The sequence below is a fragment of the Balearica regulorum genome, chromosome 2 (genome assembly GCF_011004875.1).
Source record: "Balearica regulorum gibbericeps isolate bBalReg1 chromosome 2, bBalReg1.pri, whole genome shotgun sequence".
In the NCBI taxonomy this organism is placed as follows: Eukaryota; Metazoa; Chordata; class Aves; order Gruiformes; family Gruidae; genus Balearica; species Balearica regulorum.
In genome coordinates this window covers 76,182,498-76,254,586 of record NC_046185.1, presented here as the reverse complement: position 1 = coordinate 76,254,586, position 72,089 = coordinate 76,182,498, and the positions used below count along the sequence as shown (strand labels likewise).

The 72,089-nt window shown below is 39.9% G+C and overlaps 1 long non-coding RNA gene across 1 annotated transcript; it reads right to left on the bottom strand.

Moving 5' to 3' along the window:
- Window positions 1–22,307: 22,307 nt before the first annotated feature.
- On the bottom strand, window positions 22,308–27,353 carry LOC142600744 (uncharacterized). The gene is made up of 3 exons (XR_012834306.1): window positions 27,257–27,353; window positions 25,983–26,042; window positions 22,308–22,388 (listed from the first exon to the last, which is right to left on the bottom strand). It is a non-coding gene; the product is annotated as an uncharacterized LOC142600744 (long non-coding RNA).
- Window positions 27,354–72,089: the final 44,736 nt, after the last annotated feature.

The window sequence follows — 72,089 nt, the reverse complement described above, 5'->3', positions numbered from 1 at the left end:
AAAAGGAGACAGAAAAAGTGTTTCTTGAGACACTGTTGTGGGTATTGTACCTTCAGCAAAGTCCCAAGCAACAACTCTTTAATGGCTTCAGTTTCTAAATTATTTTTTTTAAAGTTTGATAGACAAACTATGAACAGAGTTCAAGAATGTTTATATTATAGCCCAACATAGAAAATTCTTCCATAGTTTCCGTTAGAGCACTTGAACTTTTGCAAAGTTGGTTTTCCACAGAGTGCCATAGTCTCCCTCCTTGCTTATCCCAGGGAAATTCTAAATTGGACTTCAGAGAAAAAAACTGGATGATAGCTACTGAAACTCTTGCAAGGGGGGAGATACCAACACACCCTTCCTCACCCCCGCCCCTCTAAGAACTAAAACCCCCCCAGGTAAGCCTGAACCATGAGCTATCTTAATGACATGGCTGGGAAAGCACCCCTTTCTTTATCTAATAAACTATTTTTTTTAGACTAGATTGTATGACTGAAAGTATATTTGCAACCATCTAACTCTTACTGTAAATTAGAGTGCATCCATGTTTGTAAATTCAAATAGCCTTTGGAACCTAGGTGAGTACCTGCGAACATCTGATATTTTCACGAACATGAAATACAATGAGCTTGCAAACTGTGTGAAAGGTAAGAGTTTAATGGTACTCATCCATTTGTGAGACTGTGGCTCAGGCTGTTTATTGGTGACAGCTGTGCCCATAGTACAGCTCAGCAGCGCAACAACCCACAACAAAGCACTGAGGCATAAAACCAGGTTTCCTTCATATAGATGGGAAAAAAACCAAACCATGTTTTCTGATCTGTATCTGGGGAATTTTGCCTTTGTAGCACTCTAGCATTTCCAGTGCGAGCTCAAACAGACCTTTTTGATTTATTTCCTACTTGTCTTGGAGACTTCTTCACTCTGTACAGATAGCCAAACCCAGGAAATTAGTTAGAATTTCTGAGCTGAGCTAAGTTAATTTAATCTTTATCTTTCTTCCTAAGTGAGTAGAAGGATAAGCCACTGTCTCTTAGTCCCTGCTCAACACTTCTGAATAATGGGATGGGTAAGTAAACACCTGTTTCTAGAAGAACAGTGTGGGTATTCTTCCACAGAGAAGCACTGGAGAAAAGAGTTGCCACTGAGCAGTTACAAGGAAGCCTTCTGCCCAGTTATCTACCACAATAACTGTATCTGCCTGTCACCTACTTGAACAGAGCTTAGTTGCTCCATTGAGTTCTATCGTTAAATTATTGCATTTACTCAATTTTGTTCTGAAGAAAACACACAAGTCCCTGCCCAGGTAAACTACAGTTCATCCACCTGATCTATGGCATGTTATCTTGCTGCTTTGGTTTAGTGTTCCAATTACATGACAGTACTGCCTTTACCAGTACTGACTCCTATGCTGAATTAAGTGCTTTCTAGCTAGCAAACTCATACTGAATTAAAAACTTTCATCATATACCAATTATATGCCCCAGCATAGGAGTTGGTTGCCATCATTCCCAAGCAGGCACATGTAGGCATCACCAAACTCAGGGCTGACACTTGGGTCTCAGATTTGCCAGCATCTTTGTACCTGTTTCTAAATATTCTGTCCACTGGGCCTCCAGACACTTTTCCAGATGCCACGCAAGCTAGAAGGCTACTAAGAGCCCATCTTCCATTAGTCTCTTTTCTTCCCGTCTCCTCTAAGCACCTTCTTTCTGCTACTGTTAGAACATGGAGACTTGGCTATCTTTGTTAGATGGCCACACATTCCTGGTTTTGTCAGCCCTCAGACCATCTATCATAAGCAAATCCACGACCTCATACATAGGATCCTTGTCCAAACATTCTGCTGTCCTTATTGCTAGTTGCCTACTCTCTACCATGCAATCACCACACTCATTCACAACATTTTATTTATTTCTTATAAGCCCACCCTCCGGGTGCAGCCTCACTGCCTTTTTTTTAAAAAAAAAAAAGTTTTAAAAGGATTGATTGGGTAAGTGGGAAGCTCAGATATATTCCTCTCATTTCTACTTCTGTTTTCAGAACTGATTAAAGAAAAAGCTGAATATGACTGGTTAGTTCTCTTAAGTTACAAGGTTTTCCCCAAAATGGATCCACTTTTTAGATTTGCTCTTATGTATACATGTCCTTGCATTATACAATCCTGGTTCAGATGGGGTTCTTGCTCTGCGATGTACAAATTCAAACTACCTGAGTAGTTTAAATCTTTAAAAGGTCTTTAGCTGTGAGAAAGGATTGTCATGTCTTAAGTATTTTAAGTGTTCTAATAAATTAAAATCATCCTACTTCACCCAGTCCTACTGTGGATGCCTTCCCGCATCAAGGGAAGATGTACAGTTTTCAACACTTTCAGTAGTTTTACATTCCTCAGAGTAGGCTGCAAAATACCAAGCTGCTGTTGACAACTTGCCAAAAAGTGTTTCTGGTTCCTTTTCCGTTCTTTCATTTTAGGGACTGGGAGATGTTATTTACTTTTTGAGAAGTCCATTGTCAACTTTCTTAAAGAGCTTGGAGTGAAACTATAAGCCATGAAATGCCTCGCTAGGAAGAAATATATTTATCAAGATCTAACAGCTGGATGTCTTGCAAGATGCTATGCTCTGTTCCCAATTTATCCTTTGTGCTTAAGCATGACTTAAAGCTGAGTTGCTTTTAATTGCTTTTGGATCAGGCACTATTATTTATTCATTGCATCACAGGGGTGTTCAGGATCTCCAGTTCTGGAACTTTATCCTGCTGTGTGAGAAGCCACACACGCAAACCAGAAAGTCTCTTCGTGATTGAAATTATCTATCACAGCATGCCTTACTTTTCTAAGAGTTATCTGAAAATCTTAGTTATTATTTCCAAAGTCCTATGCAGAGTAATGTCAAGTTAAAATATGTAACTAGTAGGAACTAAAAGCAACCCTGCCAATGTTCTAAAAGGAAAAAAAAATGCTTTTATCTGCATGACTACCTACACAAACATGCATATATGCTATGTAATTATGTATCATTCCAGGATCCACCTTACTAAGTCTGCAACAATGGAGAGGTATTTACTTGCAAAATATGGATATCTGCTGATTGAAGTGCTCTGCCAGAGCTTATGAAAGTTACTATTTTATTGTCTATGCTTTATGCTACAAAGAAAGGGAACTGAAACACAAGGTAAGGGAAAAAAGGACCCAGTCCACTGAGACCCTTATACTACTGCCTGAATTACAGCATCTTCCAGGTGACTACACCCTTTATACAGTTAATAGATAACAGGTCCTAATATGTAGGGCTCCTTAGTAACATTAACACAGAGACATGATCCTCACATTGTGCATTGATACTGTACTACAATAGTACCCATATCTTGCAAAGTATAAACATTACACTGTGGTGTTTCCTTTGGCTGTATATATACCGCAGACATACAATTTCATTCAGAAATTTTGGATAAGATTTATCAACACAAGTTGCTGTTCTTGTTTACATGGGTAATTTTCTTACTTTGCTTAGCAGGTTTGAAAAACTTTTGTCCAGAGCCCAAAATGCCCTGTAATACCATTTCAGATCTGTCCAGGGAAACCTTTAATGAACTAGAAGTGTCAAGTATCACCCTCTTTCATATAACCCTTTAATATTCAGAATGAATATTACAGGCAAATGGATTAGATTTCCTTGATGTTTATGAAGTTGCTGTAAAAGCAGATGGATAATCACTATAGCAACTTCGCACATCAGGAGAGAGCCATTGAAAAGCATTCCATAACCAGGACCATGACCTTGACAGCCCTCACTTTCAATTGCTTAAGCAATATTTTTCATCTGTTGTAATCAGGCAAATTTGTCGCATGCCAGTAAACCTAGTTGGACTATCCCAAAACACCGTCTGTGTTGGAGTGAGCAAATCTAAGAAAGGTCATGCATCTCAATTTAAGATATTTTATTACATTTTCCCCTATGGCATCTCATATCTTCTTTTATGTCAAACTTAGTACACTGAAATAATAAAGCAGCAAGTGGATGTTACGTATCTCGAATACCGTCTGTAAGACATTGTCTCTCAAAACTTCATAGACAAACTAAGACAAACAGGCTAGATGAGCAGACCACAAGGTGGACTGAGAACTGCCTGACCTGCCAGGCTCAGAGGACTGTGATCAGTGGCATGACCTCCAACTGGAGGTTTGTCCATAATGGTGCACCCCAAGGGCTGATGTTGGGATCAGTACTGTTTAATGGCATCATTGACTACCTGAAGGATGGGACAGAGTGCACCTTTGGCAGTTTTGTAGATGACACAAAACATGGAACAGTGGCTGATACACTCCATAGTTGTGTTGCCATTCAGACAGACATCAACAGTCTGCAGAAATGGACTGACGGAAGCCTCATGAAGTTCAACAAAAGAAAATGCAAAGTTCTGTAATTCGGGAGGAATAGCCTCATGCAACAGTACAGGCTTGGGCCAAGTGACTGGAAAGCAGCTTGGCAGAAGAGGACCTGGGTGGCCTGGTGGACACACAGTGGAACATGAACCAGCAATTCACCCTTGAGGTAAAGCAGCTCAATGGTATCCTGGCCTACAGTAGGAAAAGTGTAGCCAGTTGGCCAAGGGAGGCGATTCTCCCCTTCTACTTAGCACTGGTGAGACACATCTGGAGTCTAGGTCCAGTGTAAGGAAGATACGGAGGTACCGGAGCAAGCTGGCAAAGGCCCACAAAGATGATTAAGGCATTGAACATGTGTCATATGAGGACAGGCTGAGAGAGCTGGGACCTGATGGGGGAGTGGTAAAAGAAGATGGATCCAGACTCTTCTCAGTGGTGCCCAGTGACAGGACAAGAGGCACAATAAGCACAAAATGAATTATGAAAATTCCACTTAAACATAAGAAAAAAACCCCAAACACTGTACTGTGTGGGTGGTTGAACACTGAAACAACCTGTTCTCCATCCTTCAAGATATTCAAAACCCAACTGGACATGGCCCTGAGCAACCTGCTCTAGGTTACCCTACTCTGAGCAGGGGTGTCGGACTAGACAATCTCCAGAGGTGCCATCCAGCTTCAGTGACTGACTCCGTGATAAGGCACTGTGATGGGACCCTAACAGAAGGAACTGATGTCAGATTTTCTCCAATTAATTTTCCTGTCTGCAGCTGTCCGGAGACTTTCATCTTCCATGTTGTAGGCTAGCCTAATGTCAACACTGTACCCTGTTCTGCTGCTCCTCTTGTTATAGGCATTATTATATAACTTTGTAATGTGAACAGAAATTAAAAAAATCTGTATCACAACACTATCAGTAAGAATTGTTGAAAGAAGAAAGGCAAAATAAGGAATGAGGTTCAGCACAACTTTCCAATAGCTAGTATGTGTATCCCTCCTCTCTGGAAACTGCTGTTTCCAGCTCTGAAGGGAGCAGACAACTGTGTTCTTCTTTGAGCCTACAGCTTGAGGGCATGAGATATTCTACCTTCACCATCATAGGATTATCAGTGAGACACCTGAGATGTCTCAGTGGCTTAGCGGAACTACCCTACAGGTCATTTGAGCATGTGGTGATCAGTTTCCACAGAAATCTCAAAGGACTTTATTTTCTCAGTATTTCTGGTATTTATTAATATTCAGCTGAAGTCAAAGTATCACATGAACAGGCCTTAGTAACTGGTGAGTCTCGAGTACTTATTTAGTGCTCGGAGAGATTTACTTACAAAGTAATGCAGACTTGTCTCTGTCTTACAGACAGACAGAGATACTGAAGATTCAAGCAACTCATTCAAGGTAAAAAAGTGGCTGACAGCAGAGAATGGCAATACATTACTCCAGTAAGACAACCAGCAAACAGTAAAAGTTTCTTGCCCTTCTTTTTGTGCTTGTGGTTCAAGCTGAAAACAAAAAGCTCCGGTGTACATTCAAACAACATTAAAAATTAATCACTTTGTCCTAATTTAAAAATCTCCATATTCATGAGATCTTGGATAAGGTTTTTGTTTTAGACTCAGGCCAACAAAAACCTTTACTAAAACCAGCGAAAACAACTTCTTTGCCTCCCAGCTGCTCTTTGAATAAAGGTAAAATTTCTAACTTGTGCTAGTGAATTGACTAACGGACACTTCTCTGGCTAGAAGTAAAGATAAACTGCTACCACTTCTTTGTACATAAGGGATGAATTACCCTTCTTCCACAGTAGAAAGAAGAGGGACAGCTTTTTTTCTTAAAATAAACCCTTATCTTTTTAATTCCTCACAGATAGGAAGTGAGAAGAAGTCAGTTATGGCAGAATTTGTCATGCTGAAGGATGGAGCATAACTCATCCTAGAACAGTGTCAGTGTTTGATGCTACACCATGAATCTCCCTGGGATTCCCTGGAGTTAATTTTGCTTTGAAAGAGCCAAGAGGCTCCAAGATGCTTTTATCACAGACAGCGACCTCTGTGTATTCCTTTTGATTATGGTCAAAAGAAAAAACAAGTGGGAGAAATACCACCATTTAAGCAGAATTTTGTATCTGCTTAAGATACAAAAGGAAGTAATTAAAGCAGCAACAGAGGAACAGGTCCTGTCATTTGACATAAAGACTGGAAATAAGAGACTCAGCTCCCTGAAGTAGCTGCACATTGTACATTGCTTCGTCCCCAGTGTGCTTTTTTAAATGCTATTGAGTTTACACTGCGTTGTCCAATTGTGCTCATTTGCCTAAAAGAGTACAGAAACCACACATAAGCAATCACAGAATGCCTTGTATTTGCAGCTTGTTTTATGTATAGCAGACATGCATATAAGCATCTTCCAATGGTGCTGACCTTAGAAATACCTGGTTTTGAAATGATGATTAAATATGTGTGGACAAACATATAGCTTTCAGGTCATTTTGTACAGACATAACTAATATACTTCATGTTTATTCCAGTCTTTTCCAGATCAAAAGAATGCTTGCTTTGTAGTAAGCATGGGTGCCTTCAGAAGCATAACTAAATAAAACCCTGAGTTTTCAAGCTGGGTGTCAGGCTCCAGGCCATCCCCAAGTTTGAGAGCTGCTGGACTTTGCTGCTGTCCCTGACAGAGCTGCCAGCTTTGGAACCAGCTCACTTCATCTTCACCCAGGGCCATCCAAGTCCACCTCACAGAGACACTCCTCTGGATCACAGAAAATCACCTGCCAGCAGTTCCACTTCTGTGGTTCACCTTTCCATGCTTGGCAGCGAGGTCAGGACAGTTTGCATTACAGTGCCACCAACAGGAAAGGATCACCTTCAAAAATATGTGATACCTACAGGTAGCAAAAATAGTCAGAGCTCTTAGCTTTTTGGCTAGTATATATTACACTCATCTTATTGCCCCTAATATACTATGGGGCTTTCATGAACTGGACCTATTAATAAACATGCATCCTGTCAACTTGAGTTCTGACTTTGACTTAAAATTCAGTCATTACTGACATCTTTAAAAAGCAGGTCTCCAGAAGCACCCTGTAATTTTTTCGATGACCCCACTGACAACCGCACAGAGCCACATATGTAGATGCAGATCTTTACAAAAACATTGTATTACTCTCATCTCCTCCTGTTGTTTCAAGCTGTTCTTGTTTCAGCCTATTACATGTACAACTGGAGCAGACTTAGTGCCTTACACTTGAATATTAATGCTTACTTATTAACAAAGCTTGAGAATTTTATTACAATGGCAGCTATATTAAAACAGCCTTCTGAAAGAATTAAGATGTAAAGATAATAATAAAAAAGTACACTCCTAAACAGCCACATCAATATATTCAGCACCTTTAGAAACTGTTGTGAAAAATACTGAAAGTTTTATTTCCCTTTTAGTGCTTGGAAAATAACATTAAAAAGCTTAATTGGCTTTCTCAAGGTCACACATTTAAGTCACTGACAGAGGCGACTGCAGGGTAGAAAAGCCAAATACTGAATGCTAGCAACCACAGGACTGACAGTAGTACCCTAGGTCTAAGCAGTGCCTGCCTACTCTTGGGATAAATATAGTAGGCTGTTTCTTCTCTTTTCCCTAAAGAACAAAATGATTTGCGATTTCTGCTGGCTCCTGTGAATTTGGTTTGCTGGAGCTTTGGTGGCTGAAATGAATGAACAGCAGGTGGCAGCAGCTTGTCACTCTTCCAACCTCTTCTAGGTTCACAAGCAAAAGTCTCTGGCCACGTAAATGGCTTTTTGTCTCCTGGATTTGTTCTGTATTTCTGCAAAAGAGAGTTTTGACTCTCCCAGAAAGGTTTTCTGTTAGAATTCAAAGAAAGCTTGGTACTGGGCAAGTCTTGGTGATGCCACGTACGCCCAGTGCCCAGCACTGAATGCACGCTGCTCGCCTCACTGGAAGACTGCCTGCCTGGATGCAGAGAACAGTGATGTTCTAGGAGGCTTGGGTACAATGAAGAAAAAACGGGCAGATAATTTTCTGTCAGTCTCTTGAGTAATACAGGAGTACTCTGAATCACATGTGATGATCAGAATGACTTACGCAGACTTCTAAAGCAAGACTATAAAGCACTTAAATATTCTCTATGAAATGAACCTATTAATTGCAGTGTTTAAATACTGCATTTTCCTACATCAGAATACATGCCAGTAATGTATTTTTTTGTTATTTCCAATTAACATGCATGGTTTCTTCCTTCTTAACTTGCATTTTATAACACAAGCAATGTCTCAAGGATATGTAAGCTAATTGTTTTGCACTGAAATGGCTGTGTTTTTCGTCTCAGCTACAGTTATTGTTGTGTGCAGGAATGCTGTTAAAACCTTAGTAAACATTATTAAGCACAAAAAGAATGATACAGTTCAATGAGCACTAAGCTGTGGACTAATGGAATGATGCATGGTACAATGCAAGAACAAGGGGAAACGACAAAAGGAAGTCCACATTTGCAAGCAAGCTGAGCTTTGTGAAATCTCTAAAGATAAATTCAGCAGGGTAAGGAGCGATTATGCACTCACTGCAAGTTCTGCTTCTCAGTGGAACAAGCTGGTTCTAAGGAACCAAATAAAAGCTCCCGTTTTCATGTCCTTACTAGGGGGAAAAAGTAACAAAACTCTTCTATACATACATATTATGATATTATGTAGAGAAGCAGCACACGTAAAACCACCTATTTTCTAGCTTCTATTCATATATAATTTTTAAATTTAATCCACAGAATGCTTACAGCTCCACTCAGGAAAACGGATTTTAGAAATGCAGATATAAAATCAGTTTCTGCTCACATGTTGATAGTAAATAACACCACCCTTCTGTGCTTTGTACAGACATTTTATCAGCTAGATGCATCATTTAAATGCAGCACCTTCCCATAGTCACCTTGAACAACTGAATTGCGATGTACTTTCTGAAGGTATTTTTAATGAAAGGCAACATGCCTTGCTGAATAGGGAACCCCTCTCCTAGTAAACCAATATTCCAATTACTGTTTATTCCAGTGAATTCCAGCATGACTTTACTCAGGTTGGCTCACACCTCTTGATTTCTCTTTCCTGTCCATGGATGAGGACAGTGATTTGCACCTCCTGTTGAAAGTACTCAAATTGACAGAGAACAAATGCTCTATTATATGCACGTAAAAATAAACTTGTGATGGCATAAAATAGAAACAGCCCACTGAAGGGTTAGATTTTATTTCACTTTTTTCCTGGAACATCAAGCGGTCAAAGGATGCAAACATTAGTATATAGCTATTTTGATATTTTTAATGCTAACAAGCGTTGTCTACGCTCTCCAAAAACTGCCTCATCAAGCTGCTGTGCCAAGCGGTACCTTCAGTGTAGTCTGTGACAGTGGAACCAGAGATGTTGGAGCTACTTTCCAAATTCCAAACGTCTGAGTTGAAAAAGACCCTGCAGTTTTCCAGCAGCTCACACGCAATGAAGTCCAGTGAGACAGTGAGGCACCACTTTCCCTTTTTTCTGACTTCCCTTGTGTCTCATGCATCGTAGTTGTCAGAGGAGACAGGTTACTGCAATGGTGGGAAATTTGAAGCCGTATAAAAACATCTGACAGGCTGAGGGAGTTGGGATTGTTCAGCCTGGAGAAAAGGCGGCTCCGGGGAGACCTAATTGCGGCCTTCCAGTACCTGAAGGGGCCTACAGGAAAGATGGTGAGGGACTGTTTATCATGGAGTGTAGTGACAGGGCAAGGGGTAATGGGTTTAAGCTGAAGGAGGGTCGATTTAGATTAGATGTTAGAAAGAAATTCTTTCCTGTTAAGAGTGGTGAGGTACTGGAACAGGTTGCCCAAAGAGGTTGTGGATGCCCCATCCCTGGAAGTGTTTAAGACCAGGTTGGATGAGGCTTTGGGCAACATACTGTAGTGGAGGGTGTCCCTGCCCGCAGCAGGGGGGTTGGAACTAGATGATCTTTGAGGTCCCTTCCAACCCAAACCATTCTATCATTCTATGATTCTATGATCTTTATAGAAGTGAGTTTGCAGGATGCCTCATTGCACAGTATATGGAAAGGCGATACCATGAATCATAGAATCACAGAATCTTAAGGTTGGAAAAGACCTCTAAGATCATCAAGTCCAACTGTTGACCCAACACCACGTCTACTAAACCATGTCCTGAAGTGCCATGTCTACACATTTTTTGAACACCTCCAGGGACGGTGACTCCACCACCTCTCTGGGCAGCCTGTTCCAATGCCTGATCACTCTGTCAGTGAAGAAATTTTTCCTAGTATCTAATCTAAACCTCCCCTGATGCAATGTGAGACCATTTCCTCCAGGCTAAACAACCCCAGTTCCCTCAGCCACTGCTCCTAAGACTTGTGCTCCAGTCCCATTACCAGCTTCGTTGCCCTTCTCTGCACATGCTCCAGCACCTCAATGTCCTTCTTGTAGTGAGGAGCCCAAAACTGAACACAGGACTCAAGGTGTGGCCTCACCAGAGCCAAGTACAGGGGGACAATCACATCCCTACTCTGGCTGGCCATGCTATTCCTGATACAGGCCAGGATGCTGTTGGCCACCTTGGCCACCTGGGCACACTGCTGGCTCATGTTCAGCCAGCTGTCAACCAGCACCCTCAGGTCCTTTTCTACCAGGCAGCTTTCCAGCCACTCTTCCCCAAGCCTGTAGCGTTGCATGGGGTTGTTGTGACCCAAGTGCAGGACCTTGCACTCGGCCTTCTGAAAACTCATACAGTTGGCCTTGGCCCATCGCTCCAGCCTGTCGAGATCCCTCTGCAGAGCCTTCCTACCCTCAAGCAGACTGGCACTTCCACCCAATTTGGTGTCACCTGCAAACTTTCTGAGGGTGCACTCGATCACCTCATCCAGATCATTAATAAAGACATTAAACAAGACCGGCCCCAAGACTGAGCCCTGGGGAACGCTGCTTGTGACCGGCCACCAACTGGATTTAACTCCATGCACAACTCCCTGGGCTCAGCCTTCCAGCCAGTTTTTTACCCAGTGAAGAGTGCACTTGTCTAAGCTAAGTTTCTGGTCCCTAATTTTCGTTTGTTATTTAGGAGAAAAGATGGAAAGGACTGGTCCAATTAGGTTTGACCTGAATTTGCATGCTGTATTTAGCAGTGTTCATCCCAGACAAACATTTTCTTTAGCAGTTTGAACCCCATTTTTTACATTCTTGTCTCTTTAGAATATTCATTGAATGTTCCTCCCACTCAAAACCTACTAGTCAGCAAAATGTTAAAATGATTATATGCAGCTATATAAAATAACTGCCTTATTTCAGCCATCCACATGATATTCCTGACATGAGATTCTAATAGCAGCTCTAAAAGTATAAGCGGGCAGTTGTAATGCACTGCACATAGATTAGATCACAATGTTATTAGTACATCTGTAAGTGTATCTGTTAATGCTCATTAGCCATCAAGTTGCAAGATCTGTCTTGTGTATCCCCCTCACTTTACATCATTATGCTGACACAATCAGATAGGCAGCTCAGACTAATCAAAACCAGAATTAAGAACTGGAGAGTATCAACCTTTTTCTAGCATTAAAAATAAATAAAGTAGAAACAATCACTGAAAGACTCTTATTAAAAAAAAGCATTACATGACACTACAAAATAAACCCAGTTAATATTAGAGCATCACACCTAGTAGCACGGAGTACAAAAAATTGCCCTAGCTGACCATTGTTTTAATTATCCTTATTTCCTTTACTATGTTTTACACACAGCAAGAGTTGCTTTATTTCAAGTTTCTGGGCATTAACTAGTGTAGAGAATCTTAGCAAGAGATGAGAATGGGTAGATCCTAGGAAATGTTCTCTTTGCTGGCTAGGAAAGTCTTGATGGTTTGACTTCAGTCTCAGGGCAGGCAATTGTCTGAAGACTATCTTACAACTTCCTGGTATCACCGGCTCTTACTTCGTATGAATTTGTGTTTTGCTAAGAAATCGTGCTTTTTCTTCGGGTCAGTGTAGGACTGGGAGAACAGCTGTATTTCCTATTAAAACTTTGTCCCTCAGGGCTGTGAAAAGTGACCTTGAAGCCTCTGCATATGACCCCTCAGTTCCCTGAATAACTGGTGGAGGAGATTACTCGGCATTTTTTCAGAAAACATTCGTCGTTTTGGTAACCAGCGGAGAACTCCCACCTCTGCACTTGCTGCCTGTTTTTCTTGGTGGGCTATTAACTACTTTTTTAAGAATGAGTTAATGTAGTCCCTACAGTATCTGGCACAATCCAGCATCTAGAGAGAGTAGGATTTGAGCTACCAGAGCTACTGCTGTTTTGATACACCATAAACATTCGTCCTCCACTTTCTATTTTAACTATTTACTTGGCATTAGTGAGGTTCAATCTCTTTGTCTGTGCTTCCATTGTTCGGCAGACTTGCATTTGACCGGTAAAGAAGAAAGTACCAGCTGAGCTGAACATGCTGTTTGTGACTCATGAAGAAAGAGATCGATAGCGACAGGCATGTCAGGAGTAGATTTTAATAGGTAGCTCACAAACTGGTTATGGTTTTAGCAGTTTTTAATGTTTGATTGAACCAGTCCAAACATTCTTCATGCAGCTCTGAATCAATGCGAGCAAAAGCAAGTTCATAGGCATTAAAGCTGTTCTTTTTATAGCCTGACTTCAAGGGACAGATGCAGAGATCACAAGCAAACTCCCAGGCAACGTGTATCTTCCTAAGTCTGAAAGAATTGCATTTTGCAGAATGGACAACAACTGGCAGCTATTTAGGGTTGTTTTGGGACACTTGTCTTGAACATAATGTGTCCAGCTTAATTTGAATTGTCTTAAGTACTATTCTCCTAGCTATTATTAAAACAAATTTGCTTTAATTACCCCTTATTGAAAAAACAATGTAAACATTAATGTTCTTGGGTTTTAGCGTCAGTGTCTTTAATTACAGTATGTGATACTTTGCTGAATTTGAGAAGAAGTCGTCAGTTTTATTAAAGTTGGACTTGAAGCATATTAAACTGAATATGTGTATGTACATCAAGCCCATAAGGATTTAAGTCTGTTCTTCAACACCCACGTAGTTATAGTAAAACTAGATCCCAAACTGGTTACTGAGCTGCAAGAGTTATTAGCTTGAAGTAGGTTCTGAAAACACTGAAAACACTGAAAACTGAGTAACTGAAATAGTAATATACCAAATAAACTTGCTCATGTTCACTGGCAATTCAGGGAGACGCAATGTTTTCAGCAGCACAGGTCACAGCTCCACCTGATCTCAGACAGAAGCTGCGCTGCTGCGATGGTGAAAAAACAAAAAAGAAGCCATTACCAAAAGCAGACCTGGCACTTTGAGCCAACTGATGAAATGCCTTTGAAGTATTGACATTTAAAGCAACTATACTCTCAGCTGAGAGTTAGTTTATTCTGTACTCCTCTGACTTCCTTAGCCTTACTACTCTATAACCCAGCTGTTATGCAGCTGACAACAGGCCCATTAACTCTGCCAAATGATGGCTTTCCTATTTTCAAACACAGTAGGCTCCTAAGTATTCAGCCTCTGCTATCAACAGTTGACTGTCAACTTTCATCAGCAGCTTTCAGCCACTCAGCTTAGTACCCAGTAATTTACTGGGTTAAATACATCACAATTTCTCATTCCACTCCTTCCTCCCAAACCCAGCCAAGAGATTTTCATTGATCTTTTACGTGCACGTTGGTAAAACATACCCTTGTTCAGGAAAGTATTTGCACACGTGTTATGTTTAAGCCATAGGAGAACTCCTCAAACCAATTTAGCACAGGAAACTGCCAGAATCAGGACCAATTCGTGGGAAGTGCTGTACTTCAAAGTTTTCTGCCTCATACTTAGTTTAAATTCTCTCTTTTCAACCGTATATCAAAGCGTTTGTGCTGTGTTACTTTCCAGTGCATTGTGATATGCTTAACGGATTCCTACCTCTCTGGTTTGAAGGTGCATACACATTACTGCTCTGAAGATGGAGCTAAAGATTTTTGCAAAGTTAGAAGGAACTAAAGACAAATAAAAAGAACAGATAAAAAGTTTTCAGTTATTTTCCCCGCTTGTAAAGGACTGATAAATAAGCCATGTTTTCCTGACTGCAGCTTATAGAGTTGGACATCTGTAGCTCATTAGTCTTCTACAACTGTCATTCAAATCAATTAATTGAAAGAATTAGGTGCTTTCTAAAAGAGGGACAGAACAAAAATAAATTTACATTTTTAACATTTCTTTTAAAAGTCTTTCTGACATTATTATCTGCTAGGCACAGACTAGCATATTGTTCCAAATTTTTTATCTTTCCTTTTTCTCTCTTCTTTCTCCTTTGCATCATCTAGCACTTGGTTTCTAGGTCAGAAATATCCAATTTCATTCCTACCCAAAGCTTTCATTTTTGGAGAGGGATGTTTTAGACTTATGAAAGGGCCCCTTGGATACTCTGTTTATAGTACATTGTACTCTGTACTGCGGCCTAGTATTTGAGTACTACATCTTCTACATGGCAGTTCTAGAGCTGATCAAAATTATTTCAAATATTCTTTCCATGCTTAATGCTATGACTTTCAAGGATATTTTTCAGCATTTTACGTCTCCTAACAGTTTTCCTTTGGAAAGATTATTGCAAAGTATCTTGCTTATATTTGATCTAAGAAATTCTCTCCAGGTTTAATCACTTTATAGACCTCTGGGACTCCGTGTTATTCTCTCTGCTGGACATCAGGAGAGGAAAATTTGGACAGTCTTCTGTAACAACAGTAGAAGATGATGACGGATTTGAGTTTATATGAATTCAGCCAGAAAGTCCATGGCCTGCTGGCACTACTGTCACGGCAAGGAGGACTGGACAAAATGAGCAGGAAAGAATTCAGTTTGCACAACCGACTATAAACTGAGCATTATCCTTTGATTGCCTAACTGTGCAGTTGTACCTGATGTGCTTTTGTGCAGGTGTCTGTAAGTAAGCACTAGTGCATTGAAAAACAGCCCAGCTATCCCGCTGCTACCACACTGTGCCTTTACAGAGTAAGACAGAGTCCCATTCTATGATAAGGAATTAATTCCAGACATTTTCTCTTGTGGATATTACAACTCAGTCTACTTCTGCCAAAATCATACAGTTCTTTTTAATGGTTCCCATTAGCAAAGGCTATAGCCTCCTGTTCCAGCCTAGGTCATGATAAAACTGCTGTCAAATCCTCTCATGCTCAAAGCTCCTAGGCATCAGAACCAGAATAAAATGAAATGAAACTATTCAATCACTTGACATGGAACCATTCAGTTCACAAGTCCTATCTCCACTTTGTCCATTAGGTTCTGTGAAAACTCGCTTAAGCTTATAGCAAGGGTTTTTTTCCAGTTATTCTTTAAGAAAAAACTAACAATTTTTGCAAATTTTCCCTCAAAAAAATGAATTCATTTTTTCAGAAACCATACATTCTATAAAATACATCTCATGGACATCTGCATACTTGTAGTGTAAAAGATAAAACGAATTTCGCAAAATCCCAGAAACCATGGAAAACCAGGGAAAGGTGGTTTCCAATCCAGTGTTGGATCCTTAACTTTTGCCTCCCTATCTGCAGTTAAATGAAAATTAATTGCAACCCTGGCTGAAGCCATTTACAAGCAACCTTTGCGCAGTGGACTGCAAAATTGTTACACACTTCCTCTACTTACAAACTCTAATGATCTTTATTACCTAATGCAGATGTTAAAATTTTAAAGCTCTGCTTACTTTTTTTGAGAGATACTCTGAGATACTCTGAGGAAATGTGTATTTTAGAATCAAAGCACTTTCATTATTAATACTGTTACTTATACTTGACAGGATAATAGGACAGACAACTATTAGGGGCTTTCAGATGATGAACATTAGTTCTTCCAAATACCAAGACCTTAGTTAACTTGGCAAACCTTGCCCCAACTTCATTTTTGCTATTTTTTTTTTCTTTAAAGCAAAACAGCGTATCTCAAACAATTTTGCCTAATGCATCCTTGCAAAGAGGACAAAACCATAATTAATATAATTAGAAACAACACAGCAGGATTCTCTGCCTGTTCTCCCTAAAAGCGTATTTTCCAGTTTAGGTGAGCAGTTACTAGACAACGTCATGTGCGTCACGCTAGCTACAAGCCAAAGTGCTTTTCTAGATTAAGGTCAAAGCTTTCAGCATCCTGCAGGTTTGATTCTACTTCTGCCAGATTTTTCTTAGTTTGGAAGAGATGAAAAGTGTTTTAAGTGTTTTTATTTAATGTTGGGTACCCAGACAGTGACCACTTTTGGCCATTTGGCCCTGCATGACTTGATTAAACAGCAATGGAACTATGTGGCTACACCGGGTCTGCCTCCTTTTTAATTCAGATGGAGAACTCAACAGGATCTTTAGCTGAAAGAAGAAACCATCATTACTAAACACACACTGAGGGTGCTGTGTAGGACTTCATGTCCCCAGGTTCTTAACTTTTGGCGGCCAGTAGGAATTCAGAATAACTGATAATTTGGTCAAATCCATGCTAAACCTTCAGTGTTCAGGACTGCTTTACATTTTCAAGCCTATTATTGCAACGAAAAGGATTCAAAATGTAAAAATGCAAACTCAGCTAAATCTTTTATGCTCAGCCCTAAAACCCACGCATGGCTGCTAGCTTTGGACCACGCAGAAAGAGCTACGGGAGCTCTTCATACTAATGGTTTTCGTAGTGTCCATTTCCTGATCACTGCTGTTTCTGTGATGGCTTCTAGAAATTCTAGTGGCATCAGAAGGTTTATAGTATTTTCTGCTTTCTAAATAATTTTCCACTTGTTCTGAGGAATTATATTTAATCCGCTTAGTGGTTATAGATCTCACCGAATGAAATAATTCCTGAAGTTGTCAGCTTGTTTATTGAAAAAACATTTCTCAGCACATCCTTGACCAGAGGCAGTTGGGAAAGCCACAGAATCACGCTTGCCCAAATCAGTCTCCTCTCTGACAGAAACTGTTACATAAAGGTCCATCATTTTCTTTGCAGAATACAGGGCTAAAGCCTTGTATTACACTGTGTTTGCTAAAAGAAATACACTTCGAAAGAGTTCTCGGGATTAAGTTTTTTAAACAATTTAGATTTTTATTAATAGGGCTGAGCCCATCAATCAGAAAGACCTTTTCACCAGCTTCACATAATAAAGACACTTTATGAAAGGAGTTTCTCCACTTCCTGGGGTCAGTGAGAGGGAACAGTGACAAGGAGTATCAGGCTAAAGAGGCTGCATGGCAATATTAACTCGCAATCCAGTTTAAGATGGCTACAGGTAAGTATCACCTTTCTGGACTCCAAGCGGCCCAAAGGGCTGCACTGTGACACCTTCAGCTCCATGAGCTCCTTGTGGAAAGCAGAGATTTTCTACCAGTTGTGAAGGTCTGTGACTGCTTAGGGTAACCAAATGTTGTGAACACTGAGATGCAGTTTAAACATCCTTGCCAGCTGTATTATAAAGGATGAATCAGAAGGATACTCGTACACTTAAGATGTCAAACATAAACACAAGGCTACCTCAGGATAAAGATTTTCATAGAGAATCCTACCAGGAATATCTGGGTCTGAAAGAAGTCCAGTCTTAGTCTCCCAGAGACAAAACATTTATGTCCTGTAAACAGGTACTGGAAGCTTGTTGCCCTCGTTATTTGTTAAAAATTAAATATAAACCCTTACTACTTTATCTCCAAGCTGTTGCTGTGATTTTGCCTGTTAGATGAAAGAATACTTCAGTGTCAGACTTGGAGCTGTAAGGTGAAACTTCAGGTCACTCTGTTCTCTCTCCTGCCTAAGAAGCTCCCAACTCACTCACCTGAGTGCAGTAGCAGCAGCATCCAGCACAGAATCACAGAATAATTTCGGTTGGAAAAGACCCTTAAGATCATCGAGTCCAACCGTAAACCTAACACTGCCAAGTCCACCACTAAACCATGTCCCTAAACACCACATCTACGTGTTTTTTAAATACCTCCAGGGATGGTGACTTCCCTGAGCAGCCTGTTCCAATACTTGACAACCCTTTCAGTGTAGGAATTTTTCCCAATATCCAATATAAACCTCCCCTGGTGCAACTTGAGGCCAATTCCTCTAGCCCTATCGCTTGTTGGGAAAAAGCGTGACACCTTTCTTCCCAGCTCACAACCCTTGAAAGGACTGATCTCACTACCGTCCGATCACACTTTGCTCCTAACATCTCCAATGCAAAAGTGTCAAGAGTGGCTCACGCAAATTTTGCAGAAATCCTGGTTCTTGACAGAAGTTCTCCCTTGAGACTGATTGTAATTCTTATTACCAGTTTAAGCCTACGCTTGTCAGCTATGCTCCTCAAAGTTTGCAAGCAGGAAAAACTACTGCACAGAACTACTTCAGCTTTGCAACAATCACTGCACTGGACTACAAACAAATTTCATAGTAAAATCCAGCCATCATCCCTTTGTATCTTCTTTAGCTTGGAGACTGAATAGTATTTTCATTGAATGTGGATCTTACAAGGGTCAAAGGCTAATATTTTATAAATCACTTTTACTGAACATTTCAGGTTATTTTTGTAGCCTCCACTCACTTATATTTCTGCTTCTCACCATAACTGCTTTATTTCCCATCTGAAAGGAGGTCCTGACACATAATTTGCCAGGTGCCCCTCATCTTCTGAGGGGGACGTGCTGCTGCTGTTGCTTCTCTGCCTGCCTGTTCATAGTGTGACTGCATAGCATTTTTGTTCTTTGGGGAGAACTACCGAAGTTGTCCCATCCTAAGATGAGTTGATAATTTTAGAAAATTTCAGTGCTGAAAGTTTTAGACCACTTAAATTACTATGGTTTTGATATTTATCCTTGAGTAGGAAGAAGATAGGAAGTACAGAGAAAAGCAGAAGACAAGTATTATTGTGTTATTAGCAATTCTGAGAAACTTTACAGAAATTTTACCAGCTCTTCACCATTTGTGAAATATTTTTTCTGGTAACCATGAGGCTCCCCCATAGGCCTTCTCTTGTCCCTTTTCTCCCAACTCATTTTCCATGTTTTTCCATTCTGCTCCATGAGGAGACACTGTTCAGCAAGAAGCTGTGGTAAGTAAGGAAGCTGTGCATGTCTTACGATGCACATGTTTTCAGCAGCCTCTTCCCTAGACTTAGCAGCTGTCAATGATACAGAGATTTGAAAGTTGCCTGCACATATGGGTATGATATAAAAGATTTCCTGTAAAGGGAACAAACTAAGAAAGAAAGCTGAATTTCCAGATGCTACTTTTAGATGAGATTCTGGCTGCAAGCACATATGCAGTCCATATAGTAATTAACTGTTCCAACACAGGAACCAGAACAATAGTGCAAAGGATGCTTCTGTTAAAATCAGCTAAAGGTTAAGAAGGCAATGATTGAGCATTGACAATCAGAAATACTTTGCAGATAGGCTATATTCAAGATAGAATCATTTTTAGTTTCTTTTTTTTAAAATAATGAAAGCAGAGAGAAGCAAGTCAGAACTGCTGAGAATTACTTTGTCTTTGCTTTTAGAAAAATAAAAAAGTAAATGCATGAAATTATAATAGCACACTATACTATAAACAAACTGATTTCTGCTCATCATTTGCTGAAGCACTTGCAAAAATATCTGCAGAGAAGTCTCAAAGTCTGGTGCAATTGAAAATGAGTGCATCAGTGATCTTCACGCGTGGGAGACACCAGCGACATTTGACACAGACAAAGAAATTATAGTGCTCCTTTCTGGAAATGTTTCTCCTACAGTGACAGAGCTGACATTCTACAAAGAATAACTAAAAATTCCACTTATGCAGTAGAAAGAATAGGCCCCATATTGCAAATCTATTTTTTTCAGCTTAGCTATCATTTGTGGAAGTACTGACTTTTATGAGTTATATTTTTACTTCCTGGCTGGTTTTGTTATCTCAGATTAAACGTCTCAATTTCCTACAGGATAGAAAGGACAATATTGAGAGTCAATTTCTGTAATTGCACTGGCTTTAACAGCACCATTTGAGTGAGAGCAGGATGAACAAGAACAGAATTCCATCCTGAAGATGTTTTTGCTTAGGGAAATTAGAACACATGTAAATTAAGATTTTAGTTAAAATGGAAAGTATTTTACCTTTCCCATCCTACAGTGTGTCACAGGTCCAAGGGAGAACTGTGTCACTACTTGACAGTGCCTTCACTGGTGGAAGCTGCAAGTGGCATTCTGAATAGACGTTACTTGGGCTGTGTGCACAAACGTCATTTTGGACTTTTATGTAAGTAAGCATTCAGAGCTTGAGAAAGAGTGTGTTTTATGAAGTTATAAGATTTGAATTTCTCCTGGTTATTATGTATTGTCATTCTCTTCTGCTTATTGTTTTCACACTCTGTAATAATGGAAAGAGCTGTCGTAGAAGAACTGTAGGAAACTAATTGGGAATCACTCAGAGTTTGATTAATTAAGTGTAATTTACTTTTTGACATTTCTGAAAGGAACAAATGCTTTCCTACAACAGTAAAGTTGCTGAGTTTCATTTTATCAGAGTTGAGTTGTTTTCTCCTCAACATAAATGTTTCAATTCCCTTATTTTTATCTAGCATAAAGTCACAATAAACTGTGTATAATCTCTGAGCCACATCCACTGCTACATTATATCAACTTAATGCTGGTATAACTCAGTGAAATAAAGAGAAAAAATCTACTGATTTAAACATGCAAAACTACTTATACACTGGTAAATTAATCCTATACTATAATATAATCCGCATATATTTTGATTCCGATGCTTGAAAAAGATGCATAAAGTGAATAAAGGAATTAATATAAGTTGCCACTATTCTATAGGTTTAAAGTATAAAAATATGCTAAATCCTGTGCTTATTTTTAATAGGTTCATATACTTGAAAAACATACATCTAAGAGACAAAACACCAAATGCCATTTGCAATATATATAACAAAAAATGAGCTAAATTGGTGTTATCATTATTTTATTGTGGTTAATTTAGAGCCCGGTCCGAAATCCTTTCAGGGAGAGTTGAATCTATTTGCCTAAACTGGTTTTGGATTCCATACAAAGTATTCAAGCTACTGCAGTTAAAGAAAGGATAGGATGAGATAGATACCCTTGTTCAATTAAAGTTCTTTTTCAGTGTCAGAAGTTAATTCTTCCTACGATTCTACATTATAGTCACATAACAACTACAGTAATGTTAATAAATGCTTATTTTTTCTGCAGCTAGCCTAGTACTCTTTACTTTATGGTTGATCTATTTTTGTTTAAGTCATGATGTATGTATCTGTGACTTGTGTGGGTCTGCATGTTCAACATTTCTTGCCTTACAAATCAACCACACATTCCTTTTTTTTTGGGTGTCCGAGGATGTCAAGATGATTGTAATTAACACTAGATTTTGGTCAAATTCTCAAACAGTAGAAAAGTTAGCCTTTAACCAGCTTTTGACTTACAGATCTGTGCACTGACAATAAATGTTCCAACTATGCATGAGGAAGTGTTTGTGAACTAATGTGTTTCAATTTCTTAAAAGAAGTGAAAATTGATATTATTGGGATTTTTTTAACTCATTCAGCACAGGGCTGTGTTTCCTTGTATTGAAGTCAACGCACTTAAAAGAAACACGTGTATTGGACATTTGTAAATGTGACTGGTACTTTAAACATGGATTTCTTTGATTTGTAATGTATGCATAGGGAGAAAGACCATATGAACAAATTTGGACCTGGCTTAAAAAGGAAGAATTTCATTAAGGTTAGTATTTTCATTGTTAAAAAATGCCAGTGTAGAAGATAAAGACCAAGGAATAGCAGATACAGTAAATATAAAAATTCAGGCAGAAGACTAACAGATGAAACAGCTGACTAAGAAACTGGCCAGCCCACCTGGTGTTGCATCTGCCTCACTTTTCAGGTGCTCCAATTAAACTGTTCACAGAAGTCTGCTACTTAGATGGCAAATTATTCCTAAGAAAGGATAAAAAGAAACAGAAGAAATATTTAAAATCACAAGTCTTTCCTGGTTAGAAAAATGTCTGTGCCTCTGTCATCAATTTACCACCACACGGCAGGCATTCAAAATTTGAAACCTTGAAAAACAGCAGCCCCTCTGCCTGCTGCTATAAGTTGCTGGGGAATAAGCAGGGGTGAAAGCTTATGTCATATCAGCTGCTCTACAGTACCAGCTTTTATGCATGCTCTTGTAACACACGGCGAGCGTGATAACACTCATGGGAAAACAACAAATGAGAGATCAGTGAACCTACTCATGGTGTTTGGTGCTACTCAATATCAATAAGGGTAGGAAAACCTATTTCTACCTCGAAAATAAAAATGAAAAACTACGACTTAAACATCCCGAGTTCCTTGCTTTGAAGCAGTTTTACATTTCGCATACCAGTCTAATGAACAGGGTTTTTTTTGCATTGAAATACAGTGGCACAGTCTTGGTTTAGGAAGGTAGCTTCGTTATTTTAATATTTAATACATCATAAGCAAGCCTCTCTCCCACGTAACACATTTTTCAGAATATTACTGCATTTAGTCTCCTTTTCTATAAGTAGGCCTCAGGAAGATGGTAATTCTGAGAGAAAACAAATACAAGAATATCACAAAGTGAAAGCTCTGATGTTTACTGTTGTCTTTCCTAAGCTAAACCATGTAACCAAATACAGGTACATCATACTTGTGACAAAATTGGTAATGTGAAAATGAAATTATACAAGAACGACTCACCCTTGTTATAACCACAGAACACCATACATCAGAGGCATTTAATTTATATTGCTATAGCTTGTCAGGGATAAAAATGGTTCTGAGAACTCTCTTAAGAACTTATGGTAAAAATAAATAAATGTCATGATCACTGAGTTATAAAAACAAACCTATTTCTTCAGAATTATACAACAAAACCCACATAGATTATCACATTCTTTGGAAAATAGAGATGAGGAATATAATATATAACCATTCATCCTTGTTAAACCTGACAATTATTGTCACTGGCTCCTATATGGATCCTCTCCTTTTGTCAGCCTTACATCTTCCAGCTTTTTGATGCACTGCTCAGAAACATTTTAATAAAGCTTTGGTATGTGTGTGTTGAATTTTAAGCAAAATTACTGTTCATGAGAAATGGATAGGGAAGGGAATCTTCCTTGACAGAAGACTGCCAGAGAAGATCAAATCTCCACTATTTTATCTTCATCAGTGGTCTGTGCTCAAGGTTCTGATGATAACGATGGTGCTTTAAAAAAAGCAATTACTAAACATACAGGTGCTCAGTTAGAAGATGAGGAAAAGAGGAGTACTGCCGTCTCTTTCACAGTCAGTACTTCCTGGTGTTGTAATTTCGCTACTTAAATTGTTCTCTCACTCTGCGGCTAACAGTTTTTGGATGGCCTCTGCCTGCCATCATTTTATCCCTGTTGTTACTAGTCAGCCAACTAGCTAAATTAGGTGGGTAGTGTATTTGTCATTTACAGCTTTCATGACTCTCCTTGAATATTTCTTTCATTCCCCCCCCAAACCTCCCTCTCTCAAAATGCAATAGAAGTATAGATGCTAAAATGTGTTATGTGCAAGAATAAAGTTAGTGTTCCCTCAATAACACCAGCCCAGCGCTCTACAAAGATACGGTGGTTAGCCAAAACGCCGCCATGCCTTCTATGAGGTCTATCAGGGATCCTGCTCTTATGCTGCTCCTATTAATGTCACGCCACAGAATGTGTTTTGTTCTGCAATCACTGCAGAAGCAGCACAGTGATCAGCAATTGCCATTGCTTCTGCTCTTTAGCTGTTACTTGTTCCTCTAAAGCAATTCCTAGTGGCTAGAATATCTCCTGAATGCTCTGAGCTACCAGCTGAGTTTCACAGCAAAAAGGAAAGCTCTCCTATTTTCTAACAGGCAGAAAATGGGATATTCACACCCCATTCTTGCAATCCTCCTTTTTACTCCTTCTTAGAGTCATGACCTGGCAGCACCCTACCAGCTCCTTATTGATGATAAATCCCATCAGGGCACTTCTCAGACCTGCAGCTACCATCCCTTTGCCAAGAGACAACCTCTCCTCTCAGCTTCAGGCCATCTGTCAGCTAGCTGCAAGCAGTAACACTGCTGCTCAAAGCTCAATGTCTGTTGTAGGGTGAATCATATAATGCCATTGTGAGACTGTTCACACTTTTGTCCAAAGATATATTTCCCATTTAAGAATGGGAGATGTGCCATTTCAGAAAGGTGCAAGCACTGCTTGCTTTTGTGGCTGGCAGTTTTGAGTGTACCAGTAGCCACTCAGAGCTACACACCACAAAAAAAAAAATAATGCTACAGTTGCTAGAGGCACTGTACAGGCTGACTTCAAAACAATTCAATGCAGTATTTTACTGCAAATACTGCCTATCCGGCTTGTAACTTTTCCTTAAAGACAAAATGAATACTTCAAGAAGTCCATCATTTTTGCTTTATGAACTGGCAGCTTTTGACTGTGCTCTGTAACATTAATTTAAAGTAGTATGTGAGGGGCTGCTTCATTTTAGGAAGCATTGGATTGGTCTCATCCTCCAAACAACTCTGAGTTTTAATCTCTCAAGTCACTCTCCTCTTAACTTTAGAGATCCCTTCAAATCCATCTTGAATTTTGAATTTTCATCGCCTAAGGTCTTGCTTCTCTTCCTAGAGAAATTCACCAATTTTCCTTGTGATTTTGAAGTCTGCCCAGAATGTTAACAGCAGGCTTTATTGGGTTTGGATCTATACTGCTGTCATACTTTCATTATGAATAGCAGTTAAGTTTTCATTTCCTCTATTGTCTTTTGCTGATGAAACAACGTATTTCATATTCTGGCAAATTAATATCACTTCTTTCTGTAACCCCCAGTTTTATACTGTTCAGGCATCTTGTTTGTCTTCCCTTCCTAAATCAGCCTCTGAATGTGGTCATTAGCATGGGGAAATTTGACAGTTTCCATGTTCTCCCTAGGGATAGCAGAATTGCAAATGCTGGTTGAAACACATAATTGTGTTCTGAGTTTTTCTTTTTTTTTTTTCCTCCTTGATTTTCAGCAGTCTGCAGCAATTCCATCAGAGTAAGGAGATATACACAATCAGAAGAGTCTGCCTTGCTAGGAATCCAAAAGAGACTGCATTCTTTAACAACCAGCTTTCAATCTCCTTCACTTTTTTCTCTTGTTCAGTAGCACTTCTTACAAGCCCTGTTAATGATCCTGGAAAAACTGCCAGATTTTGCTGCCCATTCAAGGATGAGGCTTTGTTCCACTGAAACTCTTTTATTAAATCAAGTTTTTATTTGCTACAGAAGCTAAATCAGCCTGAATGTTGTGCTTTGTAACTGTTTCTTGTGTACACAGTTTGCTCTGAAGAAGCTCAACTGACTCTTAGAGGAAAAGCTCTAATTTCGATGCTTCCATAATGAATATATCTTATTAATAATAATATAAACATACAAAGTGACTACTAAAACCATCATTTGACAGTGTAAAGTGTGTTAGTAGTGGTGTCTTTACAGAAAGGTGGTTACACCCCTGTTCTCAATCCTTTCTTACCTGTACTTATACTGCTGAGTGATGTTGAATTCTGTTCTATGACCCTGTGGTCAACAGGAACTAGAAACAAAGAAGAGAAAAAAGTTGCATCTGAAAAACTCTGTTTCAGCTGGGCTCATGCTATAAACTTGTATGGCGTTCTAGTACTGGCTGATGTGCCTGTAACACTAACATCTACCATGCCAAAATCTGAAAAGAAATCTAGCGAATTTAATATCTGCTTGATTTAGGGTACCCAGATGATACAGTGCTTGGCACACAACATTGTTATATCAAACAGGTATTTGTCTAAATGCAGCTGAACTGATGCCTGAGGAAGACAGCAGTACAAACATGTAGGATACTTTCCACCAGTCATCCATATCGAGGATGAATGGACAATGTTCTCAGCCCTTTATGTAAGATCCCAAATTGAATTTGATCATAAAAAATATTAAAATCTTCCTGATCAAACCTGACTCAGAAGCAGGAAACCTTTTCTTTCTAAATTCAGGCACACAAAAATGACACTATGTGTCCTATTGTAGTCATCTCCTTGTAAGTCTAAGTCTCATGCCGGATTCTGGTCTTTACTTTCCCTGTAGTGGAGCATTTGGATTGCTGAAAAGTATTTTAGCTGGATCAGACCCTCTTTTTAAGCAATAGTTACTATATTATATCTATGTGTGGCCACTGATATTTGGCACTCTTTCCACATGACACCCAGTTGGGCAGAAACGTGAGGGTCCCATGGGTGTATGTGCTCACACTGTGAAATGGAATGGATAGCTTTTAACTGTGCCTACACCATGAAAAGTAAACAGGCTAGCAAGTGGTTAGCTATGGAAAGTTAAAGAGATATGATTTTATACTAAATATTAACTAAGATGAATTAATGTTTCTGCAAAAAGCTCTGGAGACAATATGCTCGCGCTAAAGTGGTGAGTCAGACAATTAGGTTCACACTAAGTCTTTTTTTAAAAAACAAAACCCAACACTTTTCTCCATTAGAGGTATATTTAAAGAACCAAAGTATGTGATTTGCTGGCTTCATTTAAGCAGTGCAAATACCTACCCCCTAACACTAGTAAAAGTTTTCTTAAAGTTTTCTTACCATTCTCATTTTATCTCACTTGGATAATCACTTTATTAAACAATGATTTCATCCTCACTTTCAAAATCCTCACCTACAAAAGGAAGAGGGTGTTTTAAAACTACATTGAATGTCTTCAGGAGCCAGAATAAAAGAGGTTTGGGGGTAGGGGAATACATAGCTGCTGGGTAAGTCTCCCTACCTGCCATCCACAGCTGACATTTATCAGAGACTTCAAGCCACTTGTGCAAAAAATCTGCAGCGGTTCCTCTGTGCTTGTGGCTGACTTTCAATCAGTCCTATAGGCTTTTATTCCTGAAGTGAATCAATACAGAGAGTTACTTTCAAAAGGCCCAAGTCATCTGTACTCTATTTGCGTTTAGAACATTATTTCAGCTTCTTTCTCACAGAGCAAATATCACCAGCAGCAAGACCACATCTTTTCATATATATACAAGGAAAAGCACAGTTTAGCACTTTTGGCAAAGATACAAAGATATCATTGGCTTAACTGTTTGAAGATTTATTTTTTTTTAATCTGCCTGAAAGAAATACAAAAGAAAGAAGATGGGACTCATGCTCTTTGAATTTATGTAATGTTAGCCATTTCAGAATAGACTGCATGGTAACCCTTCAGATGGATGCATTCTGTGAAATAATATAAGAAATACCTTGGCTTTCAAAAATGAATGAAAATCCCTTACTATAAGCTCAAATTAGCTCAATACAGAAACAGATAATATAACACAATGCCTAGCATCTGGTGTTTTTACCACTTCTAAATATGTGGATGCCTAGAGATTAGGGAATGGCAGAAAATATTTTTATTGAAACATTTGACCAAATTTCAGAGATAATTTTAATGTGACTGCCCTTTTTTAATGACTGCTTATGCAATTTGGTGTTATTAGCATGGACATGTATCTAAGGTGCATTTTGAAACTGATGATAATCACAAGATCAATTATGAACATGCTTTTTATTTCATAGCTTAGAACCTGACCCCACATAAAAAACCTGTAAGCTAATTTTGCTGATTTTCATTGATAATGTAATCTGCGTGGATTATTTATTGCATCACACATAACTCATAATAATGTATAACATGTAAATAGCTGTGAAAGCATAGACTTCACATAAGCAAATAAAAAATATTTGTATCATACTGCTTTTGTTATTAATTGGATGATTTTTCTAAGTTGTCATCACAGCATTTACTCCAATTACCACACTTTCAGTGGTGTAAATGAGAACTGAATTGGTATGGCATTTTCTCTTATTTTGTGAGGATAGCTCTTAATGTGCTTTCTCAGTCCAAAGAACATTGATTTGGGTTAGTGAAGACTGAAGATGAATGAAAATGAGGTAAAAGTAGGAAAAGAATTGTAGGATTCAGCATTTTATATTAATACATAATGTTTACTTGAAAATTCCATTACATGCAGTTTAATAATTGTTTTAAATGAGGTGTTTTGAATCGAGGATGGAAACTACAAAGGCTTTTCATAGCCACCATCATTGTTTGAGTTTTCAGATCACCACAAGTATGTCCCAGAGTACCTTCTTTTAGATAAAAAGAAGTGTATATATGTGGTGCTGGAGTACTGGAGCAGAGGTACAGCAGTCCTGTGCAGAAGTCACAAAAGTATGGGAATTAAGAAGTCTTGGTCTGAGGAGATCCCTCAGATCCATCCGGCAGCTAATGCACACAGCAAGTGACTGACATTCTGGGAAGAGCTGGAATGGCACATAATAATTTTCTATTCAGTCTGAGCAACATAGATGTTAATTTTTCCTAAGTCTGTTAAAGAAAGGGGAGTGCTGCAAGATTTAAGACCAACAGAACTGGGTTCCAGACAAGCTAGCATATATTTTGAATTGCCCAGTCTTTCATTTTAATCTGATGACAATTCATTTTATACTACTGTTTAATTCTACACTAATTTTTAATGTAGAAGTAATTCTCCTAGATTTAACTGCTGGCATTACAACACTGGGGATTTCCTGTGTTGACTTTAATTTCTACAATACATCTTCAAGACAGAAAATAAGTGAAAAAGGTGATGAAACTCTACACGTGTTCTGACTGTGGCACTCAAAAGTGTTTAATACTTCTAATGTAGATATAGCAATAGTAAGATCTTCTACAGAAGGATATCCACTAACCCTTGTTTATGCCTCCTTACATTGAAATGGCAAATGAGTATCTCAGTTTTAAAGTACTAAGAAACCAAGGGAATAATTTCATCATTGTTACTGGATTAAGAATACAATATATAACACATTTCAGAACTTCGATTAGCTGCAAGCTAATTCTTCCAACATTTATTTCTGTATATTACAAACAAAGCCTAGATAAATGTTAGGAAAATTAAATCTGTTGAAATTTTTGTGGTCTGCTGGCTTTTCAGAATCATAAGACTCACAATGGCAAATTAACCCTCTGAATTGCTTCATTCTGAGAGTATAATTAATTTTCTTTCATGTGTGGAATGTATGACTTGCTTGAGCTTGTAGTGAATATATATTTCTTAATAGGTTTAGCGCTGCCAAAACCTAAGAAAATATACAGCAGCCTGAAGAGTCATGCAACAGAAATCTTCCTGCTCTATTTCATCAGACATATATCAATTATTTACCAGGCAGAAGATACAGTATCATTTTGGGCTGTTGAATCTATGGAAAATTGCAGCTGACATTTCTGGAACAGAATGGTATTGCAAAACCTTCCTGGTATTATCAAAGGTGAGTCGTCAAATAACCTCCAAGTTAGCACAAAGAAGGCCACTTGGGACAAATGAGGTACCACATTTCTGCCTGCCCACAGAAAGTGTGCCCCGAGACACAAATACTAGAGTAACATTCAGAAACCCATTAAAAATATCAGCTTAATTCTAAAAATAAAAAAATGCCATTGCTATAGTTGTGGCTGTATGACATTTTCCAGTATCTTAATGATAAGCCTTCCACCTCAAAAATTTTAGCTTTCATCAGTTGAAGGGTAAAACGAGTTCTATTAAGCTGAAGTGGTATAGTCAGTGTCTCTCTAATGTGCAATTTTTATTTCACAGGGCAAAAGCCTGCTCTCATGTTCCCTGTGGTCTGAGAAAATTCTCTTTCATTGAGATGCACAAAACACAAAGCAGGCCCAAACTTAGTTCAGTGGACTATGCTCAACAGAAGTTGTAAAAGTTAGTCCAAAACATCTCAGATTTAAGATTGGTGAGGCTAAGAGGATCCTCCCCTCCCACACTCCGTAGCCACTAAGCAGAGCTGTAGGATAGCAGGTATCAGCAGTACAAGTTTGTCTTGGTCCAGCCCCAGCCGGCAGCTGGGCACCAGGCGGCCGCTTGCTCACACCCCGCCACCCCCGGCGGGATGGGGAGGAGAACGGGAAGACAAAAGACAAACTCTCCTGGGTTGAGATAAGGACAATTCCCTGGGACAGCAAAGGAAGAGGGAAATAACAACAGTACTTAACAGAATACACAAAACCGCTGATACACAATGCAGTTTCTCACCCAAGAACCATACAATTCAGACCCCACCCTCACACCCGTCCGGAGGCCGACACCCGACCCGCCCTCTGCCACACACCCTGGAGCCCCGCCGCCCCTCCCCGACCAGCCCCCATTTTATACTGAGCATGATGTCACATGGTATGGCATACTCCCTTTGGCTACTTTGGGTGACATGTCCTGGCTGTGTCCCATCCCAGCTTCTGGTGAAAATTAACTCTATCCTAGCCGATAACCAGGACATTGTTAAATGGGCATATCCTGCTCTCACTTGGTGTGAGGAACATGGAACTTCTTGCACTGGAAATGGTAGAGGTTTTCTTCAGATTCAACACCTGAAAGCTGAATTTGTGCCTATACTTTATATACTTGCAGTTACAGGGAATGTTTAATATTAAGCAGGAAGAAATGTTTCAGCTGGTGAAAATCCAAGATTAACAATTCTGTTTGCCTGAGAATTTACCTGGGCACAAGGAGATGGCCAGAAACCAGAGTCTGTGCCGGGTTTCCCTTAACAACACAAATTTTCAGAAGCACAAGACAAGCATGGTGCAATTAAAATGTGCCTTTGTGATTGAATTAGCCTATAACAGCACTAAGTATCCAAAGGGACAGAGTTTGGTGCTGCAGGACTGAAGATGAAGGCTAAAGCAGAGTTTTGATCCACCTCATCTTAGCAAGCTAAGTGGGGCCCTAAATTTCATCTTTATTTGCCCCTGAGAAGCCCTGCTGAACAATACAGCTACGTTGTTCACTTACCTGGGTAAGTAAATCGGGGTGTGGGAGAATTCCTTCAGTTTGGTGCAAAGAAGCGAAGAACATTTTGGGTTCCGCTAACCAGCTCCCTCTCCAGCTGGTACAGTGTGCCATGCCAAAGTCTATCAAATGGATGAAGTTTAAAGATGAGGGCTATTATATCATGTTAGGCTCCATACGGTCTAGAAGAAATGCTAACCACTTGCCTTGAAGAATTCAACAAAATGTCACAGGACTAACTTCTGCTGATACTGAGGCTAGCCCAAGCAGATGTTGTGCAGCTATGCAGAAACTGTGCAGAAAAGCTCTGGTTGGCAGTCCTGGGACAAGATTTGGACAAACCAGTAAGGGCTGTCTGCCCAGTATAATATGAGAAATCTGTTGCCATATGTTATAAACAACTGAAGGCTATGTATTGATATAAGTTGAAACTTCTGTTCAACTGTTGATGCAGCAGAATGTGTATTAAAATTATGGAATTAATGTGTGGTCATATTACATATGACCACATGATTATAGTTTATCTTTCTTGGCAAGTAAGTACTTTGGATGCAAAAGTATTTTGTTACCAGGGCAGAATCAGCATGCTGGAACTCACTTTTAAGTCCCTTTTTAAAAATCAAGACATGTTAGAAGTACTAGCAGAAGGAATGACTATTAGCGAGACACTGAGATATTGACCATACTGCATTACTGCTGTGGCATATGTTTACACAACCAAGGCCAGTAGAGTATTTTCTGGGAATTGCCACAATACTATTTCAGTATTTGTCCTGTTTGAGGTCTGATACCAAGATCATTCCTCCCCAGCATTCTAGACCCAGCTATCAGTAACTGGTAATTGAGACAGTCTGGACTATCCCTATAGCAATTGTCCCCTACACACTTATTGTTTCTTGGTATACAAAATTTTATTTTCTACAACTATTAATGCACTCCTGTTTAGCTCAGTGGAGCAGTATAAATGCATGAGCTGATCTCAACCATTAGAATTTGAAATTGCAAGTTATTTAAGAAGGTCATGGAAATTGTGGTTTGTTATTTTTTTAAGTGTATGTTTGTGTGTATATATAAGCACAGTCTCAGTAAAATTTGTCTTACTGCAGTGTTACATAAAGAAATGAAGGAGGGGAATAAATACATAGTTCTCCCCTCAAGCTTTCCCCAACCAAGTAATAACAAAACCACCTTCCTGTGAAGGCTCCCAGCTAAGCTCCAGTAGTAGAGTAGCTCTCTTGTGCCACACGGAAAAGCAGTATGCTACAGTAGCAAACACTGAAATCAGTACAGCACATTACCACCAGAAAACAGTGAGTGTACAGCTGCTGCTTAGGGGAAGGCAAGTCAGGAGGTAAAGGGCACCTCAGAGCCTGTAGGGCACAGGCCTCATCAGCTTAGACTTGTCCCACCCCTCCCAGCAAGGTAAGCAAAACAGACCTAGAAACAACAACTAGATTGACCACAAGCCTAGACTCTAAAAAAAATACCACAGCGACAAAGCTAGTTGAGATCAAGCCTGAAAAGCAAACCAGAGATCAAGGTCAGGTCTAGCAATCACCAGGTAAGGCTCTAAGGACAGGGTGAAAGTCAAGGCAAGATCAAGGTAGTCTATAACCAGGCAGAACTATAGCTAAGCCAGAACCCAGCAATCCTTTGATACAGTTCAGACAAGAAACAAGGCTTTCTGACAGTGATTAAATAGAGCTCCTGGGCCTATGGGTGTGGGGGAGGCTCTAGGTGAGTCTGGTTGAGGCCATCTGGGCTTATTAGTTCCCCATGGCCCTGACAGGTATCAGCTGGTTGTCTGTAATAAAAGAAGAAATGCTCTAGGCTATAGCCTCATGCTGGCTGAAGAGTTTTCTTGGTTTCTTGTTTTTGCTGTGTGTATGCAGCCCTTGTCTAGAAGCTGCAAACAACAAGGCAGCACTGGCTGAGAGAAAGCATACACGAGTGAGGTGCTGTGGAGGAGTAACTGCAAGATAATTATAGCTAGGGCTCTTTCTAATGCTTGATGTCTTCAGGACAGTGGAAGCTTAGCAGGTGTGTCCTTATGTGTCTGCTGTTATTAGTGTATATACTTGCCTAACTTATGACACTTCCCTGAAATAATTATTAAAAAAAAAAAAAGCTTTCCCAAGAGACTAGAGGATAATAATGATTATATAGTCATCATAATTTATAAAATGGGAAATGTAAGGCTGTGCTTACTTCTTCCTACTGTCACTGAAATTTGGGAATGAAAGAAAACTCCTTAACACTAATTTAGCATTAAGAAGCAGGCATTTCCTTTATTGCAGCGCTGGGTGTCAGGAGGATAGTTCCTCAAATCAGGCACACCTAATGCTGGTTATCTTGTCATATTTATACACAAATGTTACAAAGATTACAAAGTGGTACACTCCCCGTTCCAATAATTGGTTCATATGTCTTCGCCTAGTATGCAAACTAGAACGCATGCTCAGTTCTGTAATCTGCCTCTATCTTTTGAGTAGCTGGTATAATTTGGGTAGGGGGCTTATGGGTCTGTGGTTGTGGGGACCCTGGCCCAAATTACCTTTCCCCTAGTTTCTCAGTATTTCGGTGTTGGTAATTGTTTGCTATACGCCTCAGAAAGATAAGGATGTTGCTGGAGGCAATTAATGTCCTCCCTTTCTGCAAAGTATGTACATAAGGACCTTGAAGTGTCTTGTAGCTCCTCCTTTTTCTCATGATGTGTAGCAGGTGTTCATTCTAAGAATTGTTAGCCTTCTACCTAAAGTAATAATGAAGTTTCTTATCACATATAATACAAGTAGGCCTTCATTACAGGCCTTTCTTCTTGGCTACATTTTCTTATTATGTGTAATATGAGCAGGCCTTCGTTACAGGCCTTTCTTTTTGGCTACACCACTTTTCTATTGAGACTGAAAAAGAAAATAACTGTATGAGGAGAAGTGAGGCCTAGCGGGGGGGGGGGCTCAGGCCCGACCTGCTGCAGTGTACTGGGCCTAAGCACGCTTGGGGCCCTGGGGGCGCTGGCAGACCTTCCTTCCCCCCTTTCCCTCACCTCATCTGGGGTGTGCCGTGCCGTCCCTCCTACAGCCTGTTATTGGGGCGGAGGGTGGGGAGCAGCGGCACCGTGAGGGCACCCCCCGCCCTTACAGGTCCTGCCCGCCCTCATTCTAGCTCTGCTCGGGGCCGGGAGACAGATGCCCCCCGGGGTGGTGGGGGGAGACTCCCTAGCTCCCGGCTGGGGCAGCGCTAGGGGCCTGGTCTGGCACAGGGTCTCCAGGCTCATGGTGCAGGCATGACTTAAAAATAATGCTCTGCCTCTTGCTTTTGTTGTGGTTGGTTTTTTCCTTGATTTTTTTTTTTTAGGGAAATCCTTACAGTTTTTTTATAGCAAATAACTTTACCTTGTAGCTGCTTGTTTTGAACACTGTATTACTATCCTATTACATGGTTGAAAAGTTCTTACTTGATAGCAGCAAAGATTAAGTAGTTCTATTTAAAAAAGCACTATTTAAAAAAAAAAAAAAACAAAACACAAAAGAAAGCCCCCAAAACATACCAGTTTTCAGTAGAAACCCCAAAGTTGTTGTCCCAAATGATGGTATGCAGGAGTTTTGTTCATGAACCTGCCCAACCCACAGTTTTCACAGATAGCATGCTCTTGTCTGGAGTTGTTGATGAGCTTTCACTAGAAAAAAAAGAAATGTTGGATTTAAAATATCTCAACTTGCTATATATTGTTAATGAAAAATTGATTTTTTTGTAATAAATCCATGTTTTTGTTGCAAGAAAACCAAAGTACTCCCCATATGATATGAAATATTGGTTTTAATTCAGTGTTAACCTTCTCATTGTGTTAAAAAAAAAAGCCCAAACTTGGATTCCTCCTCCAATTGACCCCATTTTTTCCTTTTCAATGCTTGCCTATACCATATAATTGATGTTTAATACTTGTTTGTTTCTGTCCTGCTAACCCTTTTGTAGGAGCAGATTTTCACAGAGCAGGGGAACGGGATGGAAATGCTGTTGCTTTTCTTCTGGATGCCAGCTGAATGGTCTGTGTGTGTCCGGTACCCTCAGCAACCGCTTCCTGAGGGCCTCTGTTCATAGGCACAATCTCACTAACCTTGACTGACAGGCTTGCCATTTGTCAGAACAATGCTTGCTTCCTGCTAATGGGCTCTGTGCATGCTGGTGATCAAGAAGATTTTAAACTAAAAACCTGCATCTGGTGAATTCCAGAAGCAATTTTCACAGCTGGCTGATAGTTTACTAATTTGCAAGGCAAAAAAAAAAGGGGGGGGGGAAACAACCAAACCCAAAACACACTACAAAATTGCTCAGCTGCGATGCAAACAAACTGTAGTTTAGGGAATTTGTAATCAGAGATGTACAAAGTATGTTTTTCTCCATGGTAAAAAGGTTACCTTAAAAATAATCTGAGAAGCAGATGTGAATGTGAAGGACACAATGAATACTGTATTGCTGCCCCTGTCTTTTGTTCAATCAAATGCTTAACCCTTCTCCACTCCCCACCAACCATGAAATTACCAAGCAGATTTCTCATTAAACTTAGTGAGTCTTGATAAACTTCTCTGTCAGCTTCAAGTATGCTAAAATATAACCTGAAGAATGATAGGTGTTTGGCAATCCAAAAATAGTAATAGTTTTATGTAATAGTAAATAATAGGAGAAATACAGAATCTAAGAAATGCCAGTACCATTTTAATTTCCTCTTACTTCATAGGCTTGCAGATGTTATTTGTAAAGTATTGGATCATACACTACATCACCTGTTACAATACCTACTCCATGTCATTTTCAAGGGAGAAGACCTCAGTATCTTCAGGCTGGAGATTCTCATCTGTGGTTGAACTTCTCTTGTTAAGTTTTACTGCTATGGAAGAATGGAGATAAGATACAGAGCATGCAAGAGGTGATATATATGAATGAATGTCTCAATTTAGAGGATGCCAAATTAAAAAAGGCTTCTAGTGCATCACTGTCTGCTCCCAACAGTGTGTTTTCTAACAACTCTTCCACTCGAAGTGCATAACTCTTTCATGACCTCCTGTGTAGGTATGCTTTTGGGATTGTGTGACAGACTTCCCACACGGCCCAGACTGGAGATTAGTTTGCCTTGTCAAAAGCCACAGGGAGGCGTTCAGTCTCTAAAGCTAGGTTTTATCTGAATGCAAACTAAAATAAAACTGAAAATGCAGAAACAGTTCTGCAGGGCAAGACAGTCAAAAAGGAGTTTTAAATAAGCTGCCTTCATACCTCCTGCTTCTGTCAGGAGACTTGCAGGATGGATCCTTTCAGACTTGCGATGTCTGGCAATTTTTTAAAAAAGAATAAACACAACTCAAGTCTCCAGGAAGAATCTCTTCATCACCACTAAGGTTTAGCTCTGTTTCATTGCTGCTCAGAAGGTACTGGGTCTCTGCTTAGGCTGCACGTGCCTGACCTGTTTGTCAAAAGTTGGGTTTTGAGCCCTGTCCTTCTCTCACTAAGGCTCCTTGAGCTTTGTATGGTCAGTTAAACTTGGAAGTGCTATCTCCTACATTCGTTTTGACTCAAAGCACAGCAGTTTGAGCAAAGCAGTTAGATTATTTATGTATTTATATGGGCACCATTTTCTAACAAGGCATAACTTGTGGTTTTTTGTTTGTTTTTTCTTAATGATACATAAACCTGATTTGAAACTGTGACTTAAATTATTCTGGATAGAAAAGGGAAGAAAAAAAAATCTGAGAAGTCTGGAAACTGGCCTGTGAAGGTTTTGTCTGAACAGGAGTGTACTATCTTTCAGTTTTTAACAAAAAAGTTATAAACTCTTACCACAAAATGTATTTGTTTTAGTCTTGTTGGCTAAGCAGACTGAATAAGTGGTGTTTATCTTTAATGAGTAGGAGATGCACTTCAGTATTTGTAGTAGTGACGAGAAATTCTGTGTTTAGAGTTGTTTTCTCTGGTGTCCTGCATTCTGCAACTTGTTTAGGGCAAACCCTTTTCCTTACTTGCTTTGTAAGTCCCTGCTAATGTTATAACTAGGTAGTTGAATAAAGCATACACAAATGTGGTAGTACACCTAGTTGCAAAGGGATGGTGACATTTTGCATTATCCCTGTTAATAAAACCAAAACAAGGCTCTTAGCAGTGTTGTCTGTTACTTACGTACCATGCAGGGTTTCCAGTAGCAAACAGAGCTTGATCCATACATTGGATACAATGACAAGAGTCATTTCTGCTATGGCAAATATGCTGTTTATGCATAGCCATAAAACCAAAATTTGAGATCAGTTTTCACATTAAATCTCGGGAGTTATTTCTTCCTGCTCCGAAGTGTTGCATTGTTTGTGTCTGTGCCTGTTCCCCTACCCCTACAAGGATGAAGCATGCCTTTCAGTCTATTAAAGATGAAATGTGAAACAAAAGAAAAAATTAGTAAAGAAAGAGGGATCTTTGATAAATCTTTGATGTAAATAATACTGCCTTTGACATTGATTTTGTGAGTCATCATTTCAGGCAATATCCTGGCTCATCTTTCACAAGCAAATCCTCCTCTATTATTACTAACAGTGGTTTCCTTTCTCACTGCAAAGTATTTTGGCAGCAAAACATTCTGAATTACAGCAGCAGAATGTTTACAAAAGAAGTGTATCTGAATATCATTTTTCTATACCCGATCAAACATACAAGATACGTGGTGAGTTTGAGTTAATGCTCACTGAAATAGTGTTCTCATGCTGCTTTGTTTCACAAGCAGCAGTGCTGAGCCAGTAACACTCTGAGCAATGCTATTGGCTTTGTTTTTTGCCATTTAATTTCCTGTAGTTGAGACTGTCATCAGAAGATCGTGCAAGCAAAATGGTGCCCAGTAAACCATAAATATGGAACTGCTACACTGAGCTCTCAGTGTGTTTTCTTACTGTTTTTTCCCCAAATCTGTCATGTGTTGTGGATAGAAACATTGATAGCAGCTTTATTAGATGGAAGTAGAGGGAAATAGGCATTTAGAATACAGTGGTACAGTCTGCTTAGTGCTGTAGAAAAATACAGAGCTACTTGTATTTTAAGAAGGTGACTCAATAGTTGTTTTGCATTTGTTGTCATTTTAAGGAACTTCTGAAATGTTCTAACAGCCAAAAACGTGCAAAGCCTGAATACCTTTTGATTATTTGTGTGTATTTCCAAATTCTCTTGTGCACTCTACTTTGAATCGAACACTGTCATTAGATACCTCCAAGAAATGGCCTGCATGCATGACTTGTTCCTAGGTGACAATTAGAGCCAACAGTAAGGTAAATGTAAGCTGGCTGTCACATAACAGGCAGCAGTTCAGAAAATCTGTGAAGAGTCTAACCAAACTTCCAAATTTGATAAAGAACATAAAGATTGATCATTCCTTCACCTTAGTTCAAATGTGTTAATTTTTTCTTTGTGTGGTAGTCAATATGGAAAACACCCTACTTCAAATTAAGTATGAAGCTTAAGTTCTACAACAAAACTGAGTTTCAATTATACTTCAGAATTATTACAATATACCCAATGGATTTTGAATTGAGGGCTGGTCTTAATTTGACTGTAATAACCTTTGTCAAAAAATGCTTAATATTTTTTGTTAACAAAGTGTGGAAAATGCATCCATCTTTGAGCATTCATGCTTCCAAAATGTAAATTTTTAATTACATGTACACTAAAAGTTTACAGGTAGGGCTCTGATGGCTAGTTCTGCAAATCATCTTACTGTTAAGTTGGTCAGAATCTTGAAACTTACAGCTCAATCTAAAAATGCTATATACAGTTATATACAGTTATATACTTTGATCTGTGTTGGACTAGTTAATATGCAAGTGAGATGATAGTTTCATTACTCCTGTATGAATAAGCTGGGTGACTGAGTAATGCAGCATGAATTTCAGATTCTGTATTACAAATGCATTTGAATAATTTGCAAATGATTGTGTGCTAGTCAATTTAATTTGTAATTTTTTGGAAAAGTTGATATTACTTTATTATATCCTTTGAACCTCCCATAAAGAAGGGCAAGCTAAGACTTGAAAATACAGTATCAGAAAAGATAACATACTGTGGGACTCAACTTCTGTGCCCCTAATGAATTTGTCTTACTAACACTAGAAGTCGGGATGATAGCAAGCTGAGAGGCTATGTTATGAGAAAATAATTTTATGAGGTTAATAATCTGACTTACTATAGGAAATGCATCAAATGAGTGTGATGGCAAGTTGCAGAGTTGAGTTGGAGTTTGCTCCGCAGGCAAGACAAGCTTGGATATGCAAGGCTCTAATTTGAGACATTCTTTTTCCTGCTTCAGCTCATCATGCTTTCAGGATCAAAACAGCAGGAAAACTTTTGAGAGTTGTGAAATAGCAATGCATGCAGACACCTGATGCATTAAAGTCTAGCATTTATGACTCATTGGGAAAGGATGGGGAATCTGTACAGCCTCATCCTTAAGTTTATTTTATATAATAAATTAGGAAGAGAGGTGTATTTCTTCAAAAAAGTTCCCCTTCCTTCTCTCTTGGCAGTCGGGTGTTTGGAAGGGATGTGGTGTAGCATGCTCCAAGAGACCCAGTGTTGCCCCCTCCCAGTTTGCTGCTATTCTGCAAACATACTACTTGTCTGCTGGCCCTCACTCAAGTCCTGGATCTGCTAGCATGACTTTGTGTTGCCTGTGACTGAAAGAAGGATGTAGCAGAGGTAAAGCAGGTAGAGAAGAGCAGCCAAATTGCTTAAAAGCTTGGAACAAATATGTTATGAGGAAAGGACAAGAGTGCACAGTTCAGAGTGGACAGGCCTGAGGAGGACATGTGGCTGAGTCTCAACCATGAGGGCAGTGATGAATGTTCAGCGGCTGTTTACCAAATCCCACAGTACTACAGCCAGGGGCCACTTCGGGAAACTAGCTGATCAGTTAAGGATGGGTAAGAGAAAGTACTGTCTGCATCCAGCAGTGAGCTTCAGGAACTTCATGGGACGGGAGGATAAGGAGCCAGGTTGTATCAACAGGCTGGAAAAAAAAAAAAATATTGGGATAGATATTCACATGCAGTAGGTTCCTAAAGTGATGGGAGTAAGCAGTATCCTTTAACAAGCCTCACTTAAACCTAGCAAGAACCAAACCTGTGCTGTGAGTGCTAGGAAAGTGTGGAGGGGAGAGACAACAGAGCGGGCAGGCTTGCATGCTTTCAGTGAACGGCATCTGCTGTTGTCACTACTGACCAAATACTGGGTAGGATGGACCATTGGCCTGATCCAGTAGGCATTTCTAATGCTCTTAAGTCTTTGGATTATTCTGATAAACAGGTGTAGTTAATGAATGCTTGTCCTTTATACAAAGCTTTATTTTTCCTCTCTGTCCAAACCATTCTTTTTTTAATGCACACAAGAGACTGATAAATGTAAGAAGAATGCTGCCTTAACCTTCTTAAAGAAGGTTAAATTGTCTGGAAAATTCATGTTTGAAATATTTCACAGTAGAACCATAGAAAGAAAGTGTTGCTTTCTTGTCTCTTAATCTGTTCAGACCCTTTAATTTTTATATTTTTTTCTTTAGTTGTCTCTTCAGGGATACATATCTCATACCTTTGTAACTTTCCCCAATATCTGGAGTCATCCAAATAACTTATACAATTTAAACACTGGCATATCTGAATCATCTTCTTCTGTACTATTTGGGACTTACTCTTCTGGAATTAAAATAATGGGTTTGACAGATATGTTAAACAAGGAAAGACTAGATATTCTTTCTACTGTGGATTCAAGTAGAGCAATTTCTACACATGTATAGTTAGATGGCCATAGTTGTCACATGGCTACTCAAAAATGACGTCTTCTCTTGCCTCGTGTCTAATTTCAGATATCTCAAGAATATTTCCGTGCACAGAATATTAGAAAGGGATTAACAGCTCAATGTGCTTTCATTGCAAGGCTATTTTCAATGCTTTGCTTGTGCAAAGCACAGGCAGCTGTGTCCTATTCTTCTGTGAAGCAGCAATGCAGTGTCTGGTCATTATATTATCCTAATGTGTTAAATTATACTAATATCATAAAGCAATAGCAATTTAAAAAAAAAATTAAACTGCTCAGTGAAAAAAATAAAACCCTTGACAACTCCCCAAACCTCTCAAAGGAAGAAACAGATGTTGAACTGAAACCAGGAGCCTTTTGTAATTTCATCAAACATTCATTCCCAAATCCTGTTTAAGATATCAACTTTACTGCACAGGAATCCAGAGTGACAAGTGATTCACATGGACAGTCATGCTTTCCCTGTTTGGCAAGTTCATCCACACTGTTTAAATTACACGAAGGAAATGGGTTCTACTTTATGTATCAACTTGCTACCCTGGAGAGAAATTCAAGTTTAAATGGGAAAGGATGGCTTGCAGTCATGTCTCGGGTTCTTTCACGTGCTGAAAGTTCTGACCTCATTGTCCTGCCCTCCTTGCCAGGCCCCTGAGCTTTTATCTTCAGCTTCTGTGCCATCCTGCCTAGAGCTCTTCTCCAAATGGTGTTTAGCCTCTTGAGAAATGACCTGATGAGATAATGTAAATGGAATATCTGAATATGCTCAGAAATGACCATAGACTTGCACTTTTGTGAGCCAACGGCGCATGCTGTGTACTTTCATGATGGAACAATGTTACTGCATTTTCCTTTCTGGTGTGGAATAGGAAGGGATAGAAAAGTGCCAGAGGGGCTCGTGCCTGTGAAGGTGTTGTAATTTATGGGCATAATAGTCCTTTACCTCTGAACAATGAATGCAGTTGTGTTCTTTGGTGCCAAATGCTGCTGAATGAATGTCTTGTGTACTTGGCTGGTTGAAGCTGTTGCACCCACGTGAATGGAAATTCAGCTTCTGTCACAAGGAACTATCTGAAGAGTCATTATGATTGGGGGACTTCCCAACCTAGTCCTTAGTTCAGCTGGAAACCAGTTCTTCTCTTTTAACGTAACCGGACAAGAAAGCCCAACTGTCAGGGAAATAAAAGCTTTGAACAACAACTAACTGCTGTCAGCTTATCAAGTAATAAGAAAAAAAAAAGTTGGTAGTACAAGCACAGGGTGTGTGTGTGAGAGGGAATTCATATTACTGTTCCCAATGCTGACAAGTAAACTGATTTTTTAAATTTTTTTCCTCCAATGAGCGTGGGTTACTCCTTAAAAATGTCTGAATGCTCCTGTTTCACAAAGTTACTAAATTTACAGTGTAAAATTTGTACAAACCTAGGTCAGGTGCAAAAATTATTAGCCATTTAATAGAGAGGAAAATTTTAATTTCAGGCTTTTTAATCATAAAATTTGTCAAACTTGGCCATCTAAAAGGTACTAGAAATGACAACATGTAATAATTAGGAATGTTGTTATTAGGCAAAGCAACTGAATTGCATGGTTTACATTTCTAGCAGTTTGCTTTTTCACTTGGATTCAAGGAAGTTGGAGTGACAAAAAAACCCCACTAGCTAACTGCTCCAGAAGTACTGAAGAGCTGTACTGTAAAGCAAGTAGAAAAGATTCTGGTAACCTCTCTGCAGAGCACTGTATGACAAATCTGCAAGAGAAAAAAGATCTTTTTGTATCCACAGAGTTAGTGAATATTGACGTATAAGTGAAGAATATCAGCGCTGATCACTTTTTAAGGGCCACCTCCTAAGAGCTCCGGAACAGGTGATTCCAAAATGCCGCAAGTCAAGCAGGCAGGGCAGAAGGCTGGCTTGGCTGAACAGGGATCTTCTAGAGCTTAGGCGGAAGAGGAAAGTGAATGCCTGCTGGAAACAGGATCAAGCAATGTGGGAGGACTACAGGGATGCTGCTTGCCTATGTAGGGAGAAAATTTGTGCGGCCTAAGCTCAGTTAGTTGAAACTGGCCAGCACTGTGGGTGACAATAAAAAGGGCTTTTTAAAGTATGTTAATAACAAAAGGAGGACCAGAGAGAGTATTGGCTTGTTACTTGATGAGAACGGTCACCTTACTAACAGGGACGTAGATAAAGCAGAGATGTTTAATGCTGCCTTTGCCTCCGTCTTCAACACTGATGATGGGCTCTGGGACCCCAGTTGCCCTGAGTTGGAGGACCATGACTGCAGTAATGATAAACTCCCAGCCAACTGTGAAATTGTGCGGGACTTGCTGCTCCACCTGGATGCGTACAAGTCCATGGGGCCAGATGAGATTCATCCCAGGGTGCTTAGAGCTGGCTGATGTGACCAGCAGGTCAAGGGACGTGATTCTGCCCCTCTACTCCGCTCTCATGAGACCCCACCTGGAGTACTGCATCCAGCTCTGGGGGCCCCAGTACAAGAGAGACATTGAGCTGTTGGAGCGAGTCCAGAGGAGGGCCACGAAGCTGATTGGAGGGATGGAGCACCTCTCCTATGAGGACAGGCTGAGAGAGTTGGGATTGTTCAGCCTGGAGAAGAGAAGGCTCTGGGGAGATCTAATTGTGGCTTACCAGTACCTGAAGGGGCCTACAGGAAAGCTGGAGAGGGACTGTTTATGAGGGAGTGTAGTGACAGGCCAAGGGATAATGGGTTTAAGCTGAAGGAGGGTCGATTTAGATTAGATGTAAGAAAGAATTTTTTTCCTGTGAGAGTGGTGAGGCACTGGAACAGGTTGCCCAGAGAGGTTGTGGCTGCCCCATCCCTGGAAGTGTGTAAGACCAGGTTGGATGAGGCTTTGGGCAATGTGGTCTAGTGGAGGGTGTCCCTGCCCATGGCAGGGGGGTTGGAACTAGGTGATCTTTGAAGTCCCTTCCAGCCCAAACCATTCTATGATTCTATGTCACTGCGAGACCTCTCAGTTATTTTTCAATGGTCTTGGGAATCTGGAGAGATCCCAGTTGACTGGAAGCTGGCAAACGTTGTTCCAATCTTCAAGAAGGGCAAGAAAGAAGACCCTGGTAACTACAGGCCTGTCAGTCTCACTTCAGTGCCTGGTAAACTTATGGAGAAAATTATGCTGGGAGTTATCGAAAAACACCTGAAGGACAACGCAGTCATTGGCCACAGCCAACACGGGCTCGTGAGAGGAAGGGCCTGTCTAACAAACTTAGTTTTCTTTTATGACAAGATCACCCATCTAGGTGACCAAGACAAGACAGTTGATGCCATTTTTTTATATTTCAGTAAAGCTGTCGATACTGTCTCTCACAGTATCCTTCTGGACAAAATGTCCAACATACAGTTTGACAAAAACATAGTGTGATGGGTGAGCAACTGGCTGACGGGTCGGGCCCAAAGAGTTATGGTAAACGGGGTTACATCATGCTGGTGGCCAGTCACTAGTGGGGTTCCCCAGGGCTCCATTTTAGGGCCAGTTCTCCTTAATGTTTTCATAAGCAACTTGGATGTAGGACCAGAAGGTGTGAGCAAATTTGCAGATGACACCAAATTGGGAGGAGCTGTTGATTCTGTTGAGGGTGGAGAGGCCTTGCAGAGAGATCTGGACAGATTGGAAAACTGGGCAATCACCAACCGCATGAGGTTTAACAAGGGCAAGTGCCGGATTCTGCACCTGGGAAGGGGCAAGTCTGGCTATACCTACAGACTGGGCGATGAGACGCTGGAGACCAGCCACGCTGAAAGGGACTTGGGAGTCTTGGTCGACAGCAAGTTGAGCATGAGTCAACAGCGTGCCCTGGCTGCCAGGAAGGCCAACCATATCCTGGGGTGCATCAAGCATGGCATTGCTAGCCGGTCTAGGGAAGGCATTGTCCCACTCTACACTGTGCTGGTGCGGCCTCACCTCGAGTACTGCATGAAGTTTTGGGCACCACAGTACAAAAAGGACATAAAACTATTGGAGAGTGTCCAAAGGAGGGCAACAAAGATGGTGAAGGGTCTAGAGGGGAAGACATATGAGGAGAGGCTGGAGTCCCTTGGTTTGTTCAGCCTAGAGAAGAGGAGACTGAGGGGAGACCTCATCACGGCCTACAGCTTTCTCAGGAGGGGGAGCGAAGGGGCAGGCACTGATCTCCTCCCTCTGGTGACCACTGATAGAACCCGAGGGAATGGCATGAAGCTGCGATGGGGGAGGTTTACGTTGGATATCAGGAAAAGGTTCTTCACCAAGAGGATGGTTGGGCACTGGAACAGGCTCCCAGGGAAGTGGTCACAGCACTGAGCTTGACTGAGTTCAAGAAGCGTCTGGATAATGCTCTCAGTCATATGCTCTGATTCGGCTGGTCCTGTGTGGAGCCAGGAGTTGGACTCAGTGATGCTTATGGGTCCCTTCCAACTCAGGATATCCTATGAAATATGTGCTGGAATATTTACCTTAAAATCATCCTTAAGGTCTTCTACAATACGGACTAAAATTGTACCATGAATCTGAAATAGAAATAAATTTGAAACTCCATGTCTTCATTATTAAATATTGATAAATGCTAAAAGAGAAAATGATTTGTGAAAATTAGTTTCCTGAATCAATGTTTTGTTTCATATATACTAATTCAGTGGACTGAAACACGCACTAGTTTTTTGAGAGGACTTTAAAAAACTTCTTAGAACATAATGAACATGCAATATGTATTCTCTGCTTGTCCATTTGAGGAACAGGATTATTGAAGAAAGTAAAGCAAGTAAGAGTCAGTAAGCAGAAGCTAAGTAAAACCTAGACCACTTGCAGACTTCAAGATGACAAAAGTCATAGCATAATCTTGTCAGTGGTGTGGTGTATCAGTTCACGTTGAGTTGGAGGATGCAGACCAGTGCTTCTGTTCCTTCATTCAGTAATGTAATTTCTAATGGAGTCCCTCAGAAAGGACTAATGACACTGACATTGCTTCAGTACTTAAAGGAAGTGACTTAACTGTATTCAAATTCAGGCAGCACACACTGCTGAAAGAAAAACTTTGTTTATTTTCTAGCATTTTATGTAGGCTGTTTACATGGTTTTAATTGCCGTAAGAATATTAGAGCTCTGTTTTATGGCTACTTGGAATGCTGAATTCCCCTTGAATACAAATTACAACAATTATTTGCAGGTAACCTTTAGTACCAACATTTAGCCATATTCCTCTTGTAATTATAATATGTTTGCAGGCTCAGGCTTTCTGGATTGATGCACTCTGCCAGAGGACTGTTTCACTGTAGCTCTTTCCTCTTGGTGTGCTTTAAATACTAAAATCTTAGATTAGCTCAGGATTATCCCCTTTGAGGATCAACCAATAAGTAGATTTTTTGCTATTGGAAAGAGTTGCTGTTATTTCCCTTTCATAGGAGGATCAACTTGTTGACTTCCTTTTCAATCTCCCTGAGGATCTGTCTGGATTATCTTTTAAGTGTCAAAACTGAGCTAGTACCCTAGAAGGTCACTTACTCCTCTTAGTAGCTTTTGCAACTCAGCACCTTACCTAGGCAAAAGAGCTATTGTGGCTAGGACAGCTCAAGATTGTCATAATTCTATTTTTTTTGTTAGCAAATATGTCTGAAAATAGATATTTTTGCATCTCTCCAAGGATGAAAAACAGTTTCTCACCTTATAACAGCAGTGAAATATGTTCCTTGAAATGAAAGTAGCATAGTGCTTGTACAGTTCTATAGACTTCAAGCGGGCATGAAGTACCTCTATTGGAGAGTAAATAAGATGCAAGAGCACAAAACTCTGATCTCATGCTGGGCAGGACACTTGTAATACGCAGTGTCTTACAAAAATGTGTACAGTCACTCTCCCATTAGGGCTGTGTTTGGGTGGGAACCCTAAAATTTCTTCACAGCACTTCTTTGGCTTGATTTGTAAGTGCTTTTCAGCATACCTGCCTACCACCTGAGTCTGATTCATTAATGAATACTGCTCTTCATAGTGTTATTTTGATTTGCAGGTTAATCATTTTGTGATCTGTGTAAGAAGGCAGAATTATATTGCAAACCTTAGATGGACAGAGGAGCTTTGTTCCATGAAATCATATTTAAATCACATTTTTAAGATATAAATTTAGTTTACAGATTTAATTTTAAACAGTTTACTATGATTATTAAAGGCAAATGAGAAACAGGAATTGGACAGTTTTTCCAAAGACAATATGTTTTGGGGGAAAAAAATTAAAATCTTTTTCAGTCATCTTTTCAGTCTGGTGTGCCTTTCAAATTATTGCGGAATACTTTGGAAATCATATGAATGTTAGTACCTTTGTCTGCATCTGTAGATATGATGGCTTTTATCTGCCTGTGAACACTTTAATATTGTAACTGTTCTCATAGTGCAAACTTCTCTAGTAGGATTCTGCTTCTGTACTTAAAAGACAGCTGTTGGGTGGTAAGGTGTTTTTGTGTTTTCCTTGAAGATGATGATTCTCAGGTGGAGCAAGAGGCAGACTTTAGAAAATTAAATCACAATCATAATCTGAAAACAGATTGCTAATATGTCTTTCTGTGTATTTGCAGAGTATTTTCACAGGTTGGTAGGGAAGGACAAGTTAATCTTGAATCCATTTACCTCCATACTGAGATCTCTGCATACTTGCAGAGTGGCTGTCACACCTGGTGTCTCCTGGTAATTCACAGCTATTCATAAGTGTGATTCAGAAATCCTGAATTAGCCCAGGAAATCTGGAGAGAAAACCACAGAGGAATTTCTTCAAAAACAGAAGGAGTTCTTCAAAAACTGTGGTAGAGGGGTCTGGCAACCACAGTGGTACTTTCAGACCAGATTTAGAACTATGTCGTGAGCTGATGCAGCTGTCAGGCTGCCTGTTCTCATTATACTACATTGGCAGGGCAGGTGGAGCCTGGAGCATGCAGCCTAGAGTGACGGAAGGTAGCATCAAGATGAATGTGTATTTTCCATGGAACTATTAATCTTTTCTTTCCCACATGCCACAGTCATGTCGTACGGTTTCAAGTGCTGTGTGACATGCAGACCCTTTGTCCTGTGGGATGGGGAATGTTCTTTCTTCTTCTGGCAGTGATCAGAGGAGAAAGAGTGTGAAATAGATGGGTATTTTTAGCCAGGAGAGGATTGCAAATGAAGTGGGAGAGTCAAAATGGTTGGCTTGCCTGGAATAGAAAAAAGTGAGAAGGCTGAAAAGAGCTGCTGGTCCTGACAGTCCCAGAAAGAAGGATCAGGCTGTAGATACCCTCATCAGCAGGGTTGTTGCTGAGCCTCAGCACTGTGAAATGTATAAAGGCACCTGTGAGCAGCGTGGTGAGCCCTCCCCAAGAGGGTCATAAAATCAGCAAGGACAACTGAAGCATGTCTTTATGCAGTGCCCTCTGAGGCAAAAATAAGAAAAGGTGCTGCATAAGGGATTTATTGGCTTCTTGGGAGATATGTGAGTGTCTGTCTTCAGGGAATGCCATTATAAACCATTCAGAAAGGAGCAGACCCATGGGAGGCTCTTAAAAAACCTCATCTCTGCTGTCCAGTGTGCAGCTGCATTACCCAGATATATGAAACTCAGACTGGCAGCAGATGGAGGAGATGAGTCGTAGTGATGCCCAACAAATGGCACAGCTCACGTACTGCTGCGTGAACAGCATTTCAGTATTTGTCCTTCATATCTTCAGTGCCCAGGAAAGCGAGGCAGGAACTGGGCAGTACCAAAAAAATCTCATGCAGATGAGTGGGGTGCCTGCCAGATGCATGCAGAGAGGTCGTGTAGTGGCCATGAGTGGACGTAAAAGCTTGATTGCCTGAAGCAACTTAGTGGATAAGGAAGAGGCCAGAACTCTCTGGTTACTTATCAGAGTGGCTTCTGCCTCCACGCCTTTAAATACAGTGCTGTTCTGCAGGCTAGATCACCATGACTAGTGAGAGACTGTGTACACTTCTTGCTCCGGTGAGCATTGTGTGCATAACAGATTTTTCTCTTTTATTCATTTTCTCTGGGGGGGGGGACGACCAGCTTTTAGATTCTTTAGAACCATGGAGTTGTATAGCAGTATAATCTCTTCCCTTCTTTGTCAGGATCATTTTATTTGATATTCAGGGCACAATACTTTTTCATCAAGTATATTGGCATATTGATCAATGTCTGAAGTCAGGGGGCCTGTTTTTACAGTACAATGAATAAAACCAGAGGATGGCTTAGCAAAACAGAGATTTGTACCAGAATCTGTATGGGTTTTTTGTTTGAATATGAACACATAGAAGCTTTACAGTTACATTTGATTTTTTTTCATTCCCCTGCAATGTGTATTACTCTGAATTCATGAAAGATACCTGGCACAACAGTATATAGGGACTATTACTTTGTGTAACAACAAGGGTTTTTACTAATGACAAGTACAGATTAATAAAAAAAAAAAAATCATTTAAGCATAATCCTAGCCACCAAGATGTTTTAAAGTCCATGCTGCTTCAGAAAATACTTCCCTAAGTCTGTAACTAAAGGTACAGATTAGATTGTTTTCCTAGTTTAGGTGTACACTTACTCTGCACATAGACTACTGAAAAGCAGCAAAACCACTTTGTTGCAATCTGTAATTTTGTTGACTTCATGATATTAATTTGTCAGAATGATCCATCCATCTTGTATTTCATATGTCTTATCTTTAAATGCTAGCTGTAGTTTATGATAAATGAAGACTGTTTCACTGTCCTCCTAATCCTCCTTCTCCTAATCACAGTGTGATTCAGAAGCTTACTGAAAGTTTTTAGCCTGAAAAGGTATCCTAGAATAACATACATATATACTTGCTGGCTTAAGAAGTCTCTATTCAAACTCTATCCTAATCTCTACCTAGGTGAAAATGTTAAAGCATTTTATGTTTTTATTATGTTTTCAACAGAAGTTTCTGAAGGAGATGTATAATCTCCATCTTTGCCTTGGATTTAAGTAATTTGCTGAGTTAAAGTATTTGAATCAGACTCCATGGTTTTCACCACTAGAAGAAAAAAAAAGATGAAATGTCAGGTGCATAGCGAATGAGATTAGTTTATCAGCCAACACTGTTACTACTCTGCTAATGTAGATCACGTGTGTCTCGCAGGTACTGCTTCGAGAGTTATCATATCTGGGAGTAAAAGTAATTGTTACAACACAATGGAAGGCTCTGCTTAACAAACAAATGACTTAGCTCACGGGGGCTTGGTAATGAGAAAGCTTTACTTCCCTTCTATTCACTTATCAATGAGATATGGTTCAACATAATGTTCAAATTCTTTTTGAGGAGAATGGCAATGAAACTGTGTTATTACCAATATAAATGCTAAATTTGCCTTTTCAATTATAGGCTCATTCTTTCCAGGTGGGAGCAATAGAGCAAAAATGATGATTAATGGGCTCACAACAATGCTGTACATAAAATATTCAGTCAAAACCCAAGAGGTATATGTCCTAAAATGATTCTGAGAAGCATGTCAATTACCAATAAGTTTTTGATATCTAGCTTAACCCTCTGTACAATTTCCTAATGTATTTGAGTCAATTAGAAGTCCAGGTCCTGTTTTCAAAAGTGGTAAGGCATTTAAGAGTTTAAACCTCTTTAAAAGTCAATGGCACTTTCTAGCAGTGCCATTGGTAGAAACTAAGGGATTTTTTAGAAACTACAGGGTTGGTTTTTTTGTTTTGTTTTGACTGTCTTCCTGTAAATATCATAATTTCACCTCAGTCATGATAGAATGAATGTCCCACCTAATCTAGGATAATTCATTGAAGAGTACTGAATACTCCGGCTGAGACTTTTGCTTGATGGAATGGTGTAAAAAACAAAGAAGGAAAATGAGAGAACTCTATCTTTTCCCTGGGAAATGTTGAAATAACTGTTATTTCCTGTATTCTGAGATAGTCTGGAGTTTTATCTGTTTGATGAACCAGAGAAAGCATTTCTGGTCTGTGGTTGCATATTTGAAGTTACAGACATGCACTAGAGACTGGGAAGTTATTTGGCCCTCTCTGTAAAACCTGAGCCTCTCAATAAAGTTGCATCGTATCTAAAAAAGACTATTTTCCTTGTGCTTTCTCAGGTAAAACCCTGTCTCCCTCTTTCCCACCTGCAATCTTTCTCACCTGGGAATATCTGAAATTGTGCAAGTCATGTGTAACAAAATGCACAGTTGCTGTTTCAACCGGGAGCTGGTTGCACTTCTAGACAGACAAGGTTAAATGTGAGTCTTCCTGGCAGGGCACTATGCAGCAGTCATTCGAACAGGGATCTTGGGTGAACACTGTGAGCATACAATTAGAGAAGTCCTGCTCGTGTTCCTCTAAGTCCTAAGGACAGTTGTTGAAGGGGCTCTTTCTGTCTCGTTCAGTGCTTTACAAGCACACCTAAACTAGATCTGTCAAGGGTTTACTGCTTTTCGGATTTGGCCTGTGTCTTCTCAACAGTACAGGCAAACCTGAATGTTGCTGTCTCAAAGATGAAGGGCTGCGGGCATACGACTCCCATCTTGGGAAGGGAAATGATTGGGGAAAAGGATGGATTAGGGAAGGAGAAGTAGGGGAAAAGCCCTAATTTTTTGGACTTGCTCCTATAAAAAAAAAAAAAATAATGGGAAAGTGGGGGGGGTTAAAACTGTTGCTTTTGAAAGTAGCAGTATCCTTCATCAACCAAACTTTCCAAATCATGCCGTAGTCAAGGCAGGATATTTTGCCTCCTTCCTCACTGTGCAGTCCTAAACAACTGCTACAGATATAGAAATTTTTTCAGTGTACACAAATACAGTTGAAGGTTCTATATAGAGCACTTATTTTGGATACAGATATTTCTACTACACATGCCCTCAATATGTAAAAGTGAGTCCTTACTAACCATGCACTTTTCAAAATGGAGATGCTGGGACCTGTTTTTGAAGACAACAGCCCATATCAAACATAGCCTTCCAGACAATACTATGTTCCTTTTTCATTCAAATATCTCAGAATAATGTGCAAAGATGAATTAATTTGCTTTCTACCCATGTGAGAGACAGTGGTAAATTATCTAAACTTGTTCCAAACATTACTTAGGGAGATACTGCAAGATGTGAGCGTATTTCATCTATTGTCTTAAGAATCTCCTTCTGTCACCATTAAGAAAACTTAATTTAGTTATTAATTTGGACATACCAAATATTGCTAAGTAACAGACACAGTGAGAAGGTGAAAGAAGCAACACTGACTAGGAATCCTTTTCACATCCTATGACTACAACTCATCTTTTCTCTGAAAACCAAAGAAGTTTAGCTGAATGTGCTTTTTCCCCCCTTCTCCTTTTTCCCCATTTATTTAAGCATGAATTATTACAAAAAACTTAGCCAAATACATACCTCTTTCCCCTCTGGTAGACAGTACTTCATGCAATTCTAAGATACTGCTTTTCTTATTGCTGTCCTTGTTCCTTTGGGAAACAATCTTGCTTGCAGAAAAGCTTTCAATACACTTCCTTTTAAACATAGTCTTGAATTCTATAATCAGTGAACTTGCCTAGCACTTCTTTTCTTTGCCTTTGAAGCACAGAGTTTAGCTGAAGTAAGGTCCCATGCATCACTTCTTGGAAAATGTTGGAAAGAGTTGAGTATAGTAAGTGTTTCTGCTTTTCTCCAGGAAAAAAATAAAATAAATTTGCCTTATTTAAATTCTACAGCAATTTTTTTTCTACATTTTGCTTGATATTTTTCCAGCTACACCTATTTTTAATCTCATTTAGGTGTCTTCTACTGGTTCAAACAATTACTGCAGAAGTTTTACATATCTGTTTCAGAAGATTTTGGAAGAAATGCACAGCCACAAAGTATTTTGAGAGCAAAGGCTTGTAAAGAAAACTTGTTTTCCAGCAAAGGTTATTTTTCTTCTCCAGAAGATATGAAGATTTTGGGGGGTTTTTTTTGGTTTTGAGTTGGGTTTGTTGGGGTTTTTTTTGTGTGTGTGTGTGTGTGGAAAGGAGTATGCCTCTGTAGTTGAGTGTTGTGTTTGAAGAAAAAGACTTAAAACCATGTGTAGAATATTTTCCTGTCTTTGTAAGAGGTTAAATGCTTCATTGTCAGGTTTGACTGAAGTGATGACTGTAATTGGAATAATTTATTTTGTTGAATGGAATAATTTATGTTGTTGAATGGTTATTTGAATCCTTGATTAGTTCTTATTTAAGTGAAAGATCTTCATAAACTATATTCTGTTGGGCATGTGTGTGTGTATGTTTTATGCCTGTATGGTGGGTGGAAGGGGTGGTGGGTTTGGTAATGCAATTTCGAAGCATTAGACTTGCTACAGAATTGGAGAGCTGCTGAGATCACAATGAAGTTGTTAGTTGCCATTTATTAATACATAAATTAATAAATAAAGTTTAGTTTCTGAAAGATTAAATCAATCACCTAATCATCATTAGTTCCTGATACAACAGTTTGTGAGGATATACTTGGATGGACTTGTGAATGAGTGTAGTAAAACCCTGAATGAGTTTGTGTAGTAAAACATACGTTACAGAAGGAATATATTTCCACGTGTCTTTGAAGGCTTCTTGTAAGATTCACAACAAGGAATATAATTATTCATAAATTCTCATGGGTTGTCAACTCCCCTCCCCACACAAATGCTGCATAAAGGATATTCTTTAATGAAATCCAGAATTTTGGTTAATTTTATTTAAAAGTTATTCTGCAGTCTCATTGGTTTTATCCTGTTATCATCAGTTGAGTGTGACTATGAAAGAATGATAGTACCCTAAATTTTGGGTATCTTATATGTAATCAACTATGAATGCAGAGGGATGAGGCTGTACTACGGGTTAGGAGGCTTAATAGTACATACAGAACCGTTTTTGCATAACATCAAAAATAGTGTAAAAACCCCCAAACCCTTCCCAATGGGGTACTAGCCTTATCCTGCTGGCACCTTTGACAAAGGAGAGCTCTGATTATATTTTGACTGACGTGGTGTTAAGATGTTGCCTTAAAGCCCCATTTCCTTGGATGCTTGCAATCATAAAAGAATCTCAGCTTTCATTTGTAAAGAAAGTAAAACAGTTTTAGGGGGAAAATTTTAGGTGAGCTTTGTGCAACTACAGTACTTGTGAAAGACCTACCAAATATGAAGTATTTCTATCTGTTGATTTATCATACACAACACCAGGGGCCCAGAGGCCAAAAACCAATGCTGTCAATGCATGTGCTGAAGATATTTGGAGAGCCATGGGGTAGATAGAGTCTAAATGTATGAGAATGAGACGTAATATGTAAGGCTTGACAGATCTGTAGCGCTGTGAGGGCAAACAGATTAGCTTAATCCTCGAAGCACAAGAAAATGTTCACAACTTCTTCTTGAGATCTAGTGATGTATCAGAGGGGAAGACTTCATCCCCTGATCTTCTTGCCCACCTTTTTAGTTCCTATGTAGTTACATTTCTCCTGTGTACTAGAAATTCAGAGGGCGCCATCTCTCATAACATCCAAACCTAGGGTATGGATAGAGGAGCAGTGGCGCCTGTCCATCTCGCCACCAGTTGAGTGCCCCAGAAGCCGGTCCTTCCTGGGAGAAGTAGGAACCCGTGATGCTCACTGAGGAGTTGTGCAAATCAGTAGATGAACAGATGTGCATCAGCTTTTCATTACATAGCCTTCAGTGCAAATGATGTAGTGTTTTATTTTGGGGTCGTGTCCTTTTCTTACTATGGCATTGGTATTAAATACTATGGGACTTGGATCTGTTCATGGTATTACTAGTCAGAAGTACAGAAGCAGTGAAGAACGAAACCAGTTCCTCCCTCCCTGCTTCTGATGCAAGAGAACAAATTAGTCAGCACCAGTATTTTGATTCTAACTTGCTTCCTGTTAGCAGATGTAGTATTTAGAATTTAAACTTTTTTCTGAGGACATTTGATACAACCTTCCCTGAGGAAGTTTTTGCAGTTGTTTTTACTGCTTGAGGCAGCATGCCTGTAAGCAGAACTGCTCTCAGGTGCCTCAACAGCACGCTCAAGGGCTCTGTTGATGGATTCATTTATGTGAGCACCAGCCACTTCACTTCCTTTTGCCACATCCTAAGCACAAAATTTAATAGCAGAAGCATATTACCCGAGTGGTGTGAGGACAGTTTATTTGGTCCCAAAGTTTTGTACATTGGAAAACGTTCCTTCAGTCTTCTAGTAAAAATTTGAATCAGAGTTAAAGTAAATGTGAAACAGATTTTTTTAAAAGGGCTGTTTCCCTAAAGAAGGTATGTGTCATGCGTTATTGAAAGGATTATTATAAATAATTATTCTACTAGAGGATTTCTCCTTTATACTTGATTTCAGAACTCTTTCTGTAATATCACAGTAGCTTAAAACTAGATATGATTCATTAGAAACGTTAGATGAAGTCTTATGCTTATAAAGCAGAAAATACTGAGATTAAACACTATTGTCCCACTTTAAAAGTTGTCTGCAATATTACACAAGCACATTTATAGAAAAGTTAACATCTGACAGGTGTTGGCTTCCCTGAGGAGTCATCATAGTGATATGAAAATAATGAACTAAACAACGATTAAACAGTTACTTTGATAAGACTCTAACCATCCCAGAGAAATAATGTCATTTAAAGAAAAATCCAAGTTATATAAAACTGCCTGTCAGAAAGATGTTATTAACATAACACTGAGGTACACCAGTTAAAAATACAATGTTTGTGTAAGTAAGAGCAATAAAACTAAATATTCTGAACAGACAGAAGTTTAATAAAAGTAAAAACTCTGACCTTCTGTTTAAGAAGAAAACTAGCATTTTCACAACAGTGGGGTTCGATTTTCCTATGATATCCTTTTCAATCCTTACTTCTAGAAATACTTTGGGACAAACCCAATATATTAAAAATATTTTTTTTTAAAACTAGTGTTTTCTAGCAGTTCTCCTGCTAAAAAACCTCCAAAGTGGCTCCTGCCATAAGGCACAATCATAATCAAGTATATTTAAATTACAAGTGGCAAAATACTGTGGTGAGACCTGGCAGATAACACAATTTGCTGTCCTTCCTCAATTGTATATAGTCATTTGTTCACCATTTTTCAAATTTTACCTATATGTGATATGTTTTTTTCCAACCAATTTAATTTAATGAAAATGATTTAATGAAAATACGTGCTAATTTTCCCTCAATAAGTCAACCTCCCTAAGAAATTTCAAATGTGAAATGTGAAAATGACCTTTTGGCATAGATTAGATAAGAAAAATATGTGCCGAATATCTATAGGAATGAATGTTTTTTAAATTTATGAGCTAATAGTAACAAAATTCTTTTGCAGCCTTCTAGCATTGTGATGCCTATTTCCGTTACACTTTTTATCCTAGGAGATTTTATGAAACTGGTTACATTCATTAATATTGTCAGAAAAAGATCTGTCAGCTTTAGCTAGTTATTGTTATACACAACAAATATGAGTGTACTTTTTGCTACAGTTGCTATACTAACTACTACAGTATAGTTAGTATACTTGTTACTATAGTATAGTTGTATTATAACTATTAAATTATTCCTCTTCTTTAAAAAACTAGGAATTACAGATTCACCGAGCAGTAGGGGTTGGACCTCTGGAGATCATCTAGTCAAACTCCCTTCTAGAGCAGGATCACCTAGAGCAGGCTGCACAGGATTGCATCCAGGTGGGTTTTGAATCTGTCCAGAGAAGGAGACTCCACAACCTCTCTGGGAAGCCTGTTCCAGTGCTCGGTCACCCTCAGAGTAAAGAGGTTTTTCCTCATATTCAGGTGGAACTTCGTGTGTTCGTTTGTGCCTGTTGCCCCTTACCCTGTCAGCATTGAAAAGAGTCTAGCCCCTTCCTCTAGACACTCATCCTTTAGATATTTATAAGCACTGGTGAGATCCCCTCTGTCTTCTCTTCTCCAGCCTAAACAGACCCAACTCTCTCCGCCTTTCCTCATAAGAGAGATGCTCCAGTCCCCTAATCATCTTTGTAGCCCTCCGCTGGACTCTCTCCAGTAGTTCCCTGTCTTTCTTGAACTGGGGAGCCCAGAACTGGACACAGAACTCCAGATGTGGCCTCACCAGGGCAGAGTAGAGGGGGACGATAACCTCCCTCAACCTGCTGGCCACGCTCTTCTTAATGCACCCTGGCATACCATTGACCTTCTTGGCCATGTGGGCACAGTGCTGTCTTATGGAGAGCTTATTGTCCACCAGGACTCCCAGGTCCTTCTCTGCAGTGCTGCTTCCCAGCAGGTCAGCCCCTAACCTGTACTGGTGCTTGGGGTTGTTCTGCCCTAGATGCGGGACTCTACACTTGCCCTTGTTGAACTTCATTAGGTTCCTCTCCACCCAAATCTCTACCCTGTCCAGATCTCTCTGAATGGCAGCACAGCCTTCTGGTGTGTCAGACACTCCTCCCAGTTTTGTATCATCAGCAAATTCGCTGAGGGTACACTCTATCCGCTTGTCCAGGACATTGATGAATATGTTGAACAAGACCGGACCAAGCACTGACCCCTTGGGGCACACCACTAGCTACAGGCCTCTAACTAGACTCTGCACTGCTTATCACAACCCTCTGAGCTCTGCCATTCAGCCAGTTCTCAACCCACCTCACTGTCCACTCATCCAACCCACACTTCCTAAGCTTGCTATTGAGGATGTTATGAGAGACAGTGTCAAAAGTCTTGCTGAAGTCAAGGTAGACAATATCAACTGCTCTCTGTGCATCCACCCAGCTGGTCATGCTGTCATAGAAGGCTATCAGATTGGTCAGGCATGATTTCCCCCCGGTGAATCCATGTTGACCACTCCCAATGAAGACAAGCTTTTACTTTCATGTAACACTGCCAAGGATAATGGCAGCACTAAGTTGCTTCTATCCTGAAAAAAAGGGCAAAATAGAATAATTTTGTATTTTTTCTCCATATTCTGATGACTTGCAATGATGTTGTCTGTTGCTTTATGATTTTTAATGGGATGATTTTGTCCTGCTAATGCTCACAGCATATTTCCGTGAGAATCTGTATGAGATTCATACTCCTCACAAAGTAGATTTCTAGGGTGCTTGCAAAAAGTATCTGAAAAGACAGTAAATTTCTCTGCTCCAAAATAATTTATTCAGTCCCTTTAAAGTCCTCGGGAAAATCTGGCAGAACAGATAAGGCTTGAGTCTCCCAGCTATGCAAGTTGGACTCTTGCACCAGAAGTGAGAAGAGGCATTCTTCTGCAGAGAAGACTCCCTTGGCAGCTATCCTTCCTTCAACTCAGACAACTGTGCCGGGAGGATCAGTGAAAGACTGGTGATAGGCATAGACTGCAAAATATTAGTGAGATCTCTTGTCTGTTACAGATATCAGTTTAACTCATGATTTGTTCCACTGCCTTCATTTTTCAGAAGGCTGACTTCAGTTTTATCTGTGTTTGAGATGGATGGGAGAGCTCTCAGCCAAGCTTTTTGAACTCAAAGGCTGAATAAATAGTTTTCTTGCACAGTCTGGCATGCTCAGGTACAGAAATGGGAGAGCTTACCTGCCCTAGACACCCAAAGGCATCAGAGCTTAGTAATGTCATTGGAGTTGGAGGTGGGGGGGAGGGCATGTGTCCTTTTCTGTACGATTGCAGGCCTGACGTGAGCATCCTCAGTGAACTTGTACTTTACAGTTTCTCCCTCTTGCTTGAGATGTGACCATTACCAAAGTAACATAACATCAGGACAGATCTGTTTCTGAGTCCTTAGCACTTGTGAGCCTGGTTTTCCTCTCATCTTGACGCATGCAATTCCATCTGCCAAAGGGTGTAGGCGTGCATGTTACAGATCACTTTGACTACGTAAGGGAGAGGAGAATTAGCCTTAATGGGAAGCTTTGGTGAAATGCATGTTCCATAGCTCGTAGTACACCATCAAAGGCATGCTGTCTGAGAAATGTATTGAAATCAGTTGCGTCCTTTTCCATACTCTATCAAATCCTAGCTATTAAATCTATCATCAAGCAATTGCTCAGCTTGCCAAAGGACATCTTGAACTGAAGTCCAGAGAATGGAGCATATAATTGAATCACTACTGACCAGCTGTCACAACAGCCCCCTCCTCCTCCTCCAAACACTAATGAAAGGAAGCAAATGAGATGGCATGATTCAAACTTTTATTCTGACGACATCTCATTGTTGTGCTCTAGCATTGAGCCAAGCAGAACTGAAGAGAAATCATCCTCCTCATTACATTTTCCGAAAGCTTATTAAAAGCACTTGTGTGCTGCTGCTCTCGCCACAGGAGCTGACTGAAACTTCAGAGATGAAGCCAATAAGCTTTTTGAGATAATGGTAATGTATGCAAAACAGCAAGAAAAAGATACTGTCCTAGAAGCCTGAAAAACCCCACAATTTAGCACACCTGAAGAACCAGACAGATGCGACCGATGAGATATTTGTGATCACCTGTATATTGGCCACTAATATGATACAGCATATGACCTTTGTATTATGGTCTGTCTATAGAACCTGATTAATTAAATCACTACATAGTCTTATTCTTTAGCTGGATACCCATATGAAATTAAATACCATTCACCTGCTAGAGAATATAGATAGAATCCAGACCTACTTTCAGACTTCCCCAGTTACGATCCCCTCCACGTATCAGGGAGGAAGGATCCTTCTTGGAATACCTTATCACATCTGTGTTGTCACCATATAATGCCATAGTCTCTGTAATGCAACTGGGCTAGCTCTTGTCATCCTTACAGAAACATCCTATAGGTACACAGAAATACTTGGGGATTTTTTTTATTTTTTATTTTTTTTTAACAGAAATGCCAGGCTTTCTTTTCTAGCTCTGGGAAAGTCTTGCCCTGCTGGGAAAGGCTGAATGGCATTGGAGTAGCCTAAGCCTTTGCAAACCATAGCTCTGAAACAGGCTTGTATGAGCAAATAGTGGCTCATGGGAGAGAATTTGTATTTCTTTCAGACTTTGAGACAATTAAAAAAAAGTGGGAGAAGGGAAAGGAATGGAGAGTAAAAAAGAGAGATTTTTGTCAATTCATACAGTACCTCCATCAATTGCTACCTTGTTTTTAAAAGGATTGATTGAAAATTATAACTTCAACACTACTAAAGCTGAATAAAAAGAAGAAAAGAAAAAGATGGCAAACTGTGTGGCTATTGTTTCTGTTTTGTAGAAGGTTTTAAATATGAAGTTATATCAAACTTTGATCTTGACAAAACAAACAGCTCTTCCATAACGTTCAAGAAAAATGGCTTGAGAAATATATATAAGTAGAGAAACACACATCCTTTCTACTTACATTTTTCTGAGACAGCATATTCTGAAGCAGATCTGTTATTGAGTCTTCAGACAATGAAGGTAGATTGTTTTTAATGATTTATGTCAGTTGAATTAGAGCTGATTTATCACTGTTTTCTCTAAAACAACTGACTGTAGAATAAGAAAAGAATTCTCTTGCTTTGTTTCTTGTCAGAGGAAACTGTCATGGTGTTGGATTCATGGTGCTCAGACCACCACAGTGCTTGTATAATTCCAGTTGCTTCGATTTTTGTGTGTGGAGTTTTGGAGTGGAATCAAATCAGTGCTTTTTTGCAGAAGGATGTATACATGATGTTTAGCTGAACACATCTGAAACATCTGTGACATGCAAATGCAGACCAGAGCTATAAATGAGCCTGTTTTGGTTTAATCTGAATTTTGGCAGAACCAAGAACCTTATTCAAAATCTGCTAGTAAATAATATTTAGTTGATGGGAAAATTCCCCCCAAAAGCAAAACAAAAGAGAAAAAAAAAAAGATACCTGAGTTGTTCTAGAGTATAAAATATGAACACAAATGGATTGGTTCCCCTCATCTGCAGATTATGCTGTTCCACACAACGCCTGCAGCTTTTTTTTTAAAACTGGAACAGTGCTTACTGTTTGAGAAAATAATTGCAACAATCTTTATTCGTGAGGCGAGAATTCAATTTCTGCGGAGGAATTTAAATAGCAAGTAAGGATAGTTATCTTTCTGATATTTGATAAATGGAAAAAAGATTTAGTTATCTTGAGGTGAGATTGCTTTTCAGAGAGGACGACATTTATTACCTCAAGGACATGTTTCAGAAAATCCTTATCCTTTATCCAGAGGTGATAGTTCTGTTCATCAGAGAAGGCAGCAATTGGGAAAAGATTCATTATATTTTTGTGTGCTTGAGTGGGGGCTGGAATTGGTTTGTTTCTGCAGAGGACATCAGTGGAATAGAGAGTGCGTTCTGCAGAGGAGGAAGAGTTTATCCAGCAAGACCTCTCCCAACTTCTTTTCAATTCTGTTGTAAACTTCCTGTGCTCTTAATCCCATCCCATCTGTTAATTCTGTAATAGACAAACATCCTGTCTATTGGGTAGTCAGCCTGAGAGTGAAATCACTTCCCCTCCTCAGCTCCCCAAAAGCCCAATCCTTTCAAGAGCAGCAGAATTAATGACTTTGGATTTGTGTCCCGTCCACTGCCTCCTCCCCCAAATAATCCCAGCCCCCTGTTGTATCCTCCTTTAACCCTTCTCGGCATACCTACACCTCCCCCTGCCATACCTCCTGCTGTTTCTGTTATTACTTCTCCTCCTTCCTACCAGGTTGCCTTCCCCATCCAGCCGAACCATCGGCCGCAGGTCCCATGCCTGAGCGTCTGCTAGAGGGCATCTTGCTGGACGGTGCTCGCTGCCCACCCTGCCTGCAGCGAGGGGGAGAACTGCAGAGCTCGCGCCTTCCCTTCCCTTTCCTTCTCCTCCCCATTCCCCTCTCCGTAGGGCACTAATTCAGTTCTCCGCCTTCTCTCAGTCATCTGCTGCTCATCTCTGAGACCTCTGCCTCAGTCACATTTATTGAAATTGGCCAAGGGAGTAAAAAATATCAGGAGAAAGCTGACAGATGGATAAATAGTGCCATTATATAACCCTCCCCCTTCATTAGAGAATCAGCCTAAAAATACAGAAAAAACAACCCTTTCTTACTGGAACGAATTTCTTAATTTGTGTGTGGTATAAAATCAAACTGATATGTTTTCAAGATGTGAATCAATACAGCAGACTATCATACTGTCATTTTAAAGGGATGCTACCTGTATACATGGTCTTCTTCAGGTTAATAATAACCCCTTTGAATTTAGACCTATTATTGACTTCATCATACCATGGGAGACATAGCTCAGGGCTTTCTAGAAGACGGCTTTTAGCTTCCCATGGTACCTAGAAAAGCTGGAAGAGAAGTATACTAACTCAGCACATAAATGTTCCTGTTTTATCCTAATTCCAAAGCCAGTGTTGCTTAATTTTTGGGGGTGGCTATCCTCTGCGTGACCTTAATCTGAAGAGAGGTTGCTGTCCTTTTCTGCTGAATACCTTTTCTGCAGTCAAATTTCCTGCCTTCAGCACGTTTGATCTGTTAGCAGGCATAAGTTTAGATTGCACAACCCAAGGGCTTGCTGCTCTTTGGTGTGTGACATTGGCTTCTTGCCATGCAAACAGAGCGAACATGGCCCAGAACCAGCAAGAGCCATCTTCTGGCTTGAGTTTCTGCTGGGGATGAGCAGTGGTGAAGCTACCTCAGCAACCTTGCCACAGGTTGAGAAAGTAAAATAAATCAGTAATAAGGAAGATTAGTTGGGGGGAAGGGTACCTAATCAAACACACCTTCGTAAACAGTCAGCAATTCTAAGAGAGATGGGGCAAACTGAATAATGTCAGATGGACTGTTTCTGGACAAGCTGCTTGTCAGTTCTCAGTGACAAATGTTCATAGAGTAGATGTGCAAGGAAGGACCTTTTTCTGCCTCAGTAAGCTATAAACCTGTGTGGTTTGATAGGATCAAAGAAAAAAAGAACATGTTCTTTCAGTCTTCTCTCTTAGGAATGAAGAACTCTTAAGCCTTTTTCAAAACTAATAGTGAAGATAACCATTTCTCCAGATGTACTTAAAAGTGAAAAAAAAATATTTGAGATGATTCCGGACTTCCAAATTACTTAACTAATCTTTTTCTTTGCAAATATTTTGTCAGTATAGATTTAGTCAGGTTAATATTCACTGATTTTTTTTTATTCTAATTCTTTTGCTCATGTTTTAATATTGTGAACGTTAATTTTATGCTACAAGGATCTGTCTTTGCAATATTACATGCTTATCTAAAACTCTTTTTCTAGTTTGGATATTATGTAATTTAATAAGATATTACAAAAACTGACTTCAAGATTTCAATAAGCTATTTCTTGTATGAGAAAAAACAATATGGCCTTATATTTATTTGGCACCTCTGAAAGTATTGAGAGTCACTCACACTGCTCTGTTATTATTTATTTAAAGGCCAGACATTGAATTCTGGCCTACAATTTCACATACAGAAGCTATTAAATATTCTCCCACTAAAAAGTTCTCATTTCAGGTTTTTGGCTGCTGAAAATTATTTCTTCTTGACAAAATGGAAGTATATTAGATAAGCTTTTGCACAACAAAGGGAATTAACAGAAGACATTTATTATATAGGAGGGGATAGTAATCATAGAGCAGATTGTAAAAATATAGAAGCTTAGCTATAAGAAAACTTATATTAACTAGAAAGCTGCTTAAGGCCTAGAACTATTTTAAAGCCTATAATCGTGGGAAAGGGGTTTGTAATCAAGGTAATAGCTAACTGACCATGGCAATGTACAATGCTGCTACGTTCCTTGTACAGTCCCTACCCAACCGGACAATAGGCCCGGGAATATTAATCTTATGAAGTAAGTTGTAAGGGACAAGTGTATCCACAGCAAGGATACTGCGCATGCCTGCAAGAAGAGGGTCATCCAGCGGACACGGGTGCGAGACCACTGACGACCACCAGAGACCCCTGAGGACCACCAACTCAAATCACTGAGCATGCGTGATGGGGAGGAGAATATGGAAATGGATTCCAAGAAATGATTATCATAGGACTGCCTTTTCTCGGAAAAATAATGAATATGTATATTTTGATTCTATATAACCTGTATGTTGGTGATCACCTGGCATGCACGTTTGGTGGAGCTATTTCCCCCGTGCATCCAGCGCTGCAATAAAGCATACCTAGGGTAACTCACGTCTGGTAGAATTTTTCTTTAACAGATGGCACCCCAGATGGGACCCTAGGACGCAAGAGGAAGGAGCACCAGTTAATTCTCTGGACAAACCCGTGACCAACGCTTGTTGCCGGCAAAAATAGGTGAGTTCACCTAAGAGACTTGGACACGGGTCTTTCCAGACGATACTGGGAGTACTCTTGTGTTTAAACTTGCTAAAAGATTTGGTAAGAGGAAAAGAAGTAAGAAATGGGAAATACACCCAGCGTTGAAAGGGGGACGCCCCTTGCTGAGGTTTTGGAAAATTGGAATAAGGTTTATGGGGCACAGACTTTGCAAAAGAAAAGACTGATTGTGTTGTGTCAGGAGGAATGGCCATTCCTAACTCGAACTCGAGGGGGAGGACCTATGGATATTTGGCCTCCCAAAGGAACTTTTAAGCCCCATAAGTTAAAGTTTTTAAGGACTATTTTAGAAGATACTGCAAGTCAAAATACTGATTATTGGTATATTTGGTATGATTGGTCTTGTCAAAGACGTAAGCCATCTAAACCACGGGTAAGCCCACTTCCCTCTGCCCCTGAGGCCGAGGAAACTGACCTTCCCCAAGCAGGGATGTTTCCCATGAAATTGGATTACATCCCAAATCCCAGAGCAGGACCAGGAGCTCCTCCTGAAGTTCCTGCAGTGACTGCTGTGATGCGCCACAAACCTTGGAAACAAGGTGATTTGATTATGTGGCAAAGCAAAATGCCAAGATTAAGAGATGATGCGGAAAAATGTGCGCAAATGCTATCTGGAATAGTCACTGATTATACACCTAATTGGAGTGACATGAAAACTTTGTTAAGAGAACTATTCCAGATGGATGAGCGAGATAAAATTTTTCAAAAGGACCGAGAAATTGCTCAGAGGGGTCAAGGATTAAATCCCTGGCCCACTGAGGACCCTAATTGGAATTTAGCCACAACCGATGGAATGCAAGCTTATCGGGCAGCCTTTGGACAATTATTGGAGGCCATACGGCAATGTGGCGAAAGAGTTACAAATTGGACAAAGGTCCTTGAATGCAGACAAAAACCTGATGAACACCCCAGCGATTATTGGATAAGATTGAAAACTACCTTGTTGAAATACGGGGGAATGACTAGAGAAAATTTTCAAGAACCATTGGCTATTAGTGTATTTGTGGAGCAGTCTTCTCCTGATATAAATAAGTATTTTAAAAAGCACATGCCTGGGTGGCAAGGGGAAACCCTGACTAAAATACTGAGTATTGCTGCATTTGTTTTTGATGGTAGAGATGAAGAAAAACAAAAGAGAGAGAACGAGAGAAATAAACAGGAAAGAAAACGAGAGCGACAGGAAAAAGAGAGAGAAATTAGTTTGTTGGCTGCAGCAATTACACAGAATTATCAATCAAGAGGAAGGGGACGTGGAATTTCAAGGGGAACGCCAAGAGGAAGGGGACGTGGGGGAAGGGCTCCCTTTCTTTCTTCTCTTAACCAATCTAATCCTAATACTTTAGAGTGTTTTTATTGTGGGAATATAGGACATATCCAGCGAGAGTGCCCACTCCGCCCAGTAAGTGCTGGACGAGGATCAAATCCACTGTATCCACCGCGCCCTCACTCACAATAGAAAATTAATGAGCTGAATTCCATGCTTACCGAAGGACTGCGAAAATGTCGAATGAAGGAGTGAAGGTAAATGAGTATGGACAAATTACTGCAAAGGTAAACGGACTTTTTGTTGAATTTTTAGTAGACACAGGAGCAACTTTGTCCCTTTTAAATTACGCACTCCCACAAACATTGATTTCTAAAGAGAAGGTACTTATAAGAGGGGTTGTTGGACAAGAAATAAAATATATTTCAACCCCACTTCCAATTATCATTGCAGAGAAAATGGTATGGGGAAGATTTGTGATATCTCCAAATTCACCTGTGTCTTTGCTAGGACGTGATCTTTTGCAGGAATTTGGTACTCAAATACTCCTTGCTCCGGCTGGAATCAAGTTAATAATCATGGGATCAGAAATTGTGCAAATTCCACAAGAAGAAGAATCAGCTTTTAAAATTCCAAAAGGACTTGAAGCAGTTCCCCGGGAACTATGGAGCAGCTCTGGTGATGATATAGGATTATTGTTATCTGCGGAACCGGTAATAATTAAAACAAAAGGAGGGTCACCTCCATCAATTAAACAGTACCCGATTGCAGATGAGGCTATCCCAAGTATTCAAAAACAGATTGCAGTTTTCTTAGAAAAAGGAATACTCAAGGAATGTCAAAGTCCATATAATACTCCAATCTTGCCAGTAAGTAAACATCGATTAGATAAAGATGGGGATCCAGAATATAGATTTGTTCAAGAGCTCCGTGCAGTAAATGAGCATGTAATTTCCCCACACCCTGTTGTCCCTGACCCAAATTTAATTCTTACCCAAATACCTGTATGGGCACAATATTTTACTGTTTTGGATTTAACAGGAGCATTTTTCAGTATACCTATTGCTGAAGAAAGTCAATTGATTTTTGCCTTCACTTGGCAAGGAAAACAGTTGACTTGGACACGCTTGCCACAAGGGTTTACTAGTTCACCAACCATCTTTTCTCAAATTCTCAGAAACGATCTAAGAGACTTAAAATTTTCTGGGGGTTCTGTTTTGATTCAATATGTTGATGATTTGTTACTAGCAAGCCATACGGCTGAAGATTGTATGCGGGATACTGAATATTTGTGCATCCAACTTGCAAAAAAGGGTCACCGTGCATCTCTATCCAAACTGCAACTCTGTCAACAACAGGTAAAGTATCTGGGGTTTATTCTTAAACCAGGGAGGAGAGAAGTAGATCCAGAACGGGTAAGAGCTATACAAGAAATTCCCAGACCAGTAACAAAGAAACAATTAAGGGGATTTTTAGGACAGGTAGGATATTGTAGGCCATGGATTCCTGGATTCAGTGAAATAGCAAAACCTCTTAATGAGGCAACGAAAAATGAGGAAGTGGAACCAATAGCTTGGGGTCCTGAACGAGAAAAAGCCTTTCGTGCATTAAAGGAAGCATTAATGCAAGCTCCAGCTTTGGGGCTTCCAGACTATTCTAAACCCTTTAAACTTTATTGCACAGAAAACAAAGGAACAGCAAATGGAGTTTTAGTTCAAACTTTAGGGCCACATGAAAGACCTATAGCCTATTATTCTTGCACATTAGATTCAGTAGCAAGAGGAACTCCGTTTTGCATAAGAGCTGTGGCTACTGCTGCTGAGTTAGTGGAAAAAAGCCGGAACATAGTCTTGGGACATCCCCTAGTAGTCCGTGTGCCACATGAAGTTGAAATATTATTGAAACAATATGCCGAGAAAGCACTTTCTCCACAAAGAGCACATAAATATGAACTAATACTTTTGCTTGCTAACAATTTAAGATTGGAAAGATGTAACACTTTGAATCCTGCTACCTTAATGCCACTGCCCACGGATGGAGAAAAGGATGAACATGATTGTGAACAGGTGATCAAAATGACGAGCAAACCACGAGACGACCTACGAGATCAGCCTTTGGATAACCCAGATATGAACTTGTTTACCGACGGCTCCTCCTATTATGAAGAAGGATGGAAATGTACTGGGTTTGCTGTTACCACGGAAACTAAGATATTGTTAGCAGGACCTTTGCCTCCCACTCTAGGTGCTCAAGGCGCAGAGATCGTCGCCCTCACGAAAGCTGCACAATATGCGATCGGAATACGGGTTAATTTGTATACTGACTCTAAGTATGCGTTTGGAGTTTGTCATGCTACAGGTATGCTTTGGAAAGAAAGGGGATTTCTCACATCAGCAGGTAAAACGATCACCCATGGACAACAGATTAAAGAACTTTTGGAGGCGATCCAATTACCATCTGAATTAGCAGTGATATATATTAAAGCACACACCAACCAAGAGAATCAATTGGCAAAAGGGAACGAGCTTGCGGACCAGGCTGCAAAAGCGGCAGCCCGACAAGTCACCTTTGCAATGACACTGACCCATCAAGGAGAGCTCGACCGGGAATTGCCAGACACGCAAAAGCTGTATGAGGAACTTCCTGAGGAAGAAAGACAGCTCTGGGAGAAGCTGGGAGCTGAACAGCAGAATGGACAATGGACTCTAGGGGGGAAACCATTACTCCCAAAAAGGTATTTAATACCAATCGCGCGATGGCACCATGAGAAAACCCATGGTGGACCTGAGAATATAGCTTTGAGAGTACAGAGACTGTGGGCAGCACCAGGGATTTATGCTGCTATTAAGAGAGTTTGCGAAGGGTGTCGACTGTGCAAACAGTATGCCTCTTTGAAAATCAAGGCACCAGCAGGAAAGCGACCTCCAGCAACGTATCCTTTTCAAAAACTACAAATTGACTACGCGGAGATGTCTAGGGCTATGGGATATGGGAGACCCCTGAGGACCACCAACTCAAATCACTGAGCATGCGTGATGGGGAGGAGAATATGGAAATGGATTCCAAGAAATGATTATCATAGGACTGCCTTTTCTCGGAAAAATAATGAATATGTATATTTTGATTCTATATAACCTGTATGTTGGTGATCACCTGGCATGCACGTTTGGTGGAGCTACTTCCCCCGTGCATCCAGCGCTGCAATAAAGCATACCTAGGGTAACTCACGTCTGGTAGAATTTTTCTTTAACACAGATGAAAAAATTCTATAATGTTACCTGCCTTTTCTGGTATAAATTATCATTGCTCTGCTGTATGCCCTTTAGTTATGATAAAATTTCTTCAGCAGCTTCAGTCTCTTTTTAAAAAAGTATATATTTTTTAATCATCTTTTCTTACTCTGAACATGTTATTTAACAGGCAGTATTTCTTTATTATTTTATATGGGACTCAGAATATTGGGTGATTGGTTTATAAATAAAGGATAAAACTTTTACGTGAAGGGAATAAAAAGAATGAGTCCTTTCTTACACTATCATATATCTATTCTGTCAATGAGGGTAATAGTAATATGTCTACTATCCATTCAATCATTGCTCTTCCTTTCCCTGTCTACAGTTTCATACTGTTTCCCATTACCGTACTGTCAGAACAAGTTCTGTGTAAAAACAGCTGGTAAAAGTGCAATACCTTGCATATATTCAATTGCAAGAGAGGTGTTAAAGTATGGTTATGGGACAGATGCATTGGGCTCTAATTTGATAAGCAGAGGAACTTCATCACCCTCTGTGAAGCTCTAAATGATGGGTGCAGGCGACATTTGACCTTTCTTCACGACCTCTGCACGTTCCTCAGGAGTCCTGGGTCAGTGTTTGCAGAGGTTTGTGGGTATCACGGCCCCAAATATCTGAAAAGCCTTCTAGATAGTGGGAGTGTGGAATAACTCTTCTGTGTGTTAGAAACCTGTTCAAGGAGCACAACTGCAGGTTCAGCAGAGGCTGGGGGAGGAGGAAGAGTCTGAGAGAGGATGGATGGATTCCGGGAAGGATCATCGGCTCTGAGCTAAGATGAGATACTGAAAGCTGAGCTGGTTAGTCCAGGGTCCCCTTCCAGAGCAGCGTCAGGTGCTTCCAGACAATGTCCTCGCTCCTCTGAAGGCAGGTATTTTTAAAAGTCTTTCCACTGGCTCTCAAGAGAGCCCGAAGTGACCAGCTCAGACTTGGTGTGAATCTTGCGAAATCAAAATGAGGGCAATGAACCTCCCCCTGGGCACTGCATGCTCTTCTCCTTCACACTCACTTTGGAGTCACCGGCTTGCAAGTTTTTGGATGGTCTTTTCAGCATGCTCTTTAGTAAGCGTAGCCTTTGGTCATTGTAGTGGCCGTTACTCCTCTACAGGAATGTATAGATAATGCCACCAGTGGAAAGGGAAAAGGACAGAGCTATTCTTGCTTTATTAGGAAGGTGATGCCATAAAAACATTAAGTTGTGCTACTGCTCACATTTTCATGGGATATATATATATAATATTCCTCCCTATTAGAAGAACTTATTAATAATATAGTAAGTTAGAAATCTGGGATTTATGCAGGGTAGGGCAAGGGAAGATGGCAGAACCTCTTTTTTTTTTTTTTTTTTTTTTCTTTTTTCTCTAAGAACAATAATTCAGGACAAATGTAGGCTGCCACATCACAGGTAGAGTTTTACCCTTGAATTTATGGAGTAATCTCTCCAGAAGTGGTGAGGACTGCCAGTAGCTCGTCTGCCAGCTGCTCTAGTCGGGGAAATTTAGCAACTGGGTTTGGATTTACCAACCATTTCAAACTGTCCTTTTCACTTTAAATTAAAAAAAAAAAAAAAAGTGGAGGAGGAAAGAAAGGAAAAATGCTTGCTTTCTATGCACAAGGTACTATTTCAGATGGCTAGCCCTGACGCATCTGTGGAAAATGCAATTTTTTGCTCCCTTGCAGCAGGTCTCCAAAGCCTCAGTACAATCTTTTTGGTTATATAATCACCTAGATAACTTTAGGTACGTTAATAGCAAAAGCAGCCTTGAAGGGAAAACAACAGTGTGTGTATCAGTGACAGCTGCAACCTCTCCTTCAAGAAAAACCTCATTTTTTTTTCTGAAATGACTATACTTGGATGGATAAGAAAAGACAGCTTTGGCTTCCATGTCATTCTTCAGGTCTTTAGTACCTAGTGCTTCTGACAAACGACTTTCTGGAAGAGTCAAGAATGATTTAAAGTCCTCACAAAAATCAAGGCTAGAATTATACCTGGTGTGAGAATTTTTGTGTGGCTTTTCTAACCCACTGGATTTATGTGAATGTGTCACACCAAAGTGACAAGGATTGTATGGAAATTTTTCGTGCTGTTTGATCCTCAGCAAGAGTTCTGAAGTGTTAAAGTTGAAGTTTGCAGTGCCTTGCAGAAGAAGCCTATATAAAGCTTTGGACCCCTGTATAATGTAATACATTATATCTATAGCAAGTGCCTTGAAAAACCTTTCTTCACCTCATGTGGAGGAAGGATGGGGGAATGAAGTGTGAATACACTGTTATGTATGAGATCCACAGAGATTATTTCAGAAGACTTGATGGTGTTGAGCACTCAAACTGCAGGTGCGTCTGGAGAGAGACCAAGCACTGCTTATAACCTTAAAGAGGATACTTGCAACTGTTTATTTTGCAACTGCTATTTGCAGGTATTACAACTATTTTATCCATGTTGTCTAAATTCTTGGATGTAAGAATGCAAGAATTGTGGAGCTGTTGGCCAGATAGTTCCAGAAATCTGGATTAAGAAATATGCTTTAAATACCTACCATGGTTAGCTTATATTTCTCATCACCTTCTATCATTTAATTTATTTTGTTATCGCCTTCCTTTCTGCAACATTCAGTGAAGTCTAATCTAAGACTGAAAGTCAGGAATAGCTAAATTTGGATATCTAATATGCCAGTTGCCTTTTATCTTTAAAAAGATAATCACTTTTCATAAAGAAATTAGTATATATACTTTTTAAAGAGAAAAGGAAGATATGACTAGTGAGTTTATTTCAGCTCACATCAGCTTTAGCAGGAAATACTAGTTACTAAGGCTTTATCTGGGAATATCATTCTGGATTCCTATTTTTTAACATCTTGGTATTTGTTGCTATGAAGACTGTGAAGCGTCCTATTGATCTTCTTTAAGGTAAAAGTTGATAAGATCAAAGATACAAGTTGTGGATACGTCTCAGCACAGCTCTTTCTCTCATGTATGCTCCACAGGGCCCCTTCACCAACTTCATATCTGCTGCTGTCAGAGAAAGAAAAGCGCTACAGGCAAGGGGAAAAAAGGTGCAGGAAAAAGGAGTGAAAAAATTTACTCCTCGCTGCTGGAGCACTGAAGT